This window comes from Musa acuminata, chromosome BXJ2-4 (assembly GCF_036884655.1).
Source record: "Musa acuminata AAA Group cultivar baxijiao chromosome BXJ2-4, Cavendish_Baxijiao_AAA, whole genome shotgun sequence".
NCBI classification, from domain to species: Eukaryota; Viridiplantae; Streptophyta; class Magnoliopsida; order Zingiberales; family Musaceae; genus Musa; species Musa acuminata.
The window spans coordinates 47,695,136-47,764,865 of record NC_088341.1 but is presented as its reverse complement, the minus strand read 5'-3'; the positions used below and the strand labels follow the sequence as shown (position 1 = coordinate 47,764,865).

The following is a 69,730-nucleotide window of genomic DNA, read 5'->3' as shown; positions in this document are numbered from 1 at the left end:
ATTCACTCATTTCTTTAAATTATTTAAAAGCTAAAGAAATCACTGCAGGCACTAAATTAGTTTTTGTCAAATTAATCACACATAAACAAGTAAAATGGAGATAGACTGTTTTTTCAAAAGACGATTCAAAATTCATGAGACATGGGGCCATAAGCCTCGATTTATCAAAAACAAGTAGATTAAAATACTCAACGTAATCCCACAACATGCACCGAAATCTTCTAAGTTGACATTGTAATAGTTATCGCAATTATCAAACATGATCAAATCCCATGTGTGCAACTGATTTTATTTTGTAGAATCAACTGGCGCTAATAATAATAATAATAATAATACTAGCTTAGTATATTATAAAAAATAATAAATATATATGACAATTTATTGAAAAAATCCCCTTACGATAATTTTTTATCGGATGACATTTGTCTGTTGAGTGAATGGACATGTTTATTTTTTATTTTGTAATTTTATTATGTGATTGGTAGAATTTGAGTATTAATCTACCCAAATCAAGAGGGAATTAATGAGATCAAACCTGACCAAACCGGTCTAGTATCATCTTCTCCCTCTTAGATGATTTTTTCTCTCTCTTCTTCCTTTTTATTTTTATTTTAATTTTTTTCTCCATCTTTCTCCTTGGCCGCATATGGATATCTTGAGTTATCATGGATTCTGCCATGCGACCAAATTCATGTCTACTCGTAATAGTTCTCTCCTCTAATCTTTTATCCACTTTTCTCTTCTCCTTCGTCGGGCCACCGAGTTTGATTGAGCATTTTTTTTCTCTTCTCCTCGTCAGTTGCCAATCCTCATGTCATTCATAGCACAATATATTATTGCGCCTAAATTGACCACAACGAGAGCTTCTTCTGCATGTTTGACGAAATGTTTCAAACATGTCTAAAGCATAATAGCTCCTAAAGTCATTATAAATCATAAAAACTAATGGATAGACGATTAATATCATATCTATTCTTACATGGTGCAAGTTTGAAGTCATTTGAACAAAGTTTATATTATTACACTTGAACATTACACTCAAAAACACTCAATGGAAAAGACATGTGAATAGAAAACCCATTGGAAAAGACATGTGACTTAAAAATATATAAAAATTTATATATTTTTTTAAAAATAAAAAAAAAAACCCATTGGAAAAGACATGTGAATCATAAAATATTTTATTTTGATAAAGCTTCAGGTGCTTCAAGGAACTTCATGTGATTACACTCGATTGCAAAATCCACGTTAAAGCATGTCAAATTTCATAAAATAATTTTAAAATCTTAAAAATAAAAAAATTATTTGATCGTAGAATTCACCTAAAACATACTAAATCTCATTTAAAATATAAAATCTTTTTAAAATAAAAATAATATGAAAATGAATATCATAATTGACTAGAAATGTAAAAAATAAAGATGAAAACTTGGTATTACTAAACAAACTTGTGCGCAGTTTCCTTTGCCCTGAAAAGAATTAATAGTCTATTCTTGTTGCATGATCATTATATGGACTATGTTAAGCTAATCAAATGGAGATGGAGATATCCATTTTATAAATAATAAAAAGGGTAATAATGATAAAGAGAAGAAGGATGATGCTGACAATAAGCAAGAATCTTCTTCGAACAATGGTGCAAATCGAAAGAAAATTAAGTGTTATAGGTGCGGTAAGTTAAGTCAAATCAAGAAAAATTATCATGTGAAAATTAAAGAAGAAAATATTATAAATAAAGAAGATTATTTTAATGCTACTAATGAAGATTAGGGCAAATGCTTTATGGTTGAAACTACAAAGGTCATGACATCTATTAATTTTAAAAATAATTGGATTATTAATTTAGGATGTGGTCATTAGCTTATTGGTGATGGTATCAAATTCATCAATCTTCATCAATACAAAGGTAATGATGTAATTATCATGACAGATAACATTGTTCACCATAATATCAGATAAGATAATGATTATATAACACTGAAGAGTGTATATCATATTGCATGTACGAAGAAAAATCTCTTCTCTATTGTAAATATAATTGATGCTAGAAATTATGTTCTTTTTTATCCTAATGAAATCAAGTTTTTTTGTAATATAAAAGAATTAAATATAAATATAGTACATACTGATAAAAGGGTCAAAGATTTATATATTTTGTCAACATCAAACTCTTATGTTGATAAGATTAGTATAAATGATGATGCATTAATCCGATATGCTAGACTTAATCGTATAATTTTTTTTAATTAAAATTTACGATGTAGAAAAGCTTAGTGAAAGGTCTTCCTTACTACTTTTAGTAGTAATGAATTTTATGAAGGATATCAATATGGCAAAGTACTTAGGTAACCTTTTGATATATCACTTTTAAGATATAAATTCTCTTTGGAGCTTATATCCAATGGGATTTACTTAAATAATATCTTATTTAGGTTTTTATTATATGCTTCTCTTTATCGATGATTTTACAATATTCACTTCAGTCTATTTTGTAAAAAAAATTAAAAGTTTTTTTAAAATTAATAATGATGTATTAATCCGGCATGCTAGACTTAATCATATAATTTTTTTAAAAATTAAAGTTTACCATGTAGAAAAGCATAGTGAAAAGTCTTCCTTTCTACTTTTAGTAGTAATGAATTTTATGAAGGATATCAATATGGCAAAGTACACAGGTAACCTTTTGATATATCACTTTTAAGATATAAATTCTCTATGGAGCTTATTCATAACGATCTAATGGGTCTTTCTTAAATAATATCTTATTTAGGTTCTCGTTATATGCTTTTTTTTATTGATGATTTTACAATATTCACTTCGGTCTATTTTGTAAAAGAAAAATTAGAAGTTTTTTCAAAATTTAAGAGTTCAAATTAATAGTTGAAAGTGCTGTTGAAAGAAAATTCAAAAGATTATACATTGATAATGAGAGAGATTTCACTTCTGTTATTATATTCGATTCTTTTTTTAAAGAGTATAGTACTAAAAAGGAACTTATATGTGTATATATATATCACAACAAAATGATGTAGCTAAATAAAAGATTCGAATTCTCATGGAAACTTATAAGTGTTGGCTTCATACAAAGAATTTATCCAAAGTCTTATATGCAGAAGGTATGGCATGGCATGTGCAACTTATATTATTAATCAAACTTCTCTTAGTCTAATCAATTTAAAGTCTCCATATAAGTTTATATTTGATGAAAAATCAAATATTAAATATTCTAGAGTATTTGCTTCTCCATGCTATGTTCATATACCAGACTCAAAGAGAAACAAGTTTGATACTAAGACCATGAAATACATCTTTATTGGCTATGATGAAAAGAAGAAATGTTGAAAACATATGAATCCACAAACGTATAGGTATGTAGTATCTCAAGATATTATGTTTGATGAAGTTTCTTATTATTATTCTTCACAAGTAATTTCTTTTGAAAATGTCAATCACAATAATAAAAGTGATATATGTTCAAAACCTAAGATTCTTTTGTCATCTAATGCTCGTATGGATTTTAGCTCATCTCCTTCCTCATCTATATCTACTCCTATTATTTCTTTATCACTAATGATGGAGCAAAGTAATATAAAAACTAATGATGTTTATGAAGAGAAAATTTCAATATTGAGATGATCAAAAAGAATAATTGTTAGACAATGTAAACATTTGTTACTGTTTCTTTTCTAACCAATTGATGATCTTGAGCCTACTTGTTTTGATGAAGCCAAAAGTAAGTGTTAATGTGTGAGAGGATGCCATAAATGAAGAAATGAATGCTCTTCATAAAAATAAAACTTGAGATCTTGTGTTAAAGTCTATAAATGTAGATCTAATTATTTATAAATTGGTTTATAAGGTGAAATGTAAGTCAAATGTGATTAAGACTTTTGGGATTCCAAGAAAAGTTAAAGTTGATGACATGCATGATTCTGCTTTTGCTAATGGATTACCTAAAAATAGATTTAGGTCTTTGCTATATGAAAGATTCAGATCATTACCTACTCGTTTTCGTGAGAAATTTGGTGCTGATTTGCACAAGCCTATTCTTAAATTCAATCGTTGTATGGATGTTGTGCCTTTTGCATTAAAATCTAGTTAGAGATTTCAATGGTCTTCCATTTAGGAAGTTGAGGTCAGGTTTTGGGTTAAGAGGTATTCCTAATGTGTTTAGAAGTTTCTGGATGGAATAACTTGATTCAGATATATTTCTACATGTGATCTCATACTCAGTGGTTTTTTAGTTATGAGTGTGACTTTGCAAATCAAATTAGAACTCATATCCAAAAGTATACTTTAAGGGAGAATATTAAGAAGTTAAAGTATATTTTGGAAGATCATAAATTAATATTTTATTTTTTTAAATAAGATTAGATAAAGTTTTAGGGATAAAAAATTCTTAGTTTAAAAAAGTTCAAATATATTTTGGAAGATTTCAAATTGATATCTTATTTTTTAAATAAGATTAGATAGAGTTAAAGAGATTAGGGACTCTTCTATTTCATAATTATAAATAGGTAGCATCTAAATCAATTTAAGTCTTAAGTATTACTTCAATAGGGCTAAAGTCAAAGAGTTTTTTTTAAGTGTTTTTCTCCTTGAAAAGTTCAATAAAATTTTCTTTTTTTCTTCTTTTATTTGATTTGATCTTGGGTTAATAATACCTTGTTATTACTATTTTAAAAAAATTATATTTTTATGTGAGTTTTTTTTTCCTCACATACGTTAGGTGAAAAATGAAACTCAGAAAGAAAAAAAATCCAAGCGATTAAAATAGTTATTGTCAAATCATTCATGCCAGCGCTATTAAAATTTCTTTCTTTATTTTATTTTCTTTCTTTTTAGTTAAAAAACAGAAAAACAACTACAAAGCATCGATAACTACGAGTTCTGCCCCGACAGATGTTAGTGGCTTCCTCGTAAGTCATCTGTTTTCTTTGCCCTTGCATTTGCGCAGAGCCCACTTGGGAAGATGGAAACAAATAAAACAATAGTAAGCACGAAGAAGGCTTACAAAGAAGGCTTGTGCACCTCACTCCCACACGGTAGATAGATCTTGTCGTTTCATGCGTACAACACTCGTACAAAAGATCTTCACACAACATTCGCATTTGCAAATTGATGATGCCCTCCTTCTACTTCATTCACTATCGACCTTCCACCATCGTGATCGATATGTCATTTACAGATACCGAGTCTTGCTTACTCGCCGACGAATCTGACTCAAGCGGGCCTTTTGTTGCCACAAAACCCGGTTGTGTCGGTTGTGGCAAGAGAGCACCGTCACTGCCCAACATTAACACTGCGGATGCCATTGTTGGTCTGTGTTCAGGCCGGTCTTGCACACATAGCAGACCAACTTTTATACACCTCAAGGCTTCAGCCATGGGAAAGGAGTCACCCATGGATTCATCAACTAGTTCCGAGGTTCTACCTTCTTTCCATAGACTCCATGCCTGAAAACAATTTAATTACTGTCACCGTCACCGAGGAACAAAGCATACATAGTGCAAATTAAACGTCGATGTGTTCTTGTGCTCACGTATCCTAAAAGATTCAGTTGAGGTGCAGAGTGATAAACCCCTCTGTTCCTTTTGCCGCTTACGATTTCGAGCACCAATACCCCGAAACTAAATACATCAGACTTCACTGAGAAGATTCCATCCATGGCATACTCGGGAGACATGTAGCCGCTACATTGCCATCAGTTTTGATGATTAAGTAATTTCAATTCTAATGATTAAACAACGTAACCGAAGCTGATACTTACTATGTGCCAACAACTCTCCTCGTGTTTGCTTCTGTTTCATCTCCTCCAAAGATCCTTGCCATGCCAAAGTCCGATATCTTAGGACACATATCCTTGTCGAGAAGAATGTTACCAGCTTTCATATCCCTGTGGATGATTCTGAATCTAGAATCTTGATGGAGGTATAGAAGGCCGCGAGCAATCCCGACTATGATGTTGTACCGTGTTCGCCAATCCAACAATCCCACTTTTGCTTTATCTGATTACAAACTCAGTAGAACGTTAGGATCTCATGAAATTGGTATGTCCCACGACTTGCCATGAGTTAGTCATGACAAATAGTGATCGGAAATTTCAAATACCGCGAGAGCGAAGCGGATACTAACCAAATAGGATGGCGTCCAAGCTTCTATTGGGCATGTACTCGTAGATCAACATTCTTTCTTCGTCTTGAATGCAGCAACCAAGAAGCCGAACAAGGTTTCGATGTTGTAGCTTGGCGATCAGCATTACCTCATTCTTGAACTCATCCAGGCCCTGCACTGACGTCTTTGATAGCCTCTTCACAGCTATTTCTTGTTCCTCTCCCAGATTACCCTGCGATCCATCATCGAGTACAGCAGCGTAGGCGCAAATTGAGTTGCTTGATTGAGAACCAAAGTTGGGGACTTGTTAGAGTGACGCCAGTAATGGACATGCTTGAATTGTTGTACCTTGTACACCGGACCAAAGCCGCCCTCCCCGAGCTTGCTATGTACTGAGAAATTGTTGGTGGCATCAATAATGGTGCCTAAGTCAAACAAGGGCAGGTCGATGTCCTTCCCCTCCCTCCCTTCGTTAATATATCGTTCTGAGAAGGAAATGTTACCCGACATGCCTGTTGACAAGTAGCAACTCAGTAAAAAGATTTTTTGATTCTCAAAATAGAAGTTAACATCATGACTCATGATAAGGCTTGTTGCTATACCTGTGCTTCTCCTTTTCTTCCTCCTCCGAATACAAAACGCAGTGCTAGCCAGGAGTGTGATCATCACAGCAAGGACCACAATGATCACGACTATATGACGCTGATGAGATGGGTTTGATTCCGAGCCTGACAAACAAATATAATTATTCGTTTGAGGAAAATCAACATCATTGTATCTGAATTTTGCTAGTGCTAATGTGAACCAAACTTGCGTGTTAGCTATCTCTCCCTATCAAACCAACTGTATGAGTTGCTTGATATTTTATTTATTCATTGCTACAACATTGTGATTGAGATCCCTCAAATCTGGTGGGGAATTATGGTCGCCAGATAATTCTGCATTAACCTTTTAAGCTTGCTTAATGCATCTGAGAACATAAGAGAAAATTTCCTGATGCAACAAACCATTTCCAAGTGAAGCTTCAGCTTGCAAGACCAAACAGTAGTTTCCAAGGGGATCAGGACAGACTCTATATATATATATATATATATATATATATATATATATATATATATATATATATATATACACTTGAGCTCTCCAACTTTGTCATTTGATTAATATGGCGGATACTACCTTGTAACCTATCAGGTTGACGCTACTTGAAGTGTCCTAATTAATAATTAACCCATGTGATTGAAGACAGACAGCACTACAAAATTAAGACAGAGTGAGCGATCACGTACGTACCTAGATCGGCGGCCGCTAACCTCAGGTACAGATCCTGTCCACCATTGGTGTACACTCTAAGATCGGTGAGTTCGGTTGTCCACATGATGCAGCCGCTCCCCGTCCCACTCACACTGATATTGGCAGCGGCATATGCTGTGCACGAGCAATTCGTCAAGCACATAGTCCTGCATTGCTCCAGGCTCAGGCTCAGGCTCATGTTCGCTACCGAACTCGATGTGTCCGGTAACTTGACGCCGCTCACCATGACGAACCCATCGGTCCCATTCCGGCAGTCCAGCTCTGTTTTCCGCCGGCACCCATCCGACGCATCCCTGAGAGCCCAGTTCGAGGGATTTTTGGGCCGAAAGCCATTGAGACAGCCGCATATCGGCGACTCGTTGGGGTCACAGACGCCGTTGGGGCCGCACTGCGACACCTTGTCGCACTGGTCCTTGGGCGCGAACCAGAAGGCGTTCCAGATCTTGCTCTGCTCGATCCAAACCAACCGCTGCGTGATGCCCGACTGGTTCACGATCAACCTGGTGATGAAGGCAGCGTCATGCACATAGAATGAGTAGAAGACCTCATCCCGGTTGACCACGAAATCGAAGGATAACTTGTCGTATGTCTTCATTTCAGGGATGCCGCTGAACCGGAGCCCGTTCCACGGCCCCGTGCGCCACGTTCTGGTTGACCGGGACCATAGGAATATCTCCGGGTAGCCACGCACGTCCACGGCCATGGTGTACTCGCTGGGCGCCGGATCGCTGTCGCTGGTCCAAGCCGTGAGGTTGCGGTTGAGCCCGCTCGTGAGGTTCCACCCAAGCTTCATGCCCGGCAGGAGCGTGTCGGTCGGGAAATCGAAGCTCTGCCATGCAAAGCTGTTGGGATCATTGCTGTTGCTGCCGGACTCCCTGACGACGAAATTCCCGTTATCGAGGAGCTGCGCCACCGGGTTTGCAAGAGCCCGGGAGCTCGAGTACCAGACTACGGTGGCGTTCTCGTCGGTGATGACGAGTGTTCCGTTTGTTTTAATCGACAGGCTCCCGGAAGTGCCGGTGATCGGTTGCCGGCGGTTCGCGACCCATACGACGGTTCGGACTGAGACTTTAGAGTACCATATCCCGACGTAGCGTTTATCGGAGCCGAAGAAACCCAACTGGAAGGTCCCGCCGGTGGAGATCAGGGTTTGGCCGTCATCGGTGAGTGACTGGTCGGGAGATAAGATGTCAGCTCCGGTGGTGGGGGAGAGGAGAGTACTACTGAGTAGGCAGACAAGGAAGAACCTGCTGGTCATGTTTACTTTCTAGATTGCAGCGGCTATGCCTGTAGACGGAAGCCAACGCCGCTGCTGTATATGTTTGGGACGGGGTTCGGACCTGAATGAAGAAGTTGCGATTTAAGCTGGCCGATGACATGACTTTGTTGACGTGGTGGTTGTTGTTCTTTAATTATTCTCCTCCTGTTGTCAGACTCATTGCACTTAGTTGATGCTGGAGAGGTAAATTAATAAGCTAACTAGATTTGACTGAACGTCCAAAACAACTTTAATTTGTATACTACCACGCAGGTGGATGACGACCTCTGGTCCTACACACAAATATCCTATGTCGTGACAAACAAGGACAAGGATTCGTGTTGTCAGTTCGTGGTATTTAGTGGACGAAAGACCTGGTTTTGTTTTTGTTTTTGTTTTTTTGTTTTTGTTTTTGGTTAAAAGAAAGAAATAGGAGGATTTATAAGAAAAGAAGGTTACAAGTGAATCGTGCGAACACTTGTAATTTGTCAATTAAATTGCAACCGCCAAATTTTGTAACTTGAGAATTAGATAGGAAATGGATATATTTAGATTTCATAAAATCGATGATGAGAGAGGTTGTTAGTTGCCTCAATTGATTGATTACTTTATGGGCGGCTTGACTTTGTGGAATACGTTCAATCGCGAAGCTTGTAGGAAGAAAGAGAGAGAGAGAGAGAGACGGGAGTAGATGAGCTCGTCGACAGTCTCTGTTAAAAGACCTGCTACCTTGCGCAGCACGGCCGACGACTTGCGGTGCTGGGTGTTTGGATAAGGAAGGAGACTTTTGACTGTCGAAGCCACCAGATTCCAGAAGACGTGCTTGTTAGTCTGCAACGTCAATCATTCATGGGAACGTAACCCCCGGCACATCCACGAGAGAGAGATACAAACGCTGTCACGGGACATGTGGAGGATGTAGACGAGCCAAGCTAAGTCAAGTTCGGTCTGCCAAACCGTGAAACTCGACAGTAACATACACTGAATTCTCTTGCATTCCAATTGCCCACCATATAAATTAGCACATTCATTTCGCGCACACATAACGTCACTTGCAAAGTTGCTAAGAAATCATCCGCGAATTCATTTTCGTTCTCTGTGCAAAATGAATTTGGGGCCCAACCTCAGCTATCCCGAAAATGGAAAAGGAACACAAGGTTACTGAACGGAAGATCGAGCTTATGCTCCCAATTCACGGTATGGTGTTTTTATTTAATTATTTTTTGAAAATTTTATTTATTGAGATAATATATATTTATATAGATTTTAAGATTTTTTCAATTATATATCCAGGTAATGCACATATATAATAGCGATTGATCATTAAATTATAGATTAATTGAGGACTAGAATAGAAAAAAAAAAAAGTAAAGTTGTTATTCCATATTTATCTCTATTATGATCCTCTATTATGCCTCCGTAAGATTGAGTTTTCATTAAGGATGTCAATCTTAAAATGATATAATTGAAATACCTTAAGTGCAAAAGGTTTTGTAAGAGAGTCAGTTAATTAATTAAAAGTGATGATTTTTGTTAAGGATGTCTTTTTATTAAATTTTTGATTGAATTGAGTTGTGATAGCTTATCTCATTTTACTTTCTTCTCATTTCAGATACATTTTATGATCAATCAATTTGTCATACGGTTCTATGAATGATATTGGTGAGTCATTTGCCCGAATTATTATCATCGGTTTCTTATATTCATCTCCAAAACCTCTCAGAGTGTAAACAATAATCTTTTTCATCACTTAATGAATGACTTATTAAAATCAAGTCATCTATAATAATTCTTAGATTTTTATCAGAGTATATAAAAACTTAGTATGCACTTGCAATTAACAAAGATGGTTTACAACTTACATCATGCTTCTGTTGTAATGTTGTATAATTAGTCGTGCCATGGAGCTAATAACTAAGACTTGAATAACTTATAGAATAAGATAACCTTGATATAACAATAATTTATTATTAGAATTTATTATTAAGGCTGGCTCTCTTGGTATTTAAATATTTTCTAGTAGACAATTAAGAGAGCTATCAACATAGGCCAATAATCATATCCAAAAGGATGCATAGTTATCAATTTTGGAGAGTTTAGAGGAGATCAAAATTGTTGCATTAATGAAGATGAGTACTATTGTTCTCTGAAGGAATAATCATCATAACATCAAAGCTAAAAGAGGAAGAAGGCATATATGTACAAAGGGTGCTCGATGTAATATTTATGTATATCCATATATTTCGGTTTTATCCATACTTTACACAACATCTAGAAGACTTGTAATAGGTTTGACAATCTCATTTAAATTAGCTCTTGTAGTAATTTTAATCCTATAAATGCATGTTATGTGCAGTTGTCGGGCAAAGATAAAATTAATCAAAAACACACCATCCCAATAGTTATTTTGGAGATTTTCTAGTTTCATAAAATATTAGCCAATACATCATATTAGAGCTATTCAAGTGGCACATGAATAGATGAGCATTTGTGGTAATATTTATGATTGATTTGCTATCTTATTTCATAAAAATATCATGTGAGCACTTAACGAGATTTTTGGTCATAATGGACTACCTTAGATACTTTGTCATATAATCATTTAGAGCCTGCAAAGTTTATATTTATAATTTGTATTGGCTATCAAGTATTTGCTGAAATATTTTATTGTAGGATCCTGAGTTAAATGCTTCCTCTAACGAATCTTCTCTTCTATAGATCCTTAAGGAATCATAAGAGGTTTCGAAGAGATTGACCATTTGCATACATATACACAAGGGTATCATATGACTTAGGCAAAACTAACTAAGTCCGTGATAATACACTTATAAGAGGCCGGTACCATTGGATTAAGGTAGATTAAATCAAATCAATGTTGAGAGTAGAGCCTCAATGCCCAAAAGGTGTCATCGGAGCAAGAGTTTTGATGGTTAGAAGAGAAGTCATTGAAGCAAATCTCATTAGTGGTTGGAAGAGAGTACGCTAGAGTAGTAATCGATAAGGGCAGATCTATAGGACCTATGATCTACGACATCACCAATGACCTACAATGAGGAACATACTTCTGGTTGTGAGTTGGAGAGAAGGGATTGCTAATTGTGGTAGTAGAAGGTGTTTGATGCAGAGTCATGTACTATGGAAGAAGGCGATAGATGGAGTGTAGCCCGAACTAGGAGCTATTGTTGTTGCTACAGGATGGTAGTGTCGAGCAACAAGGAGATTCTAATCATTGGGAGGAACCAAATCATAGAAAATATTGTAGATATCCTTATTGCTAGATCTATAGGGGAAGAACAAAAAATAACTCTATAGTAAAGAAGAACAAAGAAAGGTTGCGAGGGAAAATATCAATTTGTCTAAAGAAGACTTATACTTGTACAAGGCAAGATCGCTATGATACTATAAATAATTTATTGTAAAAGAGATTATGATTTTATTTATTAAAATAATACATATTTATATAGATTTTGGAGTGAAAGTTTTTTTCTTAATTATATCTTAAAGTTATGCACATATAATTGATTCACAAGTCATAAATTGACTAGGGATTATAAGAATCAAATATTTTACTTTCATAATTATAAGAATAGTAATATAATTTTTTAAAATATAGAAATCGAAATACTGAAGATAACTAATTACAAGGATATTATATAATTAACCCTATCGTGACCTACTCATCAATATCACGTAGAAATGTGTGCTGATTTGTCACCATTGCCACATCCATAATTAACTTCTTAAACAATATCATTTATTATGTTTACTGCTACTCCTATCAACCAAACTATAATAAGAAGTGAATAGAAATATATTGGTCTTCAATCTAGGTGGCATGAAAATTGACTAGAGCCATCCAAATATGCCATGCCAGCTAAAAGTATAGCTATCCGCTTATCATCAGAAAAAATTGACTATATATAAAAGATGATACAAGCACGATTAACAAGATATGATCTTTTTCTCTAAAGTCTGATTTGTTGATGCCGAAACCACATCGAAAATCTCATTTGATATTGCTTTTGGTTCGTGATAACAATACATCGGATACTTTAGAGTACCTTCGACAGATCAGCACAAGTCACATCACGTCGTATATGGTCAGGTTGATGGGCTAACTATAAATCTGACACTTCTCCAACAAAGCATTAAAACATTATGCTGTCGTTTTTTTTTTTTTTTTCAAAAGTCATCTCAAACCATTCTTTCTTTGGAAGTAAGATCTCTTTAGATGTTAGTAGACTAATTATAGATGATCATATATAGTTAGATCTCTTTAATATCATAATTTTTAAATTTAAAAAATTTATATTGAAATCTCTATAGTCATAAAAATGAAACATTTAATTCTATTTATCCTAACGTCGTCGATTTTACCGATGAAAGATATAAGACATGATAACACATGCATAAATAACACAAAAATGATGGATAAAAAAATAATTTTAATATCCTAATTATATTTTTTATGGTGACAAATGATGATATTGTTGAGGACCACGAGTGGCTATGGTCAGCAAAAATGACGTTGTGGATGGTGAGAATAGTTAGGACTTCTGTGGCTTCTTTCTAGGGGAGGAGGATGAGGAGCTAGACCGATGGCAAGAGGTGATGCAAAGAAAGAGGAGGAAGAAGATAATGTAGATGATGACATAGATACATCAACACTAATAACGATGTAAGGAAGGGCAATGCACTCTATATTTGCATCAGCATTATTCTGTATCTATGTCATTATCGACAACGATGTAAGGAGGGGCGGTGTTTATCCTTCTTCCCTCCTTCCCCGATCCCTTATCCTTCTTCCCCCTTTCATCGCTCGGCATGCACGAAGGGGGAGGAAGGATGAGCTATGCAGAATGATGTAGGGATGCGTCGCTCATCCTTCTTTCCCTCTATATCGCTCATCCTTCTTCCCGAAGGTGAACACCTCAATTATATAGCTTGATTATCACTTTCTTAAATCTCAATGTCCTTAGATGTGCTTTTGTTATGACAATGCAAATTAGATTGAGTCCAGCTCAAAGTTTGTCTTCGAAAATTTCCACATCAAAATTTTCAACCTAAAGTATTAGAAAGACTATCTCAGGTGACAAGACAATCTCAATGTTGAAGGCTAAGTTGAATGGTAATTCTCCTACCTAGTCTTAGGTGTCATCTGAGAGGCTCACAATATACTTGGTAGCCCATCCACCCAAGTACCTTTTACTCCAATAACCTACTTTTTTAACTCTTCGAGAATGTCTTGGTTGGTGACCTTAGCAAGACCATTAGTTTGAGTATAAGATACTAAGTTGAATTTTAGTTTAACTCTATAGGACTGATAGAACTCTTTGAACTTCACATTGTTAAATTGAGTTTCATTGTCGGTGATGATGACTCTCATAATTCGAAAGCGAGTGATGATATTCTTTTATATTGGTGCTAGGGTCTACCCATTTTATAAAATAGTCAACTATAATAATGAGAAACCTCCATTAGCCTAAGACTAACAAAAATGGTCCAAAGATGCCCATACCCCACTAGGTGAAATGTCATCCGTAATCGATCATACTTAAAGGCACTATAGGTTGATATTATATCCACACAAACCTTTGTCACTTATTGCATCTTTGGGCATAAGCAATGCATTCTTGTGCCACATCAACCAATTGAGCCCTTATCAAAGTACTTTGAAGGTGAGGGTTCGTTCACATGTGCTCTATATGTATACCCTCATGCACCATGGCAAGCACCCTCTCATTCACTTGGTATGTTTGGCATGTAAGAAATGGTTGACTAAAAGAAATGATATAGGTGATCATTGAGTGTCCAATATCATGCTTGATGATGCTTGACTCTGTAGACAGATATGGAGCCTACCAGGAGCATTCTATCTTTTTATAGTGTAGGATCTCGTCCATCCAACTCAACTCTTCCTCGACTATAGCTACATCAGGCTTCTTAATGATTTGGGTTAGTAGTATCTAAATCAACGGTCAATAATTCTTTCGAGCCTAGGTTGATGCTAATCTAGTAAGTACATCGATAAGGATGTTATATTCACAGGAGACCTATAATATATTAAATCAGAAGTAATAGGTTAATTTTCTATACCTTAGTAAGGTACTTTATCATGGTTGCATCTTGGGACTCGTAATTCTCCTTTACTTAGTTCACAACTAGCTGTGAGTCGCTAAATACTATTAGGTCCTAGATTTAAAGCTCTCAGGTTAGTCGAAACCTCGAGAAAAGTGCCTCGTACTCGACTTTATTGTTGGAGATTTTGAACTCAAACCGAAGAACTTGCTTGTACACTTGTTTATTCATGCTTTTTAAGATGAGTCAGGCACTGCCTCCATACAAGGTGGCAAAACCGTCCATGAATAGCATCCATACAAGTGGAGTGTGTTTGTCAACCTTAGGCGAAAGAGTTAGTTCTGAGATAAAGTCTACTAGTGCTTGGGCCTTTATGGTAGTCCTTAGAACATATTGAATGCTAAACTCACCTAGCTCTAGTGACCACCTCAATAGCTAACCCAAGACATCGAACTGGGAAAGAACCCATCTAACTGGTTGGTTAGTGATCACCTACATAGCATGTGCTTAAAAATAGGGGCAAAGCTTCCTTACTACTAAAACTAACGTAAATGCGAGCCTCTCAATAGGGGAGTTTCGTTCCTCAAGTGTGCTCAAAATGTGACTAACATCCATGCTTTCGAACTCCCAAGTCATCCCGTAGTAATATTAAGTTGATAGCTAGGTTAATGGTAACAACGTAAAGGCATGGAGTTTCACTCGAGGTAGAGAATGTGAGCTGTGACAACTAGGTAAGGTAGTCCTTCAACCTTTCGAAAGCCTCCTAACACTCCTCAATCTGTAGAAAACTCTATGGGTTCTTTAATGATTGAAAGATAGATGCACCTACTGTCCACTTGGGATCAGAATCAACTAACTACTGCTATTCAACCTCTTAACTGATGGACTTCCCTTATCAATCGAGGTGGCTGCATCTCTATTATAGCTTACATATTCTTGGAGTTTGTGTTTATTCTCTTCTGATACGAAATGAATCGAAGGAACTTTCCTGAATTGACTCTGAAGGTATACTTAGTTAAACTAAGACATATGTCAAACTTTTTTAGAATTTGAAATATCTCGGCTAAATCTAGACTTGTAAGCGTAGGGTTGTCTGAGGTATCTCTAAGGTGAAAATGCTAAGTTCCCAAAGTATCATCTAATTAAAGATTGAAGTCATGAGAGATTTTTCAATTTGATCCCTTAGATGCCCAAGTTAGTAACCCTTGAGATATATGAGTATGGATGCAAATAGTCAAGAAAGTAATCCTCCTCTTTATTGTGTTGAATATGAGCTTTTATATCTTATCATAAAAGAAAAAATATTTTATAAAATATTTTACACAATGCAGCCTCTAATCATCTCCAATAATCTCTTATTGGCCTCTTATCCATACGGATGACAAAGGAGAGATAGCTCAATCGTCTACTTTGAACTCTTACTCACGTGGGTAGATGAGTGAATGGTGACTTCCATCTTCTCTTTTCACCCTGGATATCATATGATGGTCATATGTAAGATGACAGTTGACTAACAATAAACTTCCTATCAAATATTATAACGTATTCCCCATATTGTTTCTTAACAAAACTATAGTTTCACTCATCCTTAATAATTTTAACCCAACGAGAGGATATGAATGAGTTCCTAGGATATGAATGTAACTCATGCATTATGTCATTAGAATATTTGGCCTCAATCATTAGCCAAGTTGATGCATTTGAGACAATCAATCCAATCCAATAATGAGAGGTCAAAAAAAAAAAAAAAAAAGCACGGGAAGCTTTCCTGGTGCATGTTAGTTGATGCATTTGAGATGCTGTGCATAATAGTTATGAATACTCGCTTGTACACTACTGATGGGCAAAAAAGAAAAAAAGAATGAATTTAGTTGGGTCGCGCACCGTCGTGCCCTGGACTGTGCTAGGAAATTAAGAAGCGGTTGGATGCGTGAGGGTGATCGTGTCCGTCAAACCTCCTCCCGCCCAGAGCGAAGCGAAGCATCTATTCCAAACCCTTTGCCATACGTGGCCTGACCCGTGCGTTGGTCTACCCTCTATGAGGCCAACGACAGCTATGCTAACGGGCCCCTCCTCCCCGCCAAGTTAATGGGCTAATCTGTCGTCCATCACCCCTACCCACCAGTTTGGTTTCCGAATTTGGATCCTAAGATGGATGTTTCCATCAACGATATACGAATGTTGTTTATGGACCTAGACGACTAGGAGAGAAATATATATATATATATATATATATATAATAATAATAATAATAATAATAATAATAAGATTTGAATTCAAGATTTTATGATAAACTATCAATCAATGTCTGATTCTTTTGTAATTAGTTTATAGAAAATATATGTGTTTCATGCTTGTTCTCATCCTTAGACAAACAAGAACTTATTTATAAATAAGAAAAAAAGATGATCCTCACGCTTCTTCCTATAAACGTCCTTGATCGTGATGATCCTAGAATAAGAAACACGAACAAAACTATTCCTTAAGAAAAATGAAAAGGAGAAAAAAGAAAAAAGGTGGGGGCGGGGGTTGTTTGGGGGAATTGCTTTCATGTGGGCCATGTTCTGACTTCCACTACCGCCAAGAGAATATATAAACAAATGAAAAAAAGTAAGATGCTTGGGATCAAAAGGACCACACCCTTGCTGTTCATCGACTCAATTATTCCAGCTGATTTCTTTTTTCCCTTATGGAGAAAAAAAAAAGAGGAGGGTGGTGGCAGCAGCCAGCTCCCCCCGCCCCACACACACATTAAACAGGAACAAGAACCACCTTTCTCCATTCCCTTGTGCTAAATTCATCAGCAACCAAAACCCTAGCTAGCTATCCCCCACTCGCTAAATTAATCCCTATGTAAGGTTGCTTTGCCAATTTTAGCAGCACTTCTTCCCGTTCCTCAAATCACCGCCTTGATGAATCGTCGGACAACAGTGATAATGCCCTCCAGAGCACTCCCGTCCATGGTTGGACTTACATGTAGCTTTGCCAACACAGCCTGTCCCTCGAAGGGTTCATCTCCTTTACTACCTGCATTTCCTCCATCGTTTTCTCTGCCAAGTTTTGCATATCTTTACAAAGCGACATAATTGTGTCATAATAACTCGAGGGTTTTTTTCCCAACTGATGCTGCTTGTAGGGAGGCGTACGTCCATGCCTCCCCTGCCCCACCCTGGTAAGTCTCCTCTCTACCTGAAGGTTCCTCCAAACGTGGGGTGCCAGAAGTCTGCCGTGGTTCCGCTCGTCACCGGGTAAGTGCTTGCAATCGGAACCAAACATAGCCCTCGGCTTCTAAGATCCGGCCTCGGTCCTTCACCGTCCTTCGACTTGTTCGAGCCCTGCACTTTTTACAAGCCGATACGTCAGCTGTGATATCTCATTCGCGATAATCCGATCAAATAAATTGACGATCAAGCCACAAAAGAGTAAGACGCTGAAGCACCTGTTGCTGTTGTTGCATGGGGTGGCCATTCTTCAAATACGGAGTGCTTAAAACCTAAGTTTGGATGAAAATTATTAGCTGCTGGAAATGATGCTTCAAGCTCTAATCTTATGATGAAAAAGCATGAACGAGCGACTTACGCCAACTTGATCGTGAAGGAACTTGATGTACTCGATGGCCTCGTGAAGAACCGATGCAGTGTCGGTCTGAAAATAAATAAAGAGGAAATGATTCAGATATAAAGCCAGGAGTGATGCTTTCAAGAGTACCTGGAAGGAAGACATGTACCTAGCACAAGTTTCCGTCCCCCGAGAACATGATGGAAAATTGTGAAGGAAAAAAAGAAAAAGGAACTCACCTTTCCAAAAGGTGAAACTAGCTGCTGGAGAGCAGTGATTCTGTCCCCTAATTTCTCTTTCCGCACCTGCAAACATGGAATATAATTTTTTCACACATGTCAACCAAAGCAGCGGATCTCAAACTGCCTGCCATTGATTGAAATCAATGTTCGATCTTGCGCGTGGCTGTACCTTAAAGCTCGGTAATGGCGATGGTGTCTCTATTCGCGGCTTCTTGAATGCAGGATCTTGACCAGGTTTTCCGCTCGAGGATGAGGAATACGAGTCTCGAACTCCATCTGAATTCGTCTTTCCAAAAGAAGAGGAAAAAATTATGAGAAAAAAAAAAAAAGGAGAGCGGTGCCTTCAACACCCACAAACCCTTACTTGTAGAAGAAAGTTGATAACTCGCGTTACTCTAATAATATATTACCATATCTGTGAAATTACTGCCGATATTTTTCTCGTCAAAAACCTGCTTGTCGAGCTGCGAGGGTGCTGTTGAGCAAGAGCCTGAGTTCGTTTCGCTGACGGAAGCAGTGGCCGTCGCATTCCAGAAGGGAGCGTTGTTGGAGAACTGCAGCAGGTTTCCAGGATGATGCTTCGGAGGTGAAGATCTCAGCAATTGAGGCCACGACGATTGGAGCAGCTCGTTCGTGCTATCCCGACAATCCATCATCGGTGACTGGTAATTGGTGACCCAGTCATCGTAAACAGGTGGTTGCAGCGTTCTACTCTCGGCTTCTAAGATACCCTGCAACATCGACGACGGGCTTCCGTAGGAGGATGAAATGATGAGGGGGTAGCTGCTAACACCGACATCGCCTGACTCGTTACCGGAGCTAAGATGATGATGGTCTAATACGAAATTTTGGTCCGCATCCCTTGGAAGATTCATGGTTGTCTCGATACCCGTTTGGACTTGATTGGATTCGATGGATTGATATTGCCCGAATATGGCTCTTGCACTAATTTCTTCGTGGAGCATGGCATGGAAACTGGTCTCGTCACCCCTCGCACGATTCCTACTTCATCGATCATTGATTTATGTCAATAATCAACCGCACAGATCTAACGGTAAGTGATATATGAAGTCGCATGAGCATTAGATGTGAAAGGAAACATGAGAACTTACGCTGAACCTTGAGTGCTCCAATCCATGGAAGGAGTTGCGCTACCCAAGATAGGTAACTGCAAGGTGGAGTTGATCACGGAAGGGGCGGCAGTCGCTTGCTGGACCTTACGACTGCCTCGGAAAGTCACAGAGCTACCGGAGACCGATGATTCGTCACAGAACCGAGCTTTGCCGTCTACCAACTCGGCCGCCGCCCAGCTGGAGGCGTTGCCGGCTATGTCTGGGATGCACGAGACTGCCGCTGGCATGTCGATGGCGGTGATACTCCTTGCGGGGTTCCACACGCTGCCTCCGTTGCATGTTCCAGCTGTCTGGAAATCGTCCGCCATGGAGCTGTGCAGCTCCACTTCTCTAGCGTTTGGCTATAGCTTCCTTGGGATCTTGGGTTGGACGGAAAGAGTTGGGGGGGATGGAGTCCCGAATCGCTTATATATACCAAAAACCATTTTGAGGGTGGACGATTTGGGTTGTGACCACACGTTTGCTCCCGTTTGACCTTTGACAAGGGAAAGCGTCAAGATGCGAAATGGAACGAAGCGGTTTGCTTTTAACCAATTTACATGATTGTCACAGACTAATGTGCTCCCTTTTTTCCGCAGAATTTTTGTATATTCGCTTCAGCACAAAGGAAAACGATGTAGACTCTTCTACTTTAATCTCCTGATCAAGACACGAAAGGAGACTAGTAAGGCCTTTGCTCTAGCTACAGAAGAGAGAGAGAGAGAGAGAGAGAGAGAGAGAGAGATTAGACTTCTGCTCACCTCCAGTATCCATCTCAGAGACACGGATCAAAACCGATGTATAAAGCAGTTCATGTCCCACGTCTAAGGGATGCAACCCTAATATTAATCGCACGCGTCCACTCGACCGTGTGATCTGTGTCTATTATGCACTGAGATCGGTACAGATATTTGGTTGATTCTTTAAAGATCTTATGCCTGGGCCCAAGAACCCCAGGATTCAGTTCTCGCCATGTACTATTTCATAATCTCTCTCCCGTTGTGCGTCATACCCATCGATATAGTAAATAGTTAAATGCCAAAAGAGCTATCTCATCAGGAACACTCAAATTAATTATATGTAATTCGAATTCCCAATCACCAGTGGCATCCAACTGAGAATAATTTGTGTCTTCGTGAAAGAAAAGAAGACTATTAGTATGGCGTCTATATTTTAAGAAGCGGCAACCGGACGAAGGGGGCAAAGGCTGCGTGCATCTAAATGCAATGATAATGGATTATAGAGTGTTTGCCATATGGCGACGTAATGTATCATTTCATGTGGAAGAGTATAATTAACAATTAGGTAGTGAGACGTAATCAGCAATACTTAATTACTAAGGTTCATCCAACACCAATCTACGGAATATACTGACGCAACAACAGTGTAGCAAGCCAAGTAGGACTTGGCTTTTCATCTTGCTGGTGAAAATAGAATTCACTATACCGATAAAGGAAATATGAAGCTGCAGCTTGCATCATTGGAATCGAAATTGGAATCAACTGCATTTTTTTTTTAATTGGATTGGATTGTGGTCCTCCTCGTAAACCGAACCTGGATGGGTGGGCGTCCAACGAGCATAATCCGCAAGCACAAACGCCAGTTTAGTATTCTCACGGTGTCTTCTATTTTGTAGGTAGGGAGGGGAAACAAAGGAAAAGAAAGTAAAGAAGCCCACCATTCTGGGTCCGTGTCTTCTGGTACGCGATAAATGGATAACTCTGGTCGCTCCATTCCATTTGTTGCACTCCTGCTAGAAACAAGAAGTGGAGCTGTTCCATGGTCCTCTCTCTCTCTCTCTATCTCTCTCTCTCTCTCTCTCTCTCTCTTTCTCTCTCTCTCTCTCACACACACACACACAATATAAACGAGTGTTTTTTCGAATGTTGGGTTGATCTGATTCTTTAATTTGTGGCTAAATCAAAACGCGAAGTAGGTGAGGATTGATTGGTTAGTCTCGATCAGTGGGCCCATAGTGGACACCTTTCTACTCAACGAGAATTTTATAATTCCTATTACTTCAAGCAACGTACGTGTTTTTCAGGTTTGTGCCCTAATTATCGATCTACCTTTTTATATAATCCTAGAGGCCATTTCCTTCATGTCACAACTGTGCAAAGTGTTCTCCCTCTGGGTAAAGAAAAGGTGCCATAAAAATAAAAAATAAAAAAAGTGACAATTTGATGCTTTGAATTATAGCACTATATCCAGGATTTAGTCCTCAGAAAGCCAATCGTTCAATCTTTATTAAAAGAATAAAAAATAAAAAAGGCATCTCATAATCGTTCAAGATATTAGAACACTGTGCGGTTAAAGGATGCTCCATCCCGGTCGGAAAGCATGATTTATATTGTATAAATTTTATCCAAGCATCTATGACATTACCTTAGAAAATTTACATCTTTTAGATATTACAATGACTTCTTCCCATGCTGTTTGATTAACACTTCAATTATCTGCTTAGGCCCCTCCAATGATTCGTCTTGTTAGACTTGACACCCCATTTCGACCATTTAATTGGAGTTTGCTCTTTGTCGCTTACCTATTCAACCAATCCTAACTCCAAGATAATCCGTGGTGGTTCAACAGCTTCTCCTTCGGTCTGCCGAAAAGGGCTCTTTTTATATATAACGCTGGTCAGTTTTAACTCTGTGGATACGCTCTTAAAGCCTGAGTCCAACCCTGACGAACAAGATGATTACACTCGTTAAATCCTCGGATGATTAACTAGGCAACCCACGGCATGGTAATGATATCAGTGGTTGAATGTTTGTGTGTTTTTAAGATGATGCCAAGAACTTGTCATTCTTTTTAGTATTTATAAAGCCAACTACGTACTGTCGCACTCTGGACCTTAATCCAACCAATGACTTGCTCACGTACATGTGCCCTTTTTTGTTTTTGCTATATCTAAAGGTTCAGTTGATGTGGTAAGGTGTATCTTGATTCAGAAATCTTGCTTCGCCTAAGACATGAGTCGGCGGTATCATTAATAGGTGTTAAAACGCTTGGAAATTAATTAAGCTCATGGGTACGCGTTCTGCACCTTTCTCATCGTCGCTTGCTTCAGCCGCCTCTCAGATTATGTATTTGAGAGTTCATTTCGAGTTCGTCAGATGCGTTGCTAGAAAAATAATTTATATAAAATGAAAGAGGCAGCCTATTGCAAAAGAAGACTAGTCTACAAGGGGGGTGAACATGCATGTATAATATTGGCCATCGACACCTGTGTTCTTCCCTGCAGGAGAGGAGAGGGGATCCAATCTACCATTCTTCAACGAGTCGTTATCTGCTATTAATATGTCGCTCCTCCGTGTTTGTTTTAACCTTAAATTCCATCAGATTACAAGTTTAATCCGGAGAGGCCTACACGCGGATTCATGACAAATTTGCTCCCATGATATGCGGTGCGTTGACATGGAAAACAAACGTGATTTCCTTCCTACTTTATTACTCGTGTACCAAACTGATGCTCCTCTTGACGTGAGAATAAGGTTCGAAAGATGCACCTTTTCTCTTAAAACTAAGGATGTATAATTTCTTTTGACCGGTACAGCGAGTCATCTGCCAGAATAGTAATAACTATTTAGGGACGAACCATTCAGCATTCATCCATGTGGCTTATCAGTCTGCCAATCGTCTGAGAATTTTCGTTTCTATTTTTTTTTTATTTTATATTTTTTTGTGCGAATCGGATCCATAAGCTCCGACACACTCGCCGACGCCGTCCACGAGTCAAAAAAGAAATGCACTGGTGCCAAGGCGTTGCGGTGGTGGTGCGCAAGTCGAGGAGGAATGATCACCAACGTCCATGAATGAATGTGGTTTTTGGACTCCGATCCCAAAGCGTACCAGATCCGAGTGAGGTCATGCTGGTGACAGCGATGTCGTAGGTCAGAGTAGGTCCCACAGAAAAGCATGCGCGCGTGCTCCGGACCAACCTGAGCCTGACCCCCTTTCTCTCCACTAGGAGTCAAACGAAGCCCGTGATCGACACTCCGCACATTCCTAGCCCCCCCCCCCCCCCCCCCCCCACCCTTTTCTTTTTTTTTTCCTCTTTCCTTTTTATTATTAGTATCATTTTCCTTTCCTTTCTCTGTCCTCCGTGTGTCCATCATCCAGCTTTGCCTTTGCCATTTGACGTAGGACACACGTACCCGAATAATGCTGTGGGAAATGACACAGTCCATCATCCATGTCTGTCCCTCTTTCAAACGCAATTAGTGTTTTTAGTCTAGCAGATGTGTTACGTCAACTCGGCAATCATTTCTTTGTATATACCGAGGAAAATCCCTATCTCTCCCATGTATTTCCTTTTTCTACATTTGAAATGAAAAAGAAGTTTGCTTGCCACGCCCAAATCACGTGAATCGAAGGACACATCAACTAGCTACGGATATCTACTACCCCAAACAAAACAAAGAAAATTAGATTACCATAGAGATCAGCTCGACGAGGACACTGATGTGCAAGGAGAAAGGAAAATTGCTGAATTGCTTCTTATAAAATTATTCAGGGGATCAATATAAAAAGCCACCAAGACAGTGATTGGTTCTACTCACGCAGCTTCTGGAGTCCGATATAAATAGTCGGATATATCATTGGTTTGCCGTCTAGCGGTGAAGAAGACTGAGTGGGAGCCACAGCCACAGCCACAGCCACACAGGGACAGACACTTCCGGAGCCTGACATAAACCAAACTCCTCTTAGCAAATTTTAATGACGGAGAGAAGTCAGTGCTATATGATACTTAATGAAATACTATATCTCAATCAAGATGGCTCACGGTCCACTTGATCATATATATACAGTCCATGTAGAGTAAATCTAGATAAATAATGAAATGTGGTCTTAAAATCCTTTATTCTCTCTCCCCCTTCTTCTCCGTATATCATAAAGATGCTTTCATTTGTTTCTATTTTTCTTGGCAGCACAATATTTCATCCTCAAAATTTCAAGATACAGAAACTACGAGTGCTTCACCGGAATCGCTCTCGTTGTAACCGTGGAATTTGGTGTTACCACCCAAAAAAGGAAAAGAAAAAACAAAGAAACTTGATAGGAAAAGAAGAAAATGGTTCAGCATCTTGTTTCCATCTCTTTTGTGAAAGTTTTCAGATTCCTGTTTCTTCAAGGTACAAACGCAGAACCGACCGATACCAAATGGATTGATTGTCTAGGTGGGAAGAATGCAGCCATTTCTGCCGACAAAAACCAGTAGAGCACTCAGATGAGAAGATGGCTCATGAATATTCTCTTGCACCAACTAGATGAAGACATATCGAGACATTTGTGGGGGCATGAAGATGACCGAGTAACACATGTCAATCCACATTCTGTAGACACAGCATGCAATTGTCGCCAAAGTTGATGTCAGAAACACTCCTGCCTGGCTACCATCTAAACATACCAAGGAGAATATACTATATAATACCTGCTGTTTTGATTGCAAGCCTTGTATCCTAATAATCAGCATCACGTGCATTTCTCTTGAATCCTCAACATGATTGTTGCCAAAGTTTGCTACGTATAGACAGGAAAACAATAATCATGTGAAAAGCATACATCCAGTGACGTGAAAATAACAATAATAAGGCAACACAACCTGGTTTCGCTGCTCTTCTCCGCCTTACCACTGATACATTAACCATGGGCGGCTTTCCCAAAGATCTTTTGCGCAAGGGCGGCTTCCAGAAAATGGGTTGACTCGATGGACTTGACACGTCCTATTGACACAAGCCATGGTGGAGCAAATGAAGTGAGATGCCGTAGTCCTCCAAACCACCATTCCTCGGTCAACTTTTCATCATCAATGCGACAGGGTGGACCCAATTCCCCATGTGAGGTAACAACGAGTCCCAGTCCTCTTCTTCGGAGGGCTTCATCATTGATTATTACTTGTTTATTCTTTTGGTGAGAATTTTGCTTGTAGAGGAAAGGTCTTGTTACCTGTTAATAAAGAACCATTATTAGGATAACAAAACCATTGCCATAAAATTGTTTTTTTTCTTCCTAGTATTAACTAACAAGTAGGACAAACCTTGATTGCCAACTATCTCGGTGTGTGGTAAATTAAAAGGACCATGAATAGGAAATCATAGTGTTAAAGAAGTAGAGTTATTGCTTCAAGTTTACAGGGATAAGTAGCACAAGTGGGAGGCAACCGTTCCCGTTTGTTGATGACAGATAACGAGAGAGAGAGAGAGAGAATATAGGGTGGCACAAGCAGACAAAGAGCAAAATCCAATGGGTTGGATGGGTTTGACCTTTCTCAAGGGTGGAAAGGCAAGAACGAGTATGACCTAACTTCCAATCGGGAGGACCACAGACGACCAAGGTGTGCCCAAGTCAAACCTTTATCATTTGGAGTTGTTAGTCAGCGAATAAAGGGCAGGCTTCAACCCGAGGCAAGTCAATACTGATTTCGTTGGTTGTCCACAAACGACAAGAGCGTTAGGGAGAAAGTCGCAAGTAGAACAATATTCATTTGTGCCAAGTGAATAAAGATGGTCACTCGCATTATTGAGCATCGCCAATCATCATCATCATCATCATCGGATATTTATTTGTACCACGAAATGCAGTTCTATTCACAATTCGGTCGTAACTATAAGCCTCTCGAGTGCCATTGTACTCCAAATTGATAAGGTGGTCGACCTCCTAGTTATTGACAACCTACGGGTGGTGGTGAAGAAGTCCGGTGGCTTTTTACGGACGCATCATCAGGAGCACTACATCTGATCTCCTGGAGGTTGATCCGGTGCTTCGAAATCCTTGGAGCATAGAAAAACATGATTTAGATGCCAGTTATGTGAAAGGAAAGGAGAGGAAAGGAGAGGAGAGGAGAGAAAGAAAGTGTTGGTAAAATGTTATTTGATCTGGAACCGGAGAGACAGAGGAGTTATTTGCTGTTTTTACAGAACAGCAATTTGTATGTTGGGTTGTTGCATCATGGTGACGATTTAAATTTGAGGGATGCTTTTAAAAGCGACACCGACCCGTGAAACGGGAGGTGTTCCACTGGTCCGGTGATGGAGAGCAAGAGGAGCAGAGCAGACGAGGGATGGTTCTTTCCTTTGGCCATCATTAACGATGCAACTTTGTCCCAACTTCCCTCCCTCTATGTAATCAACATTGTTTTAATATACATACATACATACATACATACATACATATATACATACTATCTTAAGAATAAGGCGTTTTAACTTGTGCTCTATATCTCTTAAGAATAAGGCGTTTCATATTATCTGTCGATCCAAGTCTGCCATTAATTTCTGATTCTACATGCTTACGTTGATTAAATGGATCCCGGGTTTATAAGTTTATGACAAAACTTCCATGTCTTCCTCTAAACACAAAAGTGCCAATGGGCTATCTCACCAAGCGCAGTCCAAACTAATCTGACAAATGGGCTGGACTACACAGGAGTCCAGGCATGTCGGTCACCATTCCTCTCATCATTTACACGGAATCCGATTGATCTTTACTTTAAGAGAAGAAAGAGGTCGAGTCTGCAGCGGAAGTAAACATGCCAAAATGACAATAAACAAAGCATTTAATTATTTATATTATTTGTTATTATGTTCTTATACTTTACATAATTTAACATCAATCACATGCCTTACACATAATAAATAAAGCCTTACATTTTCATTACGTACTCCCTTAAACATAATATTTTTCGATGTTATTATACTCAAGCTCAAAACATCTTTGTTTTATTTTTGTTGAATCCATATTTCCCTTCTAAAATCATACTCCTTTAGCAATGAGAGCTATTATCATACTCCTTTAGCAATAAGAGCTATTACAACAATCATTCATCGTTGGGTTCATATGAGTACACTTCGAACCCCCTCAACAATAATACCTTTGGCACAACAAATGTTATACTTTTTCTCTCCTGAGCCAAGTGATATCAAAGTGCATTAGGTACGTGTCACTAATTCTTTACTAATTCTCATGTATTTAACACAATCTAATAATACTACCGAATCTGGATATCATATGACAATATGCTCCAAAGATGACATCTTCAAACCATGTCAATTTTTTTTATCTTCATACAATCACAAGCTCTCTATGTGACCCTACTGAACCCATAACTATTATCCAAGAACAAAAATCTTTACATTGACAAAAAGTCAAGTGTGAGGAATATGATACCCTACTTCATAATACCACATTATAACGGATAAAGCTATAAACAAAGTGTTTGATATACTGTTTGTTAGGAAACTATCAAGAGAGCATCACATGTGCAGCAGAAAAATAAAACAAAACCATTTCTCAAACAAGGAGCATCAGATTGCCGCATAATGACCGTGAGCGTAAAACTCAAAATCACAAAACCGCATCGAGGATGAGACGTTCTCACATAGGGGAACTTGTTTATCCCCTAAAACGCATATCCTAGTCTGACGGATGAAGGAGCTCTTGCGAACTCCTCTCTAGCGATGATCCACACGGTGAACGACAACGACGATATACCTCTTCCTCGCTGTGGGTTCTCTCCTCGTGACAACACATCACCACGCAGCAGCAGCAAGCAAGAAAAGGCCGACCCTCTTGTGGTCCTCTCACACAAGAGAGGGGGCTCTCACAATAAGGGAGAGATGGGAGGAAGAGATGAGGAGGCCGGCGGCTCTAGGGGTCTAGCTTATGATCCTTTGAGCTCCACTCCTATTTATAGAGAGCCCATTAATGAAAACCCTAATGGATCATTCTTAATTGATATTGGATTCCCATTCAATAACCACTAGCTTAATGGGTATTGGATCCCTATCCAATAACCCCTCTAAGCTCCATGTTCTATTAGGTCTCATCTAATGGATCTATTAAAACAAGGGTAAATAAGGCTTATTGGATATCTCATATCCAATCCTCTATTTATCGAGTCATCCACCGCTTGTGTGTGACTCTCTAGGCCTAATACCGAGCTGGCCATTGGTTGCACCTGTTAAAACCCCTTTTGACTCAACAAATTATTATCCCCATAATAATTCACTTAACTCATTGACTATGGACATACTAGGCTACTACGCCATAGTCCCCAGATGGTATAGGAGGATCTAATCCATTGAACATATTTGCTCTCAGTTACCGTGTATCTATAGTCTCTCATACATCTAATATCTTAAAGACTATATATCAGACATGGTGTTATTAGACACATACGAAATCCATCAAAGTCTCACTCTTATTGGATTCTGTCGAAGAACTTATTCTCTCTCAATCTAAGTGACCATGGCTAGAGATTTGCCTAAGTGAGAACACACGAAATATTCCTCTTACGATACAAAGAGTGGATAATCCTTTGTTGATACTCGATTGCCTTCATACTACAATTCTCGATGACCGTCTATACTAGATCTAGAACTTCCAAACCTATAAATCTGGTTTCAAAGAACGGAGTACTCAAATAAGGTATCATTAGTGTCTCAAGTCTAAGGACCAGGCACACAATTGGAATTACAGAATTTTTGTCTGACGATGAGGTATCATTAACCATCCAGCATTCTATAAGTGGATCATTCAGTGAACTCATTCTCCAATAAGCACCTACACTATATCCCTAGTTATCCCTAGTATCGCTACACAAGCAGCTATAAGATTAGTTGCCTCCATCATATGGATGCGTATATAGTACACTGGTTTGTTCGGTTACCTCAATGTCATTCTCGAGTAACTTATGACCAGGAATATTTAGAATTTATGTTTAAAAACGAATTGGTCTCATTATCATGATCTTGCTAGTTATATGTGCCCCCTGCAAGCCAATCACATGAGTGATGACACATGTGATACACTACATAATCTCTTTTGGTTAATATTAATAATAATATTTTCTCATTTTATATTATGTGATGAATATATATTGTGATGTTATTGGATCTGTACAATGAGAATTGGATCATGATGAGATTATGATAATGACTAATTCGCCTTTAAATACAGATCTCAAATATTCCTGGTCATAGATTACTTAAGAAGGACATCTAGATAACCGGACAGACCGGTGTGCTATATACCCGTTCATATAATGAAGGCAGCTAGTCTCGTAACTGCTTGTGTGGGGACACTAGGGACATAATACAGGTGCTCATTGGACAATGAGTTCATTGAGTGATCCGTTTATGAAACGCTGGATAGTTAATAATATCTCATCGTCATATAGCGATTTCATAACCTCAATTATGTATCTGGTCCTTAGACTTGAGACACCAAGGATGTCTTGTTTGAGTACTCTATTTTTTTTATACCAGACTTATATATTTATAAGTTCTGGATTCAATACAGATGATCATTGGGAATTGTAACTAACATTGCGAAGGCAATTGAGTATCAATAGATTACCATCCACTCTCGGTATCATGAGAGGAATATCCCGTGTGTTCTTACTTAGGCAAATCTCTAACTAGAGTCAATCGGACCATAATGAATCCAAAAGCGTGAGATTCAGATTGAGAGAGAAGAGTTCTCTCGGAGAATCCGATTAGAGTGAGACTCAAAAAGATTTCATATTGGCCTAACAACACCATGCTCTGTATATGATAATTGAGAGAAGATATATCTAATGGATTATATCCCCCTATACCGTTTGGGGACTATGGTGTAGTGGCCTAGTACGCCTATAATCGATGAGTTGAGTGAATTATTATGAGAATAATAATTTACTAAGTTAGAAGGAGTTCCGATAAGTGCAACTCACGACCAGCTCGGTATTTAGCCTCGAGGGTCACACACATATGGTGGATAATATGACGAATATAGGATTATTGAATATGAGATATACACTAAGCCCATGTTTTAATAGATCATTGGGAGAAACCCAATAGAGCTTAGAGTGATTATTGGATGTGGATCCAATATCCATTAAGCCAATGATCATTGGATGGGGATTTAATTCTCACTAAGAAGGATCTATTATGGTTAGTTAAAGAAGACCCTCTATAAATAAGAGTTGGGACTAAAAGAGTCATAGGCTGGACCCTAGTGTTGCCACCCTCCTCATCTCCTCCCCCCTTCTTTCTCTAACCAACTTCCCCCTCTTTGGCATGAGAGGACAGCAAGAGGAATCGATCCCTCCTTGTGTGCTGCTGTGTGGTGGTGCGCAATTACAAGAAAAGAGCGTATTGTGCGAGGAGGTGTGTCATTCCTGTGTCCATCGTGTGGATCACCGTTAGAGAGGAGATTGTGAGAGCTTCTTCATCCACAAATAAAGATCTACGATCCTAGGAGATATACGAGTTCCTTTATATGAGAATGTCTCTAGTTTTCGGTTTCTTGAGTTTTATGCTCTTGATCTTCGCACAATAATTTAATAAGATTGATTTTGGAAACCAAAATTTATTTTTATTTTCTACTACTTATGTGATGCTCCCCTAGGTTTTCCAACAGTGGTATTAGAGCCAGGTTACTCGTACGATGATTTGTTATTAACTACATGTTGTGTTGAATCAGTTTCTTGTAAATAAATTATGTTTTTTTACTGATTTAAGATTAGAACAGCATAGTTTTTGGTGTATAAAGTGTTCTGTCACTTAAGAACTTCTTGACATTAGATTTGACAAGGAAGGAGGGCAGCAACCTTTGCTGCCCTACAATATTGATCGAGGGCTACTTGCAGCCTTGGCCAGGGCTACTTGCAACCCTGGAGCAGCATTGGTTGCTCTCGACCTGGCCAAGGGTGTCTTGGCCGAGAGCAGCCCTTATTGCTCTCGACCTGACCGAGGGCTACCTGGCCGAAGGCAGCCCTAGCGGCCAAGGGCACCTTGCCCCATGGATTCGTAAGGTTTTCAAAGTTGGATTAAGGGTTAATCCAAGTCCTATTGATTAAGAGTTAATTTAAAATTAATTAAATAATTTAATCGATTATATATATATATATATATACACATATACATATGATGTGTTATTGATAGATGATCATGGACCATGTGTGATGTGCATATATGATTATTATTTAGGCCTGCGAGCCTCCATCTCTCTCATTAAATCCGACATGTATTTTTATTTCCCTCAAAGTTGTACCTCCTCTTGATGAGATCAAGGGTTCTCTTATATATGATATATATATGTTTGGGTTTGCGTGCCTATAATTGAGTTGTAATTGCATGATAAAGTGTAGCGTGGGTGTGGAGGTGCCAAGGACCGATGAGGATGAGATGGATGATCACTGAACATGGAGATGCATCGAGACACACATAAAGATTTTGTGAGTGATCATGCCTTTTGGCTCAGGCCTGATCATACTAGGTTATGGTCCATGATCATCTTGTTAAGACCGTATCGACACTAAGAAGGGGGATGAATTAGTGCTTTTAAGAAAAATTTTGATTTTAAAATTTTCATTCGACGAAAACCGATAATGAAAGTGTGTTTTACTTAAAGTAAGTGAACTAAGCAATTAACTCAGAAAGTAATAGCAATGAAAAACATAACAGAAATGCATACCAAATTTATAGTAGTCCGATCGTCGCGACCTACGTCAACTCCCAATTCCTCTTCTATCGAGGCCACTAGCGTTCACTAACGATCTTCTTTCAATGGGTGAAGACCAACTACCCTCTTTACAACTCTTTCGCCCTTTCACAGATTTAGGAGATAACATTTACAAGTCTCACACCTCTCTTAGAATGATCACAATACTTTAAGGAGGAGGAGGAGGACACTAAGCACTTTTTTTTTTTACAACTTTTAAACTTAGAATCACAAGACGTTTTGTTCTCTTTTTGTGCTTTCTCAAGCAGGAAAGAGTAGTTACAGGTTCTGGTAAGGCCTAGGAGATTGGCAAAAGACAAGGTGGACCTAAGGATGAGGAATGGCACAAAGGTTGCTGCTATAGCCATTAGTGAGGTCACCCTACATTTGTTCGATGGAGCTATTCTTGCATTAAATGCATGCAACTTCGTTCTTTCGATTATCAAAAATATTATTTTTATTTTTTATTTGACAAATAATAGATATAAATTAATTTTTGAGAATAAGACTGTCCCTAGCGTTGGAGCTAGCTCGCTTGTAGGCAAAGGAAGCCGAGCATAGGCTTGCGAAGACCTGGAGGGTACTACCGAGGATGAGGTGAGGGCATAGGGCCACTGAGGCTTGGGTCCCTAAGCTATCCTTGGTGTTGGAGCTGGCTTGCGGAGGCCCGGAGGGTGCTTCCGAGGACGAGGCAAGGGCATAGGGCCGTTGAGGCCTAGGTCCCTGAGCTATCCCTAGCGCTGGAGTTTTCTCACTTATGGGTAAAGGAAGCTGAGCAAAGGCTTGCGGAGGCCCAAAGGGCGCTGTAGAGGACGAGGTAAGGGCGTAGGGTCGTTGAGGCCTAGGTTCATGGATTGTCCCTGGCATTGGAGCTGGCTCGCCTATAGGCAAAGGAAGCTGAGCAAAGGCTTGTTGAGGCCCGAAGGGCACTATCGAGGATGAGGCAGCGCGTTGTAGCAAGGGGACTGAGGAATCGTTGCGGGTCGTTGTTGATGCTCCGCCAACGCTAGGAGAGAGCTCATCGAGGCCGTCACGAGGCCCTACTAGACCTCGTCCAACCTCTGGTTCATAGCTTGGAGTTGAGCTTTCATCGAGGGTTCCCAAGAGTCATCAAACTACGCCTATGACTCTGGCAAGGCTCTGATGCGGCTTAGCAAAACGTTGCACTTTACTGTCGAAAGGTGCGACACGGGGTCGCTCGTCCCTCTTAGCTGAAGAGATCCTTGGAATATGAAGCGTCGACTCCTCAATTAGACTTCGACAAGAAGAGGTGCAATCGACGATTCAAGGGCAAGTTGTTATACTGGGATTGCCAACTAAGTCAATTGAGGGAGAAGTCAGGTAAAAGGAACGAGGGTCTCCCTTATTGCAGGGTCATCTCCTAGCCATCGATAGTCCTGCACAACAGGTCTACGCCGAGGGTTCCCCGACTCAACCCCTCTGATGCTTAAGTTAGCGAGAAGCGAAGGAGAAAGACAACAGTATGACCTGTGTAAATGAGAGAGTAGAGAGGCTATTACTTGCCTATCTTTGTAGTTTGGCCTAAGGCATACCTTTTATACCTGGCCCCCATTACTCTAAAGGGTAAAAGCCTTAATAAGAGCGACTTGGCCCCCATTACTCTAAAGGGTAAAAGCCTTGATAAGAGCAACTTGTTGTCTATCATTAATGCATAGGAGAGAGCTGGAGAGAGCCAATATTATTCTTATCGTTAAGGGAAGTTGAGGCCAATATTATCTCTATCACTTTTCTTCATATATTTCTGAAACTATATTTAGTGACTAAGAACTTGCCAGCAAAAGCAAATATAATACAAATATTAATCTTGAATGTTGTCCGAATTGATCACCAAATGTTGACGTATATGTGAACTTTTTCATGCATTCGCCACTCAGTAAATCAATACCATACTCACGATTGCAAACAAGCTCTTCTGCCTACAGGAGACGTGTCTCATCATCCCGGGAAGCAATTGATCATCTCCCACATCAATATATGAATTTCCAAGTAGTTCACCTTTCTTTCTTTCATAAGGAATTGATGATATCAATCAACATAATCATTATTTCTTATGGATAAGTTAAAAGATAAAGTCCTTAGCCAGAAAGACATCAGAATCAATTAGGACAAACTTGAAAAATCATTTCATGACGAATGATGGATAGTCAAATATGTCAAGTTATTAACCGATTCCCTAAGGTCGTGCTTGCCAAGTACCATTTGGCAATTATAAAGGTTAAAATTGCAATAGTTCCACCGAACAAGAATTTTGTCTCTCTTCCCTTCTATGTTCTCAGGTTCTTCATCGGCACCATGAGAAAAATAACCCTCTTCTTGTAAAGCATGCCCATAACACGAATTTAACGCATTGGACAGCTAAGCAAGCGTTCAGGTGAAAAGTTGCACAAACCTCTTATCATATCTATGAGTAGTTGTTAATATAGCACTACGTCAGATGATATTTGTAATCATCATTTAAACTATATGATATTAAACATTGTCCACTAACTGTATCCCCTCCATTTTCAACCCTACTCTGGTCTCATAATAGTCTTTTCGTATGCATGAATATTATGAGTACAACTAATGTTTTTTTTCTTTTTTTTGCACAGGAGATTTTTATTTATTTGTTCGAAACATAAAAAACAACTACACATAGAAAATTGATGTGAATTCATGCCAGAAGCACATTAAATCACCTCAGACAACTATGAATAAAAAATTTCAGTCCAGCTTTATCAAAAACAGAAAAAGATCGAATGCTATATTTGAAAATCTACAAATTATGTTTCCTCATTCCAACTCATGAAGCAACCAAGAAAATATTTGTAAGATACCCTGTACTTCTACCAAAGCAAAGAAACATATTATACTGGACCAAAAATAGATACACACTAAACATGCTTTTAAACAACAGAAGCAAAGCATTGCCAAAGTAATGACATTTAAATACAGTCATGAGTAAGGAACATAAACTCCATAGAATGGACATGCTTTCCAACAACAGAAGCAAAGCATTGCCAAAGTAATGGCATTTAAATACAGTCATGAGTAAGGAAGATAAACTCCATAGTATGGACATGCTTTTCAACAACAGAAGCAAAGCATTGCCAAAGTAATGACATTTAAATACAGTCATAAGTAAGGAAGATATACTCCATAGTATGGACATGCTTTTCAACAACAGAAGCAAAGCATTGCCAAAGTAATGGCATTTAAATACAGTCATGAGTAAGGAAGATAAACTCCATAGTATGGACATGCTTTTCAACAACAGAAGCAAAGCATTGCCAAAGTAATGACATTTAAATACAGACATAACTAAGGTAGGTCCCAAGATAAATTCCATATTTGTATACACAAGAAAAAGGCCAATTTAAGAAAGCCAGATTTTCACCATGTAGAGTAAACGAGTGCATAATTCTCTGCATTAGGTTATACCTGTACGTGAGCATGTATTTATTGCATATCCAACTCATAACCATTGCAGCACATCAAGAAAGTTCTGTCAGCCACTCCATCACCTTTCGGTCCAGCATGCACTCACAGGATCTCTGTAGGAGCCAGTCCTCCCCGCAGTTGGAGCAGTCCATGAATTCACCCAACTCGAACCTCGAGTTCCATATAAACACCTTCAGACGAGAAGCCTTCTGAAGAACCACATCAGTGATTGCGGAATTCTCGTATCCAGAAATGTCAAAATGCTCAAGTTCCTTTAATCCATCTATAAAGGTAATTATAGCTTGTGAGGAGATGACGGACTCTGTTATCTCAAGCTTCCGAAGAGAGGGAAGGGACTTGCAGATCACGGACGCCATATCTTCATCCACGAACTCAGAAAAAACGCTGAGCTCCTTTAAGGAAGCGCAGCATTGGTTAACGTGTAGAAGGACTTCACTCCTGATGAGATTCTCGTCCACCGCCATGCCTCTGAGGAACGCGAGTTTTCCAACAGCCTTGCGGAACATTTCCTCGTCCATTTCTGGGTTTGGCAGACTGAAATAATGCAACCCTGGACACCTGAAATTTCCGAAAATTAATTGGATACATCACTACGAATTTTCACAAAGAAAATGTTGAGACTTCAACAAGCAAGAACCCCCTTTCCTCCCCCCCGCCCTCTTTTTTTGACAGCCTGACTTTTGACCGCAAAAAAGAAAATCCAGATGGAAAAACAACACCAACATTCAAGAGGAGAGAGGAATCAAAAAAGCAAAGGATCATAATTCGTATTAGAGGAATCGCCTTTCTGCAACATATAAGAGATCAATGTCGTCGGCGAAGAAGGGGAAGTAGATCGATTTCAGGAGCTGATGGCCGCGGGCGATGACCGAGTGGAGGATGCCGGTGAAGTCGGCGTGGTCGTCACCATGGGCGCCGAGGCGGCGGGAGAGGGGTTCCCACTCGCGGAAGTCGAGCTCCCGCCAGCAGAGGGGATCCCGCGCGGCGTCGCGCCATGAGGAGCAGACGAAAGGGACGCCAGCGATGAGATCCGCCACCCCCAACCTCCCGAAGATCGCCACCAGGAGGTCCCGGTTTAGGTCATCCCACCGTCTACCGCCACCCCCTGCGACGTCGGCGTCGGAGATCTTTCCTCCCGGTGCCCTTTCCCCGGTGGCCATGGGTCATCGGCCTCGGGTTGCGATCGGCTAGGGCTTAATAGGGTGGGGGTGGGAGGGCATCTAATTGGGCCACGAGGGATGCTTACTCACTTATGCTTTTCTTTTTTTCTTTTTTCTTTTTAGAAAAAGAACAAAAACTTTACTAATTAGAATCAGAACATACGGGAAAGTTCGCGTCGGAACCAATCAAATTCAGGGACCCAAAAATAAAAAGCTCAGCCCAGAATTTGATGTTGTTAAATCAAAGGATAACAATTGATTAATTGTATCCAAGAAATTACAATCTCACTTGATGTAACGTCTCGGCACAGCGGAAAGGCAGCGGTATAATATCTGAATTAATTAATTTGTAATCTTATACACCCACGTAATCAGTATAAATAAATAAATGCAAGGGAATAAAAAAAAATATAGAACCAATATAAATTTATGTTTGTAATTTTACCCTTCTTAACTTATGATTTTCAATTAGGGTCTTTTCGAGAAGTAAACTCCACAGATAGGTTCTTTTCTAGAAGGTACAAATATGATGTTTTACGTAAGATAGACCTGTGAGGACGACGTGCACTCCCGGTGGATTTCCTCACCTTCCATTTGCATGCATGCATGCTGATGCAGAACTGACAAAAGCGTGCTGGAAATGGACACCGAACTCTATCCTCGATTACATATATGTATACATATTGGTTACGTCAATATGAGGAGGCTCCGTTGATCTCATGGCGCAAAGGTCAAAGGATGGTGCAGCCACTAAGAAAGGTTTTTGGTTATGCAAATGCTCTTAAACGCCTATCATACAATATATTTCCTCCCAAATTCACAGGAATCGGTCGATTGTGTCGACGATTCACGTTTGAGACACGTATGGGCTCATGTCCCATAAGTCGGCGACTATATTCTTCCTCCTCGTTTAAATTTTGTAAAAAAAAATAAAGTACAAGTTTACAATATCAGTATTGTTGTATCCGTTTATGCCATGGTCCAAGGACCGAACCAGAACCGACATGGTTTGGTTCGGTTCTAATCGTACGATGATGTTCACGTGATCGCTTGGAGGGACGAATAGAGAGGGAATGGAGGATCGGGACCGGTGTCTTCTGGTCGACCCGAAATGGAGATGAGGTTATCTCTGATGTCGAGTTCCTGCACAATAGGTCGATGCGAGAAGGGAGATTCCCGACTTGACCTCTCCGAAGCTTAAATCAGTTTTTTAGGAGTAGTGATCAATGTCTCTAGCATATGCTTGGGGGTGGCGTTTTATACCTCTCATTGAAGGTTAATCCTACGCAGGCTGTTAATGACCACCGACATTCTAGGTGGCTGATTCATCTACTCCAAATGGCATGGGTCGATTGTTCCGGTTTCGCACCGCACAGGGTTATTTTGTTTGATTTTGGGTATTACTTTGTATAGTCCTGAGTGGTGTGGTTACTATTGTTTTTGAGTCTATTGTGTCGCTTTGAGATGTGATCATTTGAGTTACTTTTAGATGCATGTTTTATGTCAATTCGGAGGTGCCATCTTAGTTCTAACGTGGTAGCCAATTGTCATCGTAGGGTGATACCAAAATATCTCCTATCATTCTTTCTCCTCTTAGAGGTATGCCTCGGGTTTCTCATAGGGGGACTTGGGGTACATCTTTTTGACTTGGGCATACGTCCACTTTAGTGAGTCTACTAGTTGAGGTGCATGGCTCAAGAGTGTATTAGTTTGGTCAAGGTGCGGTCTTCGGGTCTTCTAGATAAGGTGCGCAGCTCGAAAGCATATTAGCTCAATCGAGGTGTAAGCCTCAGGTTTTTATGTCGAGGTGCATGACTCAGGAGCATGTTAGCTTGGCTAAGGTAGAGGCCTCGGATCTTTATGCCAAGGTGCATGGCTCGGGAGCGAGTCTATCTTAATGAGCTCCACTTTGCCTAGGTGTAGGCCTCGAGTTTTCTAGCTGAGGTGCACAACTGATAGGACCCTAGCAAGGTTGGGTCCTTCTCAACCAAGAAGCAGCTAATAAAAGACATGTGAGATTATAATAAAACCCACCTAGCCACCCCTATCCTATAAAGAAGAGTGGCTAGGGTTTATATTTGGGCCTTTGAGCTTTCTAGCCACCGCCCCTCCTTTTACTGGGCCAGTCAGATAGGGTTGAGGGCAAAAGGGGTAACTCATTTAGAAAGCAACCCCTAGGGCTAGGGTTTGGAGCCCTATATAAGCATGTGGCCTCCATCTCTTTGAGAATAAGATCTATCTACAATTACAGTCATTTGGTCGACTTCTAGGAGGGTGGAAGATTCTATCATCTGGTATCGGAGTAACGATCTTATTGCTTTTGCTGCCACCTCTACCGCCCACCACTAATCAAGTAATTCCCATAATTGTTCTTGATGTCGCCATCTCCACCGTCATCTTCTGTCGTAGATCAAATCAATCTACTATCGTCACCTCCAATTATATCAAGAGATCTAATATTCTCCTATCACCAATACCTTTTGTTGCTGTAATTTCTCATTCAAAATATCAAGAAGAAGATTTTTTATCTATCCCGTGCTATGAATTCTTTTCATCGTAAAAGTTATCATCTTTGCGAACGAAGAATTGCTGCAGAAAATTTCAATCGCATATTGTTGCTTTTAACCGATCTATTTGTTATCCTTTTTGAACGAAATTTCTTATATGCTTCATAGATCGTCTTGGCTTCTATCTAAGATTGATCTATTGAAAAATTCATCTCTAAAACATTCTTGAGTTGCTGCAAATTTTCGTCCAAATCGTTGGAATTTTTCGATGAGAATTCTGCTATCTCAACTTGCACTGATTTCCTTGCTGTTATACTGCAAAAATCTTCTTGATAAAATTTATCATCATTATTGTTATCTAAACCAAGATTTTATTGTCAAATTCCCTCCTCAAATCTCTTGGTTTTGCTAAAAATTTTATCGTGAAATCGATGTTTCTTCAACGACAATTCTACTCTTACATACACCAATCCACCAATCCTTTCAGCCACCACTTCTTTCAATCGATACATGTCTTTAACCCGACAACAAAAGAGAGATCTTAATATTACAAGTTTGAAGGCATATACTATGACATCTGAGGAGACAATCAATACTAAATTCGAAGCCTTCGAATGGAGGATAAGATTCAGACTCTCTTTATCGAACTCAGTTTGGGCCGACCACCGAGCCCGAAGAAATCACATCAAGGAGAGAGCTCTAACTGAAGAGATAACTTCCAGGAGAGGGGAGGCTCTGTGACCAATCACTACTACTCACGCATAATGGTGGACTTCCCTAGATTGGAAGAAGGAGACCCGATTGGTTGGATCTCGTGTGCGGAACGATATTTTTGGTACCACAAAACTACGGACACATCTATGGTGGAAATTACAACTATACATCTTAAAGGGGATACCATATAGTAATTTGATTGGTTTGAACATACTTATGAAGTCCTATCATGGTGATAATTCAAAGAAGGACTACTAATCCGCTTCAAACTAACCGATTAAGAGAACATTAATGGACAACTAGCAAAGATCCGACAAACCTCCACCATTCAGGAGTATCAAATTAGGTTAAAAGGTTATCGAATCAAATTTGTGATTAGTCTAAAAAATAGCTATTGGGGACCTTTATTGAGGGCTTGAAGCCAGAGATCCGGGGAGAAGTTAAAGTGCGACAACCGTATATGCTTATGGCAACTATCTCTTTTGCATGACTTCAAGAGGAGAGATTGAACCATGAAGCCCGGAGGACTAGGGTCACTCCCTAACCAGCAATACTGAAGCCCTCAGCTCCTCCTATTGTCAGCCGAGCCTATGCACCAAAAAAGTTAATAAGAGAAGAGCTTCGGGAGCGATCTGCGAAGGGGTTATGTTGGCATTGTGACGAGCTGTGGAGCCGTGAGCATCGCTGTAAAAACGGGAGACTTTTGTGATTGAACCAGTAGAAGAAGAGGTTATTGAATATCCAAAAAAGAGCTTTGAACATGAAGAAGAAGATATGGAAGAAGAGCCATAACCGACCGACTTTATGGTACACGTGCTAACCGGCTACTCGAACCCGCAAACGATGAAAGTTGGAGGTCTTCTCAAACAACAACTGACCAATATTCTCATCGACACGGGTAGCACTAATAACTTCCTATACAATAAAGTTGTTGCTCGGATGGCACTCCACATCAAAGGTTGTAGCAAGTTCGACGTAAAAGTCATCAACGACAGAATCCTAAAGTGCAACCAAAGATGCCCGCTTGCTTGCTGAAGATCAAAATCTTGCCCAATTGCTTGCTGAATTTGCTGACATTTTTACTAAACTGCACGGTCTTCCTCGTACTCGACAATATGACCATCGGATTCCAATTCTTCTGGGTAAACCACTAGTAAACACTCAGTCGTACCATTATCCTCACCTTCAGAAGAATGAAATCAAAGATATTATAAAAGAGATATTTAAAATAGGGGTGATTCAGCCAAGTTGTAGCCCCTATTCCTCACCAGTGCTACTTGTACGCAAGAAGGACGGAACTTCGCGGATGTGCATCGACCACCGAGCTTTAAATGACATTACCGTCAAGGAAAAGTACCCAATACTAATGGATGAACTTTTTGATGAGTTAAAAGGAGCTTGAGTCTTCACAAAGTTGGACCTCCGATCCGATTATCACCAAATTCGGGTATATGAAGATGACATTCCAAAAACTGCATTCCGCACATATAACGGTCATTATGAATTCTTCGTAATGCCTTTTGAACTCACTAATGCTCTTTTAACTTTTTAAAGTCTCATGAACAATATTTTTCAGAGCTTTCTTCGTAAATTTGTGTTGGTATTTTTTTATAATATTCTCATTTATAACCCTTCTCTTGAGACTCACTTTCAGTATTTATAGGTTGTTTTGACGATCCTTTGGGAAAATATTCTTTTTGTTAAGTAGTCAAAGTATAGCTTTCTCCAGCAAAAAGTAGAATACCTTGGGCACATAATATTAGAAGGAGTGGCGGTAGACCCAACAAAAATTGAAGCAATGCAGGGCTGGCCGAAACCTACAAACGTGAAATTACTATGCGGGTTCATTGGACTAACGAGCTATTACCAAAATTTTGTGAAAGTCTGTGGGAAGATCGATGCACCCCTCACTTCTCTACTGAAATAAGATGTCTTTCAATGGTCGAACAAAGCCTCCACTGCCTTTGATAAACTTAAGGCAGCCATGACGACGATGCAGGTGCTAGCGCTACCAGATTTCAATCGACCCTTCGTCATTGAAGTTGACGCATCTAAAGTCAGAATTTAAGTCGTTCTCCTACAAGATAGTCGATCACTCATATACACCAGCAAGGCATTGTCTCATTCTCATAAAAAAAATATCAATATATGATAAGGAGATGCTCGCCATTGTGCAGGCAGTAACGAGGTGGAGACCCTACCTGATCGGCCGACGATTTCAAATTAAAACCAACCATAGAAGCCGTAAGTACTTTTTAGAGCATAAGATATCATCCCCTGAGTAGCAAAAATGGGTAACCAAACTTCTAGGATTTGATTATGAAAGTATTTACAAAAAAAAAAATGTTATTGCAGATACACTCTCACAGCTACTTGAGGAAGCTAAATTTTTAGTCATCTCCCTTCCTACCACCGGCTTCCTTGAGAACATTAGGGAGGAATGAAAGAAGGATACAGAGATTAGTAACATCATAAAAAAATTAGAGAAGGATCCAAGTGCAATAGCCTACTACACTTAGGATTCGAGGGATTTACATTACAAAAGTCGCATTATGCTTATACCCGACTCCCCTTGTATCAAAATCATCCTGCACGAAATGCACTTCACACCTTCAGTAGGGCACTCCAGATTTCTGAGAACCTACAAAAGAGTGAAGTAATTTTTTTATTAGAGAAGGATGAAAAAAATTATTTCTGAATATGTGGCACAATGTGATGTATGTTAACAGTAAAATGGTGAAATGGTGGCGAGTCCAAGGAAGCTACAACCACTACCCATACTAGACTCGGTATGAACTGACATCTCCATAAACTTCATCGAAGGGCTGCCACCTTCCAAAGGTAAAAGCACAATCCTCGTGGTGGTTGATCGACTTACGAAATATGCTCATTTTTGTGCTGTGAGAAATCCCTACACTACTGCTAGTATTGCTCAGATTTTCATAGAAAATATTATTAAATCACACGGGATGCCAAGATCCATTGTAAGTGATCATGATAGGATCTTCACTAGTAAATTTTGGATCGAGTTATTTCAGTTATAAGGCACCAAACTCAAGATGAGTACAACATATCATCCATAAATTAATGGCCAAACAAAGGTGATGAACATGTGTTTAGAAACGTACCTTTGGTGTTTCGCTAGTGATCGGCCACAGGAGTAGGCGAAATAGATCCCAGGGCTGAATGGTGATATAATACTACATATCATTCATCTATAAAATATGCCACATATGAAGCATTATATGGTCGATCGGCCCTTATGATTCTAAAGTATATAATTGGCTCGGTCAAGGTAGATCAGGTCGATCAAGATTTAATTGACAGGAACAAACTCCTACAACTACTAAAGGATAATATCTCTACCGCTCAAGCCAGAATGAAGTAGCAAGCTAACACACGACGAAGTGAAAGAGAATTTTCAGTAGGAGATTAGGTTTATCTTTGCCTACAACCATACAAGCAACTCTCCATCAATACACGAGCCTCCATGAAACTATTCCCATGTTTTTATGGGCCCTATTAGATTACAAAGCGCATTGGAGCCATGGCGTACAGACTTAAATTGCCTAAGGATGCCAAAATTCACCTTGTCTTTCACATGTCATACTTGAAGCCTAAGTTGGGAGAACATGAGTCACCATAGATCCAACTACCCAATACCACTTATGATGGAGATATTCAAGCCCAACCACAATCCATTCTCGATCGTAGAATCACGATACGTCGTCGACGTCCCTATATTTAAGTACTAGTGCATTAAAATAATTTATCACTCGAAGACATTACTTGATTCATATTTGGTACTGAAGACCCGGCTCCCTGAGTTCATGGAACCTCAACATTGAGGACAAGACTGATTTGGAGAGGGTGGGCTTGATAGGACCCTAGCAAGGTTGGGTCCTACCCAACCAAGAAGTAGTTAATAAAAAACCTGTGAGATTGTAATAAACCCCACCTGGCCGCCTCTATCCTATAAAGAAGAGTGGCTAGGTTTTATATTTGGGCCTTTGGGCTTCCTAGTTGTCGCCCCCCCTTTTACTAGGTCAGTTGGCTAGGGTTGAGGGCAAAATGGGTAACTCACTTAGGAAGCAGCCTCTAGGGCTAGGGTTTGGAGCCCTATATAAAACTGTAACCTCCATCTATTTAAGAATAAGATCTATCTATAATCGTAGCCATTTAGCCGACTTCTAGGAGGGTGGAACCCCTATAGGGTTCCAAGGGTTGATCTCCCCTCAAAGATCAATCTACATAGAATTCCTCTGGGGTTTTATTATACCACCTTCAGAAAATATCGGTCCCTATAGTGAGATCGTGTTGGTAAAAGATTCTACGAATGACTCTAGGCCAGCCCTCGTAGGGGCTTGGCGCCCCACCTCCCGTGAACTTTACAGCTCCAAGACAAGAGGATCAACCTCCCTCAAATTGCAAGGATCCATATCAACAAATAGGGAAAGCACAAAGTGACCTGACATTGAAATAGGTGACGATGAAAGGCCAAAACTAGAAGCAGGCAAAACTAAAAACAGGGCCAAAATGCTATATAACGACCCATGGGTAGCCCAATGAGCACCGAAGATGGCTCACCTTCCATAAAGTAACACATGCATGTATATACCTTGGAACAATGCGAGATCGTGTACTGCCTTCCAGAGACATCTACAGTAAAAGACACGCCCCCAAGACCTCTAGAACCCTAAAATAGCAACACAAGACCCGCTATGACGGATTCATTCTCCCACCCAAGCGGTCGAGCCAAGACTCGCTACGGTGGAAGCCATTACTACGGATTCATTCTCTTGCTAAGTGGTCGAGCCCAGTCCTGTTATAATGGAAGCCACTATGACGGATTCATTCTCTTGCCTAAGCAATTGAGCGAAGACCCGCTACGGAGAGCTCATACTCCCGCCTAAGTGGTCATGCCAAGACCCGCTACAAGCAAATAGATCGGTTAAAGGCAATAATATGCAGTTGAAATTTTTTACAGTAATCCTTCGTCCGCAAGGATGATAATTTTTATGACAAAAGGAATTCGCAGCACGGGATAGAGAAACAGACATCTTCTTGGTATTTTAAATGAAAAATTACAGCAGTAAAAGGTATTGGTGATAGGAGAATATCATATCTCTAATACAATTGGAGGTGACAATAGTAGATTAATTTGATCTACAGTAGAAGATGACGGTGGAGATGACGACATTAAGAGCAATTGTGAGAATTTCTTGGCTAGTGGTGGGCGGCAGGCGTGGCAGGAAAAGCAGCAAGATCGCTGCTCTGATACCAGATGATACAACCCCAGAGGAATTATATGTAGATTGATCTTTAAGGGAGATCAACCCTTGGAACGCTATAGGGGTTCCACCCTCCTAGAAGTCGGCCAAATGACTACAATTGTGGATAGATCTTATTCTAAAAGAGATAGAAGCTACATGCTTATATAGGGCTCCAAACCCTAGCCCTAGGGGCTGCTTCCTAAAAATGGGGTAATCGACTCAGTAAAAAGGGGGCGACGATTATGATGTCTAAATATAAACCCTAGCCACTCTTATTTATAAGATAGAGATGATTATGTGGGATTTATTATAATCTCACAAGATTTTTTTTAGCTACTTTTGGTTGAGTAGGACTCACCTACTCAACCCGTTCCTATCAAAGCTTGCCACGCCAACTCTCTATGTCCGCGCCTCATGCCAACACCTTGCAGGCCATCTCTCGATGACGGCTCTCTACCCCCGTACCTCACGCCAACTCCTCACAATAGTTCTCTACTCCAGCTCTCTATCGTGGCTCTCTGCGCCCACGTCTCATGTCAACTTTTCACGACAGTTCTTCACGCTAGTTCACTACGATGGCACCTCACACATACTCCCTGTAGGCCAGCTCTCGATAGTGACGCTCTACCCTCACACCTTACGCTAGCTCTTTACAAGAGTTCTCCACGTTAGTTTTTCTGAGCAAAGACTTCATTTTAGGCACAGAACCAAATCGAACTGAGCTGATGGCCTCAGTGTTACAATAGATTTAAAGAATGGTATACGTCGTGCCACCATCATTTCCCGCACAAACTCAAAGATAAAAGGAAGTGTTAAACAGTCATCAGATTGTAGTCAAACGTTCAAACCACACACTTCTCTCAACGTGACCCTCTTCCAAATCCCCAATTAAAACCGTGCTCTTGCTTCTCTACACGTCTCCTCACATTTACCAAATTTGTGATCAGACGTGTTAGATTGCCAATAAAAAAGGTACTTGATCGACAGGGAAAGAGGCGGTAGACCACACACCGTCTCACTTGGCCTCTGTTGTCCCATATTACAATTTTATCATTCCAAAGGTGTTGAATGGACCTGCGTAACCCGTGGGGGTGTGGAACCTGGTGTGACCACACAGCTTTCTGATCAAGTGGGCCTCGAAATGGTCGTGGCAGATAACCAATTAATAATGACCAGATGCTTGTCTTATAATATCCTCGTCCTTATCCATCCACCCTGGCGACTCTGGAATTGCTCCCCGTACACACAGGCGCTACTTCATCCGTGAGTGTGCTGGGGATGGAATTGGGACATGGCACCAACGTGTCGGCTGCGCAGCGATGGGAAATTGAGGTAATTTGATCGGGTGGGGATGCCCCAACCGGCGTTCCACGGATTATTCCTGCGTGCGGCTCTTGGTTTTGTGCGCATGGAGTGGCTGTCGTAAACGGAAAGGGGAAACCTGATCGGATGCATCGGATTCCTTGCTGTGTGCGTGCGTGGATGGATGTACATGCTAAGCGGAATGGCTCACCATCCATCACTCGCTGAGACCTACGCCTCCTACCCCACCCACCATCGATTGATTCCAAAGAAACCAGACGTCATTACCCGACGGTCGAGAATCGGAGCCTCGCGGATCTCAGGTGCTGATTACAAACAAAAACAATCCGTCCCCATGAAATTTCATGATCCAAAGGGTGGCCCGACCGACGTCGATGTCAACTCACAGTCATCCAAAGGGTGGGTAGTTTGGTCAATATAAATCCAACGAGGAGGTCCCTATTCATACTCATCGGCCAAGCGAGAAAGGATCCACGGTGGAATACGCAATTTCCTCGACAGAGGGCGATATGAGGCTACTGGAATTCCCCTGCGGCCGGCGAGCCATACGGCCGGATAAGGAGGCGCCGGCAGCCAAGGAGTGCGAGGGCAAGCGCCGGAGGAGGGCGTCGGCGTGGCGGCCGTCGTTGGTCGTGATCTCAGAGGACGCGGCGCTGATGGGGGATAAGGCGGTGCCCAAGGGTGGCGGCGGACCGCGGAAGGCGAAAGCCCAAGCGACGCGTAGGTTTGTTCCGCGGCCCTTCAAGGACGACCATGGGTAATCAATCAGCTCTCTCTCTCTCTCTCTCTCTCTCTCTCTCTCTCTCTCTTGTCGTAGGAAGACAACGTTTCCCATTCCCCATAGAATCTAATTGCAGTGGGTAGCTTCTTCGGAGTTGTAGATTTTTTGTTTTCTCCCTCTCTCATCACAGTTCATACATGCAAGACGCCTTCTCTTCCTCTGTGTGTGTGTGTGTGTGTGTGTGTGTGTGTGTGTCCGCTTTCTCGGTTAGTAGATAACGTAGCCTCCACCGAGTGGACCAAAGGATATCTATCCTAATTGGTTAAATAGAAAATATATAAGAGAATAAATGGTTAGATTCTCTGCAAAATTTTCCTAAATTCAAGGTGGGAGACAGACCAGCAGGGAAAGGAAGGTGGGCAATCACACCTACGGTTGAAGGAAGAGAGGTTGTTGGGTCTCTGTCCGATCTTTATTACAGAATTAAATTGCGTCCCCCATTCTCATTTATTTGAACGAAAAACAATTTACGTTACTATTGGTAGGGTCTTTTATACATATCTTCGTCAGCATTTTTTTCATTATAGGTTATCTTCTCAGAGAAGAAGAAGAAGAAGAAGAAGAAGTTAGTATTCATTATCTCTTGAGAATGAGAGGTTAAACGATTTTCGATTTATAAACGGCATTACATACTGACTGAAATCATGTTACCTATCACTGAAGTGAAAAAAATAACTAGGCACTTGCAAAAGACGGTGGCCGGCGTCTAAATCTCAGTATGTTATAGCAGAGTGTGACTGCTGACTTGTGGATCATCATCATCCATGGAATATTTGTTATGGTCCATATTATTGTTATAATGCATTATAACGTGTGTCATATTTTATGCTGTGATGCATGGCACCATCCATAAAACTCTGCATAACGAGTATTTACTGTTCGGACTAAGATTTCCGTGTGTGATGTGTTTCAGGCAGTATGCGGTGGCTGCGGTTGTTCCCGCTTTTGCTCCGGCGGCCTTCATTTTCTAAAGCTTCGCCCGCCATGTACATACATAATTAATAACGGCGGCCTTCTTCAAGATCTGCCTTGTACATATCATCATCTTTCTTTTTTTCAGTTAGAAATCTCCCACAGTTGATAAAACAGATTTATGAAACATCAGAGATCGAGGTGATTGCCGCGCAATTCATCTTTGTTGAACTCAATCACCACATAGCCTCAAATTTGTCGAATAAGCATTTGCCGTGTTCGGTGGCCGGAGAGGGGATGGATGGTAAACAATCAATCCTTTTCAGCCCAATACTTGATAAAATGCCGGACAGAAAAGTCGAATGAACATGTCCCATTCTGAAAGCCATTACATTCCAGACGCCTTGAAGGATTCTTTTCTTTCTTTTTTTTTAGATAAAACTATATATTATTTGCTATAACGAAAAGAGGTCAACGATGGAATCGAATAGAAGACACGGTCAACTATTCGATGCCTTGCCTGCTTGCCTGCTATGGTTCCTCCCCATGCGATGATCAACTACTGCAAGATCGGCTTGAACGGATGGTTGCCCAAAGTGTGCGACAGGATAAAGACCAATCAGGCAAGCCTATTGCTTGCTTTATTTATTCATCTTTACTTGCTTCGCACCTACTTACGATTTCAGCTGCACCATTTCCAGACTTGAATGGGATAAATAGGTGTAACAAACTGAAGCTGATGTGAGTGAGAGCAAAGAGCTGTGATTAACAAATTGTTACACGTACGACGACTGCTTACAAGAATGTTCGTTCCCTGATGAATTGTCGCCACCGTTTTTGAAGGAAAAGAAATCGAAATCGTCCCATGAATTGTTCGAAAACAATTCCTTCTTCTTCCACGCATATAACACCTTTCAAAGATCAAGAATATTGTTAGCCTGATATATTTACGCAGATATCATCAGGATCCGGTTATCCGACCTAAGCCAAGCTTCCTTTGCTATCGAGTCACAAAGAAACACTTATATCGCTACTACTCTATTATAGCCCTTTATCGAATGAGAGGACCTCGATCGATTAGTAAGGAACCTGTTGATATACTATGTTTTTATATTAACCAATAATAATAATAATAATAATAAGTAGATAAGGTCAAGCGTTCACTGTGTCATTCGTGACGTTGTGCCACCGGAGCCTCAGTTGATAGTACATTTACTGTCGAGGGTGGAGCAACATTGGTGGACTTCTCCAATTCTAGATTTGCAACAAACCCGAGATTCGTCTTGGAAGACAATATATTAAACAATAAAAAACAAATTCCAAGTAATTTTGTTTATTCGGCCTGTAATCGTTAGCCGACTTCTGAACGCAGACGAAGCACGTCGAGCTATTCCGCATGACATTCGTCGCCCGCTGCTTTTGCATTCGGGCGACCGAAGTCGCCGCCGCCGCATGAATCTTCTTCACCTCGACACACGCAGTGATCCGCATCATTTTTTTTTTGTGTGTGTGTATGAGTGGGAAAACAAACATATGATTAAGGTTCGAGTCAGGCATAATCCCTCATCGTAAGGTGCAGAAAACCCATTCTTCGATGTTACTGCACGTCAGCGATCATTAACATGCATGTGTCTCCTGTACGAGACGATGGACGCGTAAGCTGTTCCTCCGCCAGGTAAACGGTGCTCCGCTTCCGATCCAAACCAAGCTGCCCTCTGTTAAACAGCATCAGCGATTCGCCTGCGGAATCATCCTGGTCTCATCGAGCATTGCGTCAAAGCAGGCAGACATCACGATGTGGCCTGACTAACTAATCCGACACATTCAGGAATCCGACCATTTTTGTGGAGCACACAACACCTTGGACGTACAAAGCAAATGAAATCAGACATCGGCACGCCGCTATGTACACGGTATTTCCCGCTCCAAGCCGCTACCCGATTCCTAAGCAATCAACTTCTGAGAGTAAGACACTTAATTAGAGAGAGCACGTCGTTGATCGGTCACCGTGACGGACCAGGCCGGCAGCCGCCCCTTTTTCCTTCTTTAGAAATCTTCCAGCAACGAGGCTTAGCTCTCGCCATCGCCGGCGGCGGAGTGCTTGGAGGCCTTCTTGGGGAGTAGCAGATTGTGGATGTTGGGCATCACGCCGCCGCTGGCGATGGTGACGGAGCCCAGCAGCTTCGTCAGCTCGTCGTCGTTCCGCACCGCCAACTGGATGTGGCGGGGCACGATCCGAGTCTTCTTGTTGTCCCGCGCTGCATTGCCCGCCAGCTCCAACACCTAAACATGCCCACCACCATCCACATGCACTCGGTGATTGCTAATTTACCAACTCCTTACAACAAAAGAATGAGTATAGAAGAAAAGACAGTAACCCAAAGTTGCTTGCGCAAAGTAATTAGACGTAAAGAAAGAGAGATTTCATATATGCATGTCAAACAAAGAGTTCCAAAAGTGTCGGCAACTAATGCTCAAAAGAAACCACAAAAAAGAGAGGGAAAAAAAAAACTACACTTGCGGAAAAATAACGAAAAATCAGCTACACTTATGGAAAAATTTTCAAAAACACTATACTCGACAAACATCCTAATTTTCTCGAAAACGATTTATTAAAAAAAGAATCTTGTTTAATTCAACGAATTGCAAAAAACAAATCTAAACACAGTGGGTTACGGAGCTTAAAGTCACCGAAGAAAATACAAAGAAACGTAAATTGATCCCAACCTTTCCCCCTTTTTTTTTTGCTTTTTTGTTGCATACCACCCGTGTGACGATATAGATGGATGGGAGATCAAGATGGCCATATGAGAATAGAAGAAAGACAGATCCAAAGAGACACAAACCTCAGCAGCAAGATACTCGAGAACGGCGGCGAGGTAGACGGGGGCACCGGCGCCGACTCGCTCGGCGTACTTGCCGGCCTTCAAGAACCGCGCAATCCGGCCAACAGGGAACTGGAGGCCAGCCTTGCTACTCCTCGACGTCCCCTTCTTCGCCGCACCCGAGGCTAACGTCTTCCCTCTTCCCGCCATCGCTCTTCAAAACTCGAATCGGACAAAGAGAGAGAAAGCACTCGATCTAGTGAGAGCGAACGGATGGTTAGACCAGCGCACATTTATATAGCGCACCGACGGGGGATGCGAGTCCAATGACGTAGAACCACACGGATTAATGCGGAGGGCCGTCGGATCTGCAGACGAATGGACGACAAGGATCGATGCTGCTGTCTTCCTCAAGGACGGTGGTGATCTCGACACTGTTGGTTGCAGCCGCTCTAGCGTCGGCCCTACAGGTTCGGCTACAGGCTCCGTTCATGCGTCTGTTACTCATTTGAATTTTAGTCGATGTGGCCGCATCAGGAACTCGAATCAAACCTACGTTCGTGCTCCAAACTTGACCTTGTCACAGATCTACTAGCATCAAAGAGATAATGATCCTTCGTCAGGGGGGTGTATCTGATAAAGATCTCATACCGTATTCTTATGATTATTTTTTGTCTCCTATGATGGTACGACTAGACAGTTGTACTAATTCGATTAGATTTTGGATCGTAATCAAAGGACGATGACCATTTGAAGGTGTTGATTAGATAGAATACGGTACACTGTTCTTCTGTACCATTGCATCTATTATCCTTCCGGTTGCTGAATAGTCTCCTTTATCATATGTCACCGATGCATTTATTTTCACAATTTTGCAGTTAAAATGTGCATGCATGCATACTCGATTAACTTTAATCTGCAATCTCCCAAAGATTCGGTGACTTGAGTTCCACAGAGAAAATGGACAAATTTTCCTTGTAATTAATTAATCAACACACTCGTGTTTGATTCCTTTTTTTTTTTTTTTATCTTTGAAGTTTTCGAGCTTATTAACCTTCTTTATTATGAAACAAGTGTAAAAAAAAAAAAAACACAGGGTGCTAAAGAAAAGAGCTTAAGGCCAGGACTGTAGTGCTCAAAGTTTGGGTTTAACATGGTAATTAGCAGAGCCGAGGCCTGTGCAAACTTAGCATGGTGGTCTGAAGCCCATATACTTTCCGCTCGTGTACTCGTTCCATACATCGGCCGTGCCATAGCAAACTACGGTGATGGTGCTGAGTGACATCACCGCCGTGACTGTGAACACGGTAAGAGACACTCTGCCGCCTGACTTCACTATGATTCTTTTCATGACCACCAAACCAGTAGCTGAAGCTACGAAGCACAGCGCTGCGTAAACCGAAGCTCGACCGATTCCCGTCATGCCCAGGATTACATACTGAAGGGCGGTCATCGAGGCCGAGAACATCACCATGAAAGTGCTCGTTGCTGCTGCAGTCTACCAAAAGAGCCAGGGAGTGTGTTAGCGGACAATCCAACAACACTCGTCCGGTGACGATAAAACATAGAAACGTGTGTATACTTGCACGAATGAACTACTACGTGCATATTTCAAACTCATAGCTGAAGTATCCGTTTATGCCTTGGGCTACTACTGGTAACTTGGAATGGCAAATAAAGTTGCATTTTCCTTAAGCAAAAATCAGATAAAAGTCCTCAATTGCCGCTGGTATAAGAAAGATACCCAAAAAGAATCTTCTGCATGATTCTACTTAGCTTTTAAGAGAATCCTTCAGGACGTAGCTTTAGCTGCCACGTTTTTAAAGTCACTGGTTTGCTTAGACCGGGAAAAGTCCAGAAAACAAGTCTCACCTGAGGAGCTATCCCAATCTGAAGAAGCACGGGGTTCAGGAGCAATCCTCCACCAATGCCAAAGAGGCCACTCAAAGCCCCTGCTGATAGTGCCGCCGATGGAAAGACAAACATGGGAAGTGCCGCCATCCCTGTTCCTACTTTGTCCTGGGATAAAATAGGCTGCGAACTCGTTAGATGATCCGTGGACGAGTCAATTCCCAAATTAGATCCATGCCGGTCCAGTCGACTCACCTCGCCTTCTTCTTGCTGACGACAATTCTTCTTCTTCTTCTTCTTCTTTTTCTCATACAGAACATATAACGTGAAAGCAATTGACAGAGGAACCTGAGAAAATGTGATCGACCAATAGGCAACTCCACATGGTTTTAAGTTCATTGCACCCTGAGAAGAACAATCGAAGTTCACAAAGTGTGCAACTTATGTCTATAAAATATAGGATGAGCCAAGGACTGAGAGTTCTTTGAAGCGTTGTATATGCTCATCATTTACCTGCTAATCAAAAGAAGCAGCTTTCTATTTTATAGAATACAAGAAAGTAAGCACTGGTGGTACTTTATAGATTCAAATCATTCATCACCAAAAACAAAAACAAAAAAAAGCATTTTATATCTATAGGTTACTAATTTACATCTGAGTCAGCTTCACGCTGTCGACGTCTGTCGCAGTGCGAGAACGAAGACCTACACCCTTTCGACGTGATCATTTTTACTTGTTTTATATGGTCACCGTACTTGTCTTACTAGGCTCATTCAGGCTCAGCTAATCAGGCGCCCAAGATAAAAACAGAGGAATGAGATGATTTACTATTTTTTGCCTTTGGCCTCATCCCACAACTCCTACAATGAAGAGACTATGGCCACAAGAATGGTACCAATTAGATCAATATAAATATAATTAAATTATGATTATGATTATTGATCAATAAAAATAAAGTTCACTTATTATAGAATTATTTAGGAGATGATTTTGATAAAAAAAATTTTAATTACTATCTAGATCCTCTACTCTTGCATGTAAAAGGATAGGATATTCGATAGATAAAACATCAGAAATTGAGATTATAAATCTATTCTTAATCTCCCTTAGTTCCTATTCCATCGCTCATAGTGATCACATGAAAAATAGGAAGAATTGAGAAGACAAATCTAGTTCTCCTTATAGATCGATATTGTTATTTCTTTCAAATCGGATAACGATGCTTTTGCAGATTAAAAAATAGATATTTAGAACGATAACGAAAGGTACACACTCATAATATTTGATCTATGATTATTTGATTTTAATTTATAGTATTAAAATTTTTCATATAATAGTATAATTATAGTTTTTATGCTGACAATTAGTATATGAGTTATCTTTGAAATCTAAATATTTTAGATCATAAAAGTATATCATATGTATTTTGTATTTAGATCTATATTTGAAATGTTGTGACACCGTTATTATGTTGCCATCGTGGGCAACGAATATGTTGGTTGGCATTGCTATTACCTATAATGGTAGGATTTGAGTCCAACATTGATTGATTTAGACCTAATTTGGTAAGAGTTTAATTTTTGATCGATTTTGGCCTTAGTCAAATTTTATTTTGATCGAATCTTGGTTTTGACTAATTTTGACTTCAGTCAACTCTAATTTTGAGTGATCTAATTGAGTTAATGTTTGACTCAAATCTATGAGCTCATTTTGGGTAACTCAATTTTAGACTTTTCCAATTAAAGAAGGTTAACTAGTCTAATTTAAGGTTCCATACAAAATTTTAGAAAAACCTATAAATTATTATTTTCTTTTATAATTTTCTCATATGAAATATCGGTATTTTTTTATTATTTTATTATAATATTTAAATTTTAATTATTAATTTTGAATATTTATGTGGTTATTCATATTCATATTAAAAAATTATAAAATAATATTTATTTTTATATAAAGATATGATTTATGTTTTATCATGATTATAATTATCATATGAGTTTTTCTTATATTAATTAATATTTAATAATTATTATGATTATTATTTTATTAATATTGAACTACTTGTATAGGAACATATTGAAGAAAAATTATTAAATATTATTTATAATTAATTTTCTTAAGTTTTATATGACTTGTAGTCATCAAAGTGATCTAAAATGATAAGCTTTTGGAATATAAATTATAATAAATATTTTATCATTTACATGACATTTAAAATATATTTTATATTCTTATATTAATCTTATAGTTGCTAAAGTGGTTTGAACTAATAAATTTATAAAATTATATTATAAAATTAGTCTTAAATGATATTAATAAGCATAATATTCATAATGACATTCATAATTAGGAGATTTAGATCATTCTTAAGAATTATCTATTTAGAATAATTATGTGATAAAGTAGAATTATATTATTTTAAATATTCTTATAGTTAAAGGTTGTATACTCAAGGATAGTAACACTATTCTATAAAGGAAGATATTAATCTTTCATACTTGTAAAATCTTGTGTGAACATTAAATATATCAATATTTTATTCAAAGATGAAATAAAGATTATATTAATGATTTAATCTTTATTTAAAAAAATTAAAAAAATTATTATTATATTATTATAGTAGTACTTTCCATTATATTATTGTACTTTTGATGTCCTTATATTTTTAGATTAAATTATTATAAATAGTTTGAACATATATAATTTAAACAATGTATGTTAAACCTTATCTTAGAAGAATCATAAACTTAACTATTGAAAATTATATTAAACAAATAAATAAAATAAATAATTAAGAAAGATCTATTTATGCTTAGTTTTATGATGATTACTAATAATATTTAGATTTCTATATAACTTACATATTGAAATTTGATTGATATCTTTATAAAAGAATTGACTATAGTTTAGTATTATGGGATTTGACGAATTCCAAGACATATCCTCGTAATGACTAACAAAGCTATAATGTAAAAAAAAAATAGACATGGCAAGTATTTCTCATGCAATTTATTTTTAATTATCTTCATTCTTAGTTTATCTCATTTAAAGTTCATTACAACATAAATAAAAAATAAATAAAACTTAAATGAGTTGACCAGTATATAGAAGAATTAAGATTAAAATAAGAAAGATCTTGTGATTTTCTTAATACCATTGAATCTTAGATTTTGATTGTAAAATTAATTGAACAAATTCATGAGGATAAACAACAACATAACAATCCATATTTTTTAGAAGATTTTAAAGAGAAAAGAAGCCAATCATTTTTATTATTAAATGGTATGTATAAAAAAATCAAACATAGGAATCAAAATGATCCCTTATTATTTTCATAAGTAAGAAGTGATGATTTTAAAAAATGGCATAATGTAATAAAAAAAAGTTAAAATTAATGAACCAATAATCATTAAATTATATAATAATTATAAAAGAGTCTCTTATAAATTAATCTTAAGATTGAACATGACTCAAAAAGTAATATTGAATGATATAAAGTCAAACTTATAGTCAAATATTTTATTCATAAAAAAGACATAAACTATAACAAGATATTTTTTTAGTTCTTAAATGAACTCATTAACAATCATCATGATGTTAAAAGCCTATTATGATCTTAAGTTACATCATATAAATATAAAAATAAGTTTTTCGAATGAGGATCTAGGTGAAAAAATTTACATGAAACAACCTAAAGGAATCGTAGAGAAAGGGGAAAAAATTTTGGCCTACACACTTAGAAAAATCATTTGTAACTTTAAACAAGGTTATAGTTAATAATTTTCATAAAATCATTACTTCCTTTAGAGTTAAAAAAATATTATTGATCAATATTTATATTTGAATGTCAATGAGAGCAAATTTATTATATTGTTTGTGGATGATGTTTCTCATCAGAAATTTTAAAATGATTGATATAAATAAGATAACTTATGTTATTGGGAAGATGTCTCAAATATTATTAAGAATATCTCAGAAAGAATATATTAATCGAGTCTTAAAGAGATTTTAGTTAAAGCTAGTGTCCTAAGATTAACTTGTTGATCAAGTCGAGTCTTAAAGATATCTCAAAGATTGTTTAGCTAATAATATACTCATTATCATAGGTGAAAATTTTAGTTAAAGCTAGTGTCCTAAGATTAACTTAGAAAAGAATTAAATAAAAATATTTCTTATGAATGTGCAATTTGAAGTCTATTATATATTTAAGTCTATACCAAATCAAATATCAATTTTATAATAAGAAATACTAGATGGATATTAGAGTTACTCATAAATGAAACATTAGAAGGCTACCAATAAAATAATAAGATGTCAGTAAAAGATGAAGTATTATATACTTACATACAAGAGATTATATTAGTTTAAATGATAAGATTTTCATATACTGATTTTGTAAATTATCTTGATAATAAGAAATATATTTTATGATTTATATTTATATTATCTCGAGAGATAATTTTTAAGAATAGTATAATACAAATTATATGATAAAAAATAACAACTGATATCATAATATGCTTTGAGGCCACTAATCACTGTAAAATTTTATCTTGCACTTGGTGGAGTTAGATTCGATTGCTAAGTTGCTAATGGAAAGAAAATATAATAGGAAAATATGGGAAAAAAATAAATCAACAGTATTTATTTCTCTAAAAATAGCAAATATTTTAGCAAATTTAAGTATTTTATAGTTAGAGAAATAGTTGAACAATGTTAATTGAAAATTTGAATTATACTATATTGATTACTAATTCATTTCCTAAGGCCTTACATCCCATGCTTTCATGATTGAGCTCATGAGCAACCTATAAAACATATGGTGATATATATTTAAATAAATATTATAATTGATATTTTTTTATTTATATAATTAAAGTTATATATATATATATATTATAATTGATGTGATGATATGATTATATGGGTTAGTATTGTATTAGAAAATACTAATAATATTATGATATACAGAGAAGAGTTTGATATTAATGACATATAATTGTTATAACTCACATTGCTAATTTGACTTAACTGAGTATTATTGTATTGGTTAGACTTATGACTTATTTTATAAAATTCATGATCATATATAAATTATTTTAAAAAATATTATGAATGATATCAAAAGATACATAATCATAATATTTGATTATTAAATATATATATATATTTTTTGTAGATTTTCTATGTTCAGGTATAAACTTACCTTGCCATGCTTGCCTCCTATGAGAAGATGCAGAAGGAAAAATAAGGCCCACACCATCGCCAAAACCACCGTATCCTCCCAAGGGAACCTCATCATCCTGCCCTCTGGCGCACCGCCCAGGAGAGCCTCTTCCACGCCGCCATTCGCACCCTCTGCACCTCCATTCCCCTCCCATCCGCAACCATCACTTCGTTCCATCTCTTGGGTCTCAGAGTTCCAGCACCTAAGCCCGGCCTTGCATGTCCTGTAAGTCGAGCATGCAAGGAAGACGGCAAATAGGACGACAATGAGCCACTCCGGGAACATGATGTTACAGATGACCCCCAGGCTGACCCCTGCCAGCATACTGGGTTGCGAGAGGAGCGCAATGTCATAATTGATCAAAGGCTTTTTGGCTGCTTCCGGGCCATGGTTAGTGAGGATGACGTTGTACAGAACATTGGCTAAGGAACCCCCTGTGACCATGAAAGCCGAGTAAGTGGTGGCTACCTTCAGGTCTAGTCCGGCCACCAGATTGAGGATGGGGAGGAACAAAGAACCGCCACTGACCCCTCCTGCACTCGAAACAGAGGCAGCGATGAAGCAGAGAACACACGAGATGATAGTGTGGTAGCCCAGGCTTGCCTCCCTTTGTATGGACTCCTTCCAGCGATCTCTTAGGTTCAGGAGGAGCTCTATGCCGTGGAGCTGAGACGTGGACTCGGTGGCTCCTGCAACGGAGAGGCGGGTTGTGGTGAGGACGGTCAGTGGGAGGAGGAGCAGTACACATTGGAGAAGGAATAGGGAGTCGTTCATGGGGCGGGTCAGGTGGATATAATAACTGCTGTGGGTTACGACAGAGAAGAGTTCCTTCCTCGAGAGGATGAGGAGGCGGCCTGTTTCAACACCATGGATCACATGAATGCCTCATGGTATAATCCTACGTTTGCAGTAGAATTTAAGAACGTCGGCAACTTTTGTGAAGATAAAGCTCATCTCTCTCTCTCTCTCTCTCTCTCTCTCTTGGCTTTTTTCTGTGTGGCCAAGTCACGCTAGTGTCTCATCCTAGCAGCAACGACGTGGATTCACCGCCAAACCTTGTTGATATTAGAAAAGGGTTGTGTTTGCGTTCCGTTGGCCGTCGAAATGTCAGAATAATGCTTTCTTCTGTTTTCTTTTGTCGATGTCTTTGTTGGGTTGGGAGGGGGGCCATGATTCTTCTTTTTTATTTTGGACGCTTCCGTTGATGGGTGGGAATCGTACTCGGTAAAAGTCGCTAGCTATCTACCACTGATGGACACACCCACTACTCGGAGTCTCGATCACCTTTCCCCTCTGAAAACGTGAAGCTTTGTTGATTCCATCGAAGGCAGTAGATGCGTGGCCCAGGTTTCGGAGAGGACACTACACCTCTCGTCACCCAGCCATGCAAATCCAAATCCAAATCCAAATCCAAATCCAAATCCACCCGACTTAACTAGGAAGCTCAAAGTTTGGAAACCTAATCCTACTCATTTGGATTGACTGAGCCACCTGGCGTTGCTTAATTTTATTAATCACGCATCCAAGTGGACGGCGTGTCCCGTGTTTCCATCGGGCCCACACATACAGAGCCTCCCGCCCATTGATCGGGCCTCCGAGCGCACTGATGACAGCTCCTGCACTGAATCAATGTTGATGTACACCAGTTTTACAGGATAGCTAAGACCGCGAATCCAAATAGTGGTCTCATGGAAAAGCTTTGCAGGGAAAACAATTGTGGCTTCAGGGTCGAACGGAAATTGGTATACCAAGGAGGAAACTACAGTTCACCGTTGATGTCATGCTGAACCAGTGGTTCAATTTAAACGCATGCAATCCCCGCAGCAAGCCACCCTCTTCAGGTACACATAATTAAGTCGTCTACAGTTGAACCTGTTTGGTCCAGCCTCTTCGCTCCTGCGACTCTGGTACTCTCAGCACATGAAGAATGGCATGAGGCAACAATTAAGTGCCTTCCCTATATTATTAGCTAGCAGCTTCAAACTCCTTGGATGCATGCGTGGATGAGTTTTATTTAGCTCTGCTCTTGTTGGCATAAAATTCATATCATGTCTTATCTAATGACTCGAAAGCTTCTAGATGGAATCATACTGATTAATATAACTTAACATCATAATATTGGAGCGTAAAACGCTGATCACACTTGATAAAACTGGATCGACGCATCCCTCGTAGCATGTCATTTCTTCCTCTGAAAATGTAACAAGATGGGCAGTCAATTTAATGTAGCCTATCATGTCTTATCTAATCACTTGATACGCTTCCTATAATTTAGCGAACTACACAGTATGTGGGGAGCTGAAGCTTCCACCCTGCCGTACTCGACCTTTTTTATGATAGCCTTCCGATGGAAGAAGGGTAATGAAAGTTGGTTTATTTTCTTGGGGAAAATAAAAATCCACATAAATTATTCCTCATGTTGGGAATTACCTCCTGATCTGATGTATTCTGAAATAGGTTCTCCGCTGCATCACGTTATCACGATATCAACCCGCGTGATATCAGCGATCTAGTTTATACGTTTCGAACGATGCAATCTATTTGAAACGATGGCATCCGTTCCTGGGAGCAGTGGTCTCGATGGACTGTCTCTTAGGAAACAGAAGAGGATAAACTTGATTGGTTAGCAAAACCAAATGAGTTGCAAGCAATAAATATTAGGAAAAGTTACACAGTTAAATAGTGATGCCTTGAGCGGCGACTTGCATCGTGCTACAAAAGCCTCAGCAATTGGCTCCGTCGGTCAAGAAAGACGATGATGGGAGAGAGAAAGGGCTTGCAACTTCAGCATGCACAGACACGCATCCCGCTCGAGTTCGCCATCTCCGTCCGTGCGAGAAGGAAGCGATCATGTTGGAAAACAAGAGAACAATTCGGTGGCAAGTTCACTTACCACCCAAGAGACGGAGATCCGAGAGTGGCAGGCATCGTCCAGGTTGGTTCAATGTACAAGAGAACAATTGTAGGTTCCTTCTCGGCCATAGTTCAAATGATGGTATTAAGACCCCCTGACATTTCTCTTTATTCCTTTCGGACACAAACTCATGAAAACAATAAATGCATCATTCATTCATGATCCAGAATCGTATCGACAGATCCCCAAAATCTTTCCTAGACGAGGAAAAAGGAGGCATGCAGGACTCTGACTATTACACTTGCTTGGCTTCCTACATCAGCTTGCAAGTCTCTGAGCGCATCGAACAAATTTTGCCCTTCCTCATGCTCGATTCCTTGCGGTCATTGCAGTGATAGTTTCGCCAGGTCCATCCCCGTTAAGCTCTGATGTTACAAGCTCTGATCAACTTGTCCGACAAATTCAGGTACTTGGCCCACAGAGGTCTGATTTCTGGGAATGCTATGTCCAACCAAGGCTTAGCTCTGCCGTTGAAATGGACCACAGCTGCTTTCTCTGCATCCTCCACCGTAGTATTTTCTTGGTAGCCAAGACCCAACATGTGCCAGTAAGGATCAATGACATGGACATGACCATGGAAGGCTATTAAGCCTGGAGGTAGAGTCCCCAACTGCCAAAGACTCAAATCTGATTCCAAGTTCTATGTGGGATGAAGAGGAAGAGAAAACAGGGTAAGGGATGAGTCCAAGACAGGAAATAACAAAAAATTAACTCACAGCAGCAACTGCTGGATGCTTTGACAACTTGTAAACGTACCATCTGTAGCCAGTGGTAATAAGTGACACTGATGTTGGTCTTCCTCCACGCCTCTAGATCGAAGACATTCATGCCATATGCCCAAGCACACTCATCCGGTTGGAAATTTTTAGATATTAGCGGATGAGAGAAGTTCAAATAGTGCTTCAATCTCTTTGACATCACAAATTTATCCGCGCCCCTGCATGTCTCCACCGCGCCATTTACTTTGCCTTGTAGATCAATGTCCCATAATGGCGAAAGATCGGCTTGGACGACGACGTCATCATCGAGAAACACGACCTTGTTAAGGCTAGGAAACAACTGCAGTATGCCGGGAATGCCAATCGTCAAAGGTTGCTCCATCTCGGGCAGAACTCAGCATGAGAAGCATGTAATGTAATATGTAATGACACCTCATCTCAAACTCAAAACTCTGCTAAAGCTCACCTCAGGCAGATGGATTCTTATATGGTTCATGACAGAGTGATACTTGGGGCTCAAAGCCTGCAGCTTGGCCGCCACGATGATGGGTTTCTCGCTAACGTTTGCGACGATCGCCGAGGATCCTCCCCGGAAGTGCGACCGAGCAGCCCGGTCCTTCTCCATGGCCTCCATCACCGGGACCCTCCCCCTGGTGAACCAGTCGAAGTGGTGCAGCGCCTTCACCTCCACGACCGCGGGGGCCAGCGGGTGCAGCGAGAACCAGGCCTGCATGGGCGCGTATGTCTTGCGGTCCGTGATCACGTGCAGCACCACCGAGCCCGGGAGGAGGGCGTTGGCCACGAGGGAGGCGGCCACCACCGCGGCGGCGAGCACGTTGTCGGAGGCTAGGACGAAGTGGTACAGCTCGGGGTCCACCAGGGCAGGGACCCGCTCCGGGGCCGGCAGCTGGTGACGGGCCCCGACGTTGGTGGAGTGCTCCTGGGCCAGCCGGAGGGCCAGGCAATGGAGCGGCTTGGGGATGCTGCTGGACGCCACGTGGCGGTACAGGTACTCCTGTATCTTGGCCACCCTCGTCTTTTGGTCCAGCAGCGAGACCTGCAGGCAACGGTCAACGGTGGCGGTCAACACTCCAAGTCCCAAACATTGCTCTTGGGCAAGCACCACCCACCATTGCTCTGAGCCGCAAGGCAAACGTTTTGGCATCGGTTCTGTCGCTCTTCATCTCTTCGATGAATTCCTCCAACGTCTGCGGTACATCCGACCCAGCCGTCGGTTCGTCCGGCTCGGGTCCTTCCAACATCCGATAAATCTCCTCTGGAACAGTCTGCGAGACCATGTGGTTGTCAATTTTTTGTTTTTACGAGCAGTCAGGTTCTTTGTCTATTCATTTGTTTATTGTCGGATGCTTGAAATTAAAGCTAAGTTCGTTTCAAGGCAACCGAAGCGTACCACTGAGGCTGAGTCCGGCCGCCTCCACATTCTTGGACCCAATCTCTTGCCTATGCATCCTGAGACAGCCAACAATCAGAGTACATGGAGGACAAGTATTCTAAGGGAGATAACACGAGAAAAAATTAGCTTATTTTTGTTTTATTGTCTCTTCTTCTTTTTGCATAGGTGGAAAGAAGAAGGCTAAAGTAAATCCGGAATCCGGGCGACACTTGAAACAACAGTTCATCATTCGCTTTATACCACCGCATCGATTTATAACTCCAAATATACCGAACCAGCCTTTTCAGCTGCCGTGTCCTCTTCACCCCCCACCGTGCTCCACAGGGGAAACGAGGAGCCTAATCTAATCACGGTACTTGCCTTTTTTTTTTTTTTGCCTTGGGTTCTTCTTTTGGTCGAACGGACGTCTTTTAGATTGGATGCATGCTACAGATTCAGCTTATGACAGGGCAGCTACCTTGTTCAGTAAATCGTGATCTTTAGTTGGTGGTGTGATGAATCACAGGTCCCCATCTGCCGCCTCTCCAACTGCTCTGAAAGTTAGACATGAACAAATTGATTTTTTTTTTTTTTTTACTGCCTTTGATTAGCACACATTCTAACTTTTTAGGAATATAAGCTAAACATGTTCATTATATTCCTACGGATTAATTTGCTGGAGTATGAAGATCATTACACCAACCAACATTTCAACTCTCCAAGTTTCTAGCTCATTACTCCATCGAGTTATCTAACTTTGTTCGGTAATATGGTTTAACTGATCTTATAATATATCTTATTCCCTTTACTTTTTCTCATTTCACCAACTGTATATGGTAAAGAACTAAATAAATAGCTGAGAACATCATCTTTTGGTCATTCATCTAGCAATGCGCAATGCAATTGGCTGTTGCATTTTTCAAGTCCTCACTGAACAAACGTAGGTCAGTGTCTTCTGAATCCGATCGATAGAAAAGCAGTTGTCAAAAAGCACTAATACAGCATTTCCACAGTTCTCTCTCTCTCTCTCTCTCTCTCTCTCTCTCTCTCTCTCTCTATGTATATATATATATATATATACAGTGGTCACGATGACGGCATTCGTTGTTTCCTATGCGCCTCGCACATAACCAAGGCACTGGCACCGGCGATATGCACAGCCAATTATATGGCATAATGATGACAAGTATATAACAAAAGTATAATAATAGGAACTTCAAGATGAAAGGTTTGAGGACTTATCTAAACAATGACAAGAGCCAATTATAGAGCATAATGACAACAAGTATATGACACAAGTATAATAATAGGAACTTCAATGAAGATGAAAGGTTTAAGGGCTTATCTAGCCAATGACAAGAAACTTTTACGACTCAGTAGAGCGTCATTACGAAAGGACCAATACGTGATATATATATATATATATATATATATATATATATATATATATATATATATATATATATATCCAGCCATGTCCAAAAATAAAAAAAATAATAAAAACACTACATTACTTACCATCTCATTGTAATACGTAAGGCAGAGAATTAAGAAAGAAGAGATGAGAGGAGCATCATCAGCAAGATCAATGACGCTACCTAAAGAAGAGCACTGGGTCTCTCCCTCGATGGTATCCATTGCCGTCAATACAAAGATGAACCTGAGCAAGAACGTCATGAAGAGAAGGGAGTAGATGACCATCTTGTATGAAAGCCTCCGGGATGTAACCTTAACTTTGATGAATTCCCTCACCCCCTTCCCCGGGAACACTGTGACGTGCCTCATGCTGGGCGATATGTGGAGCTGCATAGTAACTCCAAAATAAAATGAATTCTGGTACCGATCGGTCGATCACCAAATGCTGGGCTGGTTCCTCTCGGGACAACCAGGAGTCGTATCGAGAGAGCACGGTAGAAGAAGAGACGTTCCCCGGGACTGTAATAGGAGACCAGACCAGACCAGTTCTGGTGTCAAGGTTGCTATCGACCACCTACCATCGCTTAGCATTTGGGTTATTGATCCTCCTGCCTTTGTAGTGTGCAAAGAACCCGTAATGGGGGAGTTGTTGGAGAAAGGGACGGAGGTTGAGGGCGCGAGCGGCCATGAAGAGTGGTGGTTTGGTGGGGTTGTTTTACGTATGAAACTTGTTGCTATTCTCTGATGACCAAATTATTAGTTTATTTATTAATTTAATTTACTTGCTTTCCAAGCATAGGAGGCAGAATAGATGAGAAGCTGCTGTCCATGTTTTGATAATGTGTCATTCTTGCTTCCTTTTAACTTCAAATAAAGGAGGGGAAATTAAGTAACCAAAGCCCGATCCTTGAGAACAGACGGGGACCGTCCAACCATAGTTTTTTTCTTTCTTTCTTTCTTTCTTTCTTTCTTTCTTTTTCCTTCGACAACCCCACTCTGGTTTGACTTCAATTTAATCAGTGCAATCCCCCCAGGTGAATTGTTGTCGTAAATGCCAAAATATAGTAGCTAGCGATTAGAGATTTAATGGATATATCCCTCCCGAGTGACAGACAAGACAGATGAGTGGGGAACCGCTAAACTACACTGTTAAAAAACAAACTAAACTTGATCAAAAATATCAAGTTCCTTCCAAGTGTGAAAGTCTTTGACCGGACATCTTTACGTCTCTCTTCTTCCCCTGTATCCACAAAAGGTAAAAAAGGGAAGATTTCTCCCACAGACTGACATTTCCTTGAAAGATTAGATCATCGTGTGACAGACCGCAATTGCCTGAAATGTGGTCAAGAGACCAGCCAAACTGCAAACACAAAGTTGCAACAGATTAGGATAGAAAAAAATAACAAGTACTTAATGGCAGATGGAAAGTTGCAACAGCTTAGGATAGCCTCGATAAGGGCCAGCAGCTGCTTGAATTCATCCCACTTAGCAACTTAACCATCTTCGTTTTGTCTGGTCTCAATATAATTCGGAATTGCCAGTTTCTTGCTAACTTGTTGACCCACTAAATTCATAAACAAAATAATAATAATAATAATAATAATAATAATAATAATAATAATAATAATAATCCAAAGAAACATGATTTCCTCGTTATCCAACATCGATCACAACGTTAGCTGCTATATATTATAAATGGTAGACAAGAAAGTAAAAAGGGAAAGAAACCGTACATATAGCATTATTACAACAGTATATCGAGCCTTAGTGAGCATACAAGTTCTAGGTAACGATACAAGTTCCATGTCTGGTCGTCGCATGGAAGACCTGCCTGCTCTTTCAGGTGAAGTTGTATCACGCTCCGCCGATGCTAAACCAACATAAGCAAATGGCATACGCTCGTCCGAGAAAAACTCGGAGCTCACTACGGATATTATTCGAAGAGGACTTGAAATGATATGATGTAATTAACGGGCTTTTTCTCTGCGGAGAAATTGGAGACTTGCATGATGCAGCATGTTGGTCGCAAATAAATTTGACCCAGCAACTCGATCACGCACTAGAAGAAGATCACGTACGTATGTACGTACGTACGTACGTTAATCCCACACAAGACGAGGGAGGGTTATCCCAAATGAATTTGCCAACCGCTAGCTCGCATCAGAATGCAGCGTAGCTCCAACCCAGGCATGAGATTTCCATGGTCATGCAGGCTTGAAAGTATAATTATTAGTAACAAAACAAACAAGCGCAAACGTACGCTTCGAAAAGCAAAACGGAAACCGAGGGCATCGGCAGCACTGATGAGCCGAGCACGACGCCTCCATGACTCGACCTTGGTCTCGTTACAAACGACACTGGGATCGAGGACAGGCCGAGTGCACTCATCTAGGTCAGGTCAAACTGCCGAAAGCTACCCCTTATCAAGAATACGTATATATGTAAGTAGCGCGAGATCGAGGAAGTCAATATGACACTGATTCGTTGGGCATGCACTATGGACCACTATGTTCCATGCGAAAGGGTGTATCGACTATCGAGGAACATGCATGCAAGGAGCCCATTAAACATATATATTTATCTTCTGTTTACCATGGTAGTCTTGTATCAAAGAAGCTAAAGATAACCATGCAACAGTACAAGTCTGCGTTGGAGGCATAACAGAGCTTCGGTATGTATTTTGGATTGCTTCACTCGGTAAAAATGACCTCATCTCAAAGCTACGAGTTGGAGCCGCTCATCGCTTTCACCAGAGCAGGCGGATGGATGCTGACCGAGTCTTGCAACGCACGCTTCGTGTGTCGTGGTGTCCACAACCGTCAATAATTTTCTGTTACTTTGTCAATTCTGGAAAGCCCGCAAAAAAGTAAAAGTTGCAGCAATCATCTTCGTGATTGAGATTCCACATGATTTGTCCATTCGAGTTGGGTCGGAGTTTGTCGCGGTGTTCAGTTGAGCCACCCACCTCCCGAAGAATCATATCCCACCCCCACGCACTTTTTTTATTTTCCTGGACCCGATCCCGATTTAATGCTATTATGACGTTTGAATTTCTAAAGATACGTCAATCGTGAAATCTAGCATGTCACTTCGACATGCATGGCATAAATAATCCTTTATCGACCTACGTTTGTATTTGTATTGATTCGATAATTTCATCCTCATCGGCCTCTGGTTGTGATGGAGTCTATAGATCGAAAACATAATATTTCATAATTATTTTATCCATTTCTTAATCACACGTCATGATTTTATCGAAAATATTATAATAAATAATAATAATAATGATGAAAAAAAAGGAAAAGACTCGAGTGAGACGGGATTCTAATGAGGTTGCAAGCAATTCCTCGATAATTTCTTGTTCGTTTTATGCTGTCACGAAGACGGTGTTAGTATAAAATTTCTTATATGTTATATATAATATAAAAAATAAATTTTTATGTTAAAATTGAAATTAAATAATATTAGATATAATACTTACCTTTTGATGTCATCTGAAAATGATCTTTATAAGATCATTTTTAATTTATAAAAAAAAATTAGACTTTTCTTCTCATCTCTCTTTATTTATAATCTCTCAACTATATACTTAATATATCTTTATTATAATATAAACTTCGAAGATAGCGCAGCCAAAAAAGAAGGGCTTGGGCTGTCTTCAGTCCCCCAAAGCAAGTCCGAAGAAACAGCCCTGGGTCATGATATGCAAGACATTGCAAGTTCTCTGAGGACCCAAAGTTGTAATGTTGCTTCCTTTTTTCCCCTTCGTCTTTTGGGGGCTCTCGGTGGATCTTGGGAGTTGGGACTGAGGGATGAGGAACAATGTGCATATGCATCAGGAGGATGGTGGGTCGAAGAACGGCCGGAGCGGCGGCAACGGGTTCTTCTCCGTCCGTTCGCTGTCGAACTGCGTGAGGATTGTGTCCTCCGGCGCGTCCAACGTCGCGTCTACCGTCCGTGAGGCGGGGGTGTCCTCAGTCTCCGATCGCCGTGATGATGCAGGCAGCGATGAGGTACTTCTTGGGCGCATCTCGTTTTAATAATTCGAGCTTGTATTTTGCTTTTGTTCGGATGGGGAATTAGTTGATTGTGGGATTCTTTGAACGCATGGAACACCGGTAGTTAATTATTAAATACCAGAAAAAAGGGAGTAATTTGATTGCATGCTTTCCTCTGCTATGCAAAATTGTCGGAGCAGCAAGTAATATGGTAACTTGCCGGACCTATTTTCTGGCTTACATAAGTTTCCTATTGCATCCTTGTGAAGCCAACTGCTTGTTTTATTTCGGTGGTGCGAAAGATACCTCGCTTCGGAATCAAATATCTTTTCCATTGTTTGGTATTTCAGCTGAATTTTCCAGCATTTAAGTTTCCTCTTGGCACTCTCTCTCTCTCTTTCTCTCTAGTGCTTTTTATAGTGAAGTCTAAAGAGAACACCCCTTGGTCGCATGTGCATGAAGTAGGAATACATGAACGCCATTATTTCTGGAGCCTTTCGGAAATGCTTTATCAGTCTGCCAAAGAAAAAAGATGATCACATGCATATGTAAGCCATCTAGTCTCGTTTACAGTGGGTATTAGCTTGCATGTCATATTGAGTTTATGTTAATCTTCCATATCATCAGTTGTGATTTTTTTTTTTTACAAAAGTGAGTGTATAATTATGATCAGCAACAGGAATTCCAGATGACATCTATTTTCATCTTGAAAATATGGAATTTTGCCATCCTTCAATCGATTCTCATGATTTTTGTTTGTCATTGTGTGTGGTTTTGGTTATGTATAGTCTTGGTAGCACTAATTGGTTTTACTTTTCTGGGAATGTGCATCTTCATACAGCATGCTTGTACTGTGTAAAATTTCATCTGAATGCAATTGAGATTAAGCAGTTTGTGTGAGCAACATGATCTGCTAAATTTCTTTAACATAAAAATAAGATTTTCTTTCAACAAAGCAAAATAATATTACTTATTGAAGATAGCTAGAAATATATTAAGAGCAATGAATTAGGTCAATCATGTGCACTAGGGTAATTCCAGGATGAGCTAGTCAACGCAAACTTGAATATATCTACTTGAAGTATATTACTTG

At 39.8% G+C, this 69,730-nt stretch overlaps 7 protein-coding genes across 10 annotated transcripts; 1 reads left to right on the top strand and 6 right to left on the bottom strand.

The window, feature by feature from the left end:
* Positions 1-4,975: 4,975 nt before the first annotated feature.
* Positions 4,976-8,822, bottom strand: LOC135611383 (receptor-like serine/threonine-protein kinase SD1-8). 2 transcript variants are annotated; one of them, XM_065107126.1, is made up of 8 exons: positions 8,676-8,822; positions 7,408-8,599; positions 6,717-6,842; positions 6,463-6,626; positions 6,136-6,346; positions 5,771-6,008; positions 5,543-5,693; positions 4,976-5,456 (listed from the first exon to the last, which is right to left on the bottom strand). In XM_065107126.1, exons 1-8 carry the CDS (start codon positions 8,805-8,807, stop codon positions 5,148-5,150), a joined length of 2,523 nt encoding a protein of 840 aa, XP_064963198.1. In that variant the 5' UTR covers positions 8,808-8,822; the 3' UTR covers positions 4,976-5,147. The 2 variants fall into 2 exon arrangements, with proteins under 2 accessions (XP_064963198.1, XP_064963199.1); XM_065107127.1 differs by having other exon boundaries at positions 7,408-8,776.
* Positions 8,823-17,387: 8,565 nt separating this feature from the next.
* Positions 17,388-20,238, bottom strand: LOC135611382 (transcription factor bHLH112-like). 3 transcript variants are annotated; one of them, XM_065107123.1, is made up of 7 exons: positions 19,677-20,238; positions 18,975-19,566; positions 18,734-18,850; positions 18,562-18,627; positions 18,344-18,409; positions 18,204-18,257; positions 17,388-18,099 (listed from the first exon to the last, which is right to left on the bottom strand). In XM_065107123.1, exons 1-7 carry the CDS (start codon positions 20,003-20,005, stop codon positions 17,950-17,952), a joined length of 1,374 nt encoding a protein of 457 aa, XP_064963195.1. In that variant the 5' UTR covers positions 20,006-20,238; the 3' UTR covers positions 17,388-17,949. The 3 variants fall into 3 exon arrangements, with proteins under 3 accessions (XP_064963195.1, XP_064963196.1, XP_064963194.1); XM_065107124.1 differs by having other exon boundaries at positions 17,388-18,104; positions 18,975-19,569; positions 19,677-20,237; XM_065107122.1 differs by having other exon boundaries at positions 18,975-19,569; positions 19,677-20,233.
* Positions 20,239-35,300: 15,062 nt separating this feature from the next.
* On the bottom strand, positions 35,301-36,848 carry LOC103982079 (F-box/LRR-repeat protein At3g48880). Its single transcript, XM_009398884.3, has 2 exons — positions 36,408-36,848; positions 35,301-36,182 (listed from the first exon to the last, which is right to left on the bottom strand). Exons 1-2 carry the CDS (start codon positions 36,782-36,784, stop codon positions 35,657-35,659), a joined length of 903 nt encoding a protein of 300 aa, XP_009397159.1. The 5' UTR covers positions 36,785-36,848; the 3' UTR covers positions 35,301-35,656.
* Positions 36,849-46,720: 9,872 nt separating this feature from the next.
* LOC103982080 (uncharacterized) lies at positions 46,721-48,510 on the top strand. The gene is made up of 2 exons (XM_009398886.3): positions 46,721-47,358; positions 48,296-48,510. The coding sequence occupies exons 1-2, from the start codon at positions 47,111-47,113 to the stop codon at positions 48,351-48,353; spliced, it is 306 nt and encodes a 101-aa protein (XP_009397161.2). The 5' UTR covers positions 46,721-47,110; the 3' UTR covers positions 48,354-48,510.
* A 1,082-nt stretch (positions 48,511-49,592) lies between these two features.
* On the bottom strand, positions 49,593-51,370 carry LOC135611380 (histone H2A.6-like). The gene is made up of 2 exons (XM_065107121.1): positions 51,141-51,370; positions 49,593-50,577 (listed from the first exon to the last, which is right to left on the bottom strand). The coding sequence occupies exons 1-2, from the start codon at positions 51,327-51,329 to the stop codon at positions 50,365-50,367; spliced, it is 402 nt and encodes a 133-aa protein (XP_064963193.1). The 5' UTR covers positions 51,330-51,370; the 3' UTR covers positions 49,593-50,364.
* Positions 51,371-52,220: 850 nt separating this feature from the next.
* Positions 52,221-59,190, bottom strand: LOC103982082 (sulfite exporter TauE/SafE family protein 1). The gene is made up of 4 exons (XM_009398889.3): positions 58,177-59,190; positions 53,226-53,375; positions 52,992-53,138; positions 52,221-52,617 (listed from the first exon to the last, which is right to left on the bottom strand). Exons 1-4 carry the CDS (start codon positions 58,969-58,971, stop codon positions 52,306-52,308), a joined length of 1,404 nt encoding a protein of 467 aa, XP_009397164.2. The 5' UTR covers positions 58,972-59,190; the 3' UTR covers positions 52,221-52,305.
* Positions 59,191-61,242: 2,052 nt separating this feature from the next.
* On the bottom strand, positions 61,243-65,211 carry LOC135611379 (probable galacturonosyltransferase 12). Its single transcript, XM_065107120.1, has 6 exons — positions 64,822-65,211; positions 63,242-63,300; positions 62,961-63,116; positions 62,297-62,887; positions 61,868-62,170; positions 61,243-61,751 (listed from the first exon to the last, which is right to left on the bottom strand). The coding sequence occupies exons 1-6, from the start codon at positions 65,030-65,032 to the stop codon at positions 61,470-61,472; spliced, it is 1,602 nt and encodes a 533-aa protein (XP_064963192.1). The 5' UTR covers positions 65,033-65,211; the 3' UTR covers positions 61,243-61,469.
* Positions 65,212-69,730: the final 4,519 nt, after the last annotated feature.

What these genes read in the sequence shown, in the direction of transcription:
- LOC135611382 (XM_065107122.1), bottom strand. Translation starts at nt 20,005, where the DNA reads ATGGCGGACGATTTCCAGACAGCTGGAACATGCAACGGAGGCAGCGTG. An exon ending in TGGAGCACTCAAGGTTCAGC is followed by an intron (nt 19,570 to 19,676) that starts GTAAGTTCTCAT and finishes TGATCGATGAAG; the next exon opens with TAGGAATCGTGCGAGGGGTG. An exon ending in CCATGCAACAACAGCAACAG is followed by an intron (nt 18,100 to 18,203) that starts GTGCTTCAGCGT and finishes TAAAAAGTGCAG; the next exon opens with GGCTCGAACAAGTCGAAGGA.
- LOC135611380 (XM_065107121.1), bottom strand. Translation starts at nt 51,329, where the DNA reads ATGGCGGGAAGAGGGAAGACGTTAGCCTCGGGTGCGGCGAAGAAGGGG. An exon ending in TCGAGTATCTTGCTGCTGAG is followed by an intron (nt 50,578 to 51,140) that starts GTTTGTGTCTCT and finishes GGGCATGTTTAG; the next exon opens with GTGTTGGAGCTGGCGGGCAA.
- LOC135611383 (XM_065107126.1), bottom strand. Translation starts at nt 8,807, where the DNA reads ATGTCATCGGCCAGCTTAAATCGCAACTTCTTCATTCAGGTCCGAACC. An exon ending in AAAGTAAACATGACCAGCAG is followed by an intron (nt 8,600 to 8,675) that starts GTTCTTCCTTGT and finishes TCTCCCGACCAG; the next exon opens with TCACTCACCGATGACGGCCA. An exon ending in AACTGAATCTTTTAGGATAC is followed by an intron (nt 5,457 to 5,542) that starts GTGAGCACAAGA and finishes AATTGTTTTCAG; the next exon opens with GCATGGAGTCTATGGAAAGA.
- LOC103982082 (XM_009398889.3), bottom strand. Translation starts at nt 58,971, where the DNA reads ATGAACGACTCCCTATTCCTTCTCCAATGTGTACTGCTCCTCCTCCCA. An exon ending in TAGGAGGCAAGCATGGCAAG is followed by an intron (nt 53,376 to 58,176) that starts GTAAGTTTATAC and finishes TGTTCTTCTCAG; the next exon opens with GGTGCAATGAACTTAAAACC. An exon ending in GTCAGCAAGAAGAAGGCGAG is followed by an intron (nt 53,139 to 53,225) that starts GTGAGTCGACTG and finishes ATTTTATCCCAG; the next exon opens with GACAAAGTAGGAACAGGGAT.
- LOC103982080 (XM_009398886.3), top strand. Translation starts at nt 47,111, where the DNA reads ATGAGGCTACTGGAATTCCCCTGCGGCCGGCGAGCCATACGGCCGGAT. An exon ending in CCCTTCAAGGACGACCATGG is followed by an intron (nt 47,359 to 48,295) that starts GTAATCAATCAG and finishes GATGTGTTTCAG; the next exon opens with GCAGTATGCGGTGGCTGCGG.
- LOC135611379 (XM_065107120.1), bottom strand. Translation starts at nt 65,032, where the DNA reads ATGCAGCTCCACATATCGCCCAGCATGAGGCACGTCACAGTGTTCCCG. An exon ending in GACCCAGTGCTCTTCTTTAG is followed by an intron (nt 63,301 to 64,821) that starts GTAGCGTCATTG and finishes TGGCTGTCTCAG; the next exon opens with GATGCATAGGCAAGAGATTG. An exon ending in GGCCGGACTCAGCCTCAGTG is followed by an intron (nt 63,117 to 63,241) that starts GTACGCTTCGGT and finishes ATGGTCTCGCAG; the next exon opens with ACTGTTCCAGAGGAGATTTA.
- LOC103982079 (XM_009398884.3), bottom strand. Translation starts at nt 36,784, where the DNA reads ATGGCCACCGGGGAAAGGGCACCGGGAGGAAAGATCTCCGACGCCGAC. An exon ending in CTCTTATATGTTGCAGAAAG is followed by an intron (nt 36,183 to 36,407) that starts GCGATTCCTCTA and finishes CGGAAATTTCAG; the next exon opens with GTGTCCAGGGTTGCATTATT.